Source organism: Benincasa hispida, chromosome 6 (assembly GCF_027475165.1).
Source record: "Benincasa hispida cultivar pf3 chromosome 6, pf3_genome.v1.1, whole genome shotgun sequence".
NCBI lineage: Eukaryota > Viridiplantae > Streptophyta > Magnoliopsida > Cucurbitales > Cucurbitaceae > Benincasa > Benincasa hispida.
Window position 1 is genome coordinate 964630 of NC_143483.1, and position 72089 is coordinate 1036718.

The 72089-nt window shown below is 33.5% G+C and overlaps 3 protein-coding genes and 2 long non-coding RNA genes across 5 annotated transcripts; 2 read left to right on the forward strand and 3 right to left on the reverse strand.

Moving 5' to 3' along the window:
- Positions 1-10280: 10280 nt before the first annotated feature.
- LOC120080073 (uncharacterized) lies at positions 10281-12483 on the reverse strand. The gene is made up of 4 exons (XR_005482415.2): positions 11970-12483; positions 11807-11880; positions 11611-11678; positions 10281-10986 (listed from the first exon to the last, which is right to left on the reverse strand). It is a non-coding gene; the product is annotated as an uncharacterized LOC120080073 (long non-coding RNA).
- A 3026-nt stretch (positions 12484-15509) lies between these two features.
- Positions 15510-21262, forward strand: LOC120080072 (uncharacterized). The gene is made up of 9 exons (XM_090314522.1): positions 15510-15944; positions 16825-16871; positions 16946-17048; positions 17421-17507; positions 18689-18772; positions 20450-20503; positions 20670-20750; positions 20984-21029; positions 21137-21262. Exons 1-9 carry the CDS (start codon positions 15630-15632, stop codon positions 21202-21204), a joined length of 885 nt encoding a protein of 294 aa, XP_090170648.1. The 5' UTR covers positions 15510-15629; the 3' UTR covers positions 21205-21262.
- A 1712-nt stretch (positions 21263-22974) lies between these two features.
- LOC150035326 (uncharacterized) lies at positions 22975-25509 on the forward strand. The gene is made up of 2 exons (XR_016530027.1): positions 22975-23457; positions 24058-25509. It is a non-coding gene; the product is annotated as an uncharacterized LOC150035326 (long non-coding RNA).
- On the reverse strand, positions 24004-26992 carry LOC120079450 (mental retardation GTPase activating protein). The gene is made up of 5 exons (XM_039033636.2): positions 26776-26992; positions 26641-26685; positions 26235-26522; positions 25960-26145; positions 24004-24504 (listed from the first exon to the last, which is right to left on the reverse strand). Exons 1-4 carry the CDS (start codon positions 26990-26992, stop codon positions 25979-25981), a joined length of 717 nt encoding a protein of 238 aa, XP_038889564.2. The 3' UTR covers positions 24004-24504; positions 25960-25978.
- Positions 26993-51466: 24474 nt separating this feature from the next.
- LOC120080421 (allene oxide cyclase, chloroplastic-like) lies at positions 51467-54403 on the reverse strand. The gene is made up of 3 exons (XM_039035080.2): positions 53773-54403; positions 53566-53687; positions 51467-52223 (listed from the first exon to the last, which is right to left on the reverse strand). Exons 1-3 carry the CDS (start codon positions 54176-54178, stop codon positions 51822-51824), a joined length of 930 nt encoding a protein of 309 aa, XP_038891008.2. The 5' UTR covers positions 54179-54403; the 3' UTR covers positions 51467-51821.
- Between the last annotated feature and the right edge of the window lie 17686 nt (positions 54404-72089).

Below are 72089 nucleotides of genomic sequence, written 5' to 3' on the forward strand. Positions count from 1 at the left end.
CAATTCTCGCATTGATTTCGTGATCTCATGTGCAATGACCATGTTCTCAAATCTTTTGGCCAACTCATCAGGTATGCTTGCCAAAATGTGAACTCGGGGTTCGAATTAGCCTTTGTTCACACCTCATATGCATTACGAACATTTCGTAGAGCATCAAGGGTTAGGACTTGAGGACAATCCTCATTCATGATAATTTCGAGGTCGTTTACCACGAAAAGTGTTTAAATGGATTCTTTCCACGTCGTGTAATTGAAATTGGTCAAACTAGAAAAGGCAATTAACGGAAAAACACTATTTGACATATTTGCTGAAAAATAAACATATTGATCTACATTAGATTTTAGCATAACTCTTTAAAAAATCCAATCAGTTTTAGCAAAATCTAAATGAACCCCATTTAACATCTAATTTTGCAATGACGCTTCAGTGATTTAGGACAAAAGCCACCGAAGAGTAGTCAGTTGTCCCTTCACTGAATTGAGACACTCTCAACCAATTATTACACCAGAATAACTCTTATTCCTATAACGATCAATCATCATTTATTCGGTCAAGAAATCATTAACTTGCTTAATAATTTCCTATAAGTGTGACCCTTCATTTTAGATCCTAGAGTTCCATCACTAATGAGCTAACCGAAAGGATTGGGGCAAAAACTAAAGCGATCCTATCCATATCTAGAGTTCACCTTGATATTGATCAATTGCACAAATCATCTGAAGGGGGACGCTCCCAGAGCACCTCGAGGTCGTGCAAGTAGGTCCCACGGTGCAAACCAATGAAAGAGACCGTAGGACATGTTGACACACATTCCTCTCCCACTTACTATAAATACTCTCTCATTCACCTTGATATTGACCCATGCAAACACCATCCGAAGGGGGACACTCCCAGGGCACCTCAAGGCCAAGCATGAGTCTCACAATGTAAATATTAAGGGAGAAACCTAGGGTTTAATTTACTTAGGAAAAATACGGCTAATTATTTTTACTAAGTGATTGTTTAAGTTTGCCCAAAAGTAACATTTACTTCGGAAAGTTAAATAATTTTGATTAATATTCGTTAAACACTTTAACAAATTTTAATCAACAATTGCATGCTTGTAGCAAATCTATCTAATTCACCTTTTCAGGTAGGTTCCCAGGTAGGAGTGTTCCATTTCCATCATCTTAAGTACCCCAGTCAAGCCAGAACCCCCTTTAGACAAAAGGTCCTTATAGATATATTTGATACAAATTTTTATTGAAATCAATTTAATCCTATTAAACCGATTAAATTAGATTAATCTAATTTCTAATCTCATTAGAAATTTGTGAACTTAAGTCTATGTGAATCATATTTTAAAACTATTTTAAAAAATGATTTTACTAAAATTGCATACAATTATTAGTTATTGATTTTAATTTCTAATTTCATTTACTTATAACTCTTATAAAGTAAACAAAACAAATTAAAACCTATATTGCATTGATTGACATACTTTATAAAATTATAATGTTTATAAGATTACCTAAAGTAATGTCATGCATCATGCAATGTTCATTCCATTACTACATATACATAACAATTATATATCAAAGTAATGAAATTAAATAACATACATTACATGCATACATTCAAACTATATGTTATAACGATTTTAATATGAATGATGCATGGCTATGTTATTTATGCATGCAAGCATATAGTATAACACTTATATTATATGATGCATGATCATGCTATAAAATTAAATCATGCATGATCATGCATGAAATTAAATGCATAACCTATGGTGGGTTTTGATTCTATATGACATACAATATGACATATAAGAAAAAGAACATACATCATATGTATATTTAAAATAAACAGTTAATGGACCGGGATATGACACCTAAAAGGAAAGTTAAAAGGCTAACTATTACAACATAAGAATCATCTGGTTCGAAACAAGTGAAGCATGCCTTGAATCGCTCGAACCGAACCGCCACCTTTGGAAGTCTCTACAGTGATCGTGTAGCATAACTAGTTGTAAGTGTTGCAGAAATTTGTTGCACGATCTTGTAGTAAAAGTTTCACGATCTTGTAGTAAAAGTTGCACGATCTTGTAGTAAAAGCTACACGATCTTGTATTAAATGCTATACGATCTTGTAGTAAAAGCTAACCTGCACGATCTTGTAGTAAAAGCTACATTCCTCATCGAAGCAGTGCTCTGAATTTCATCTTTGAAACTCCCCGGGAACAGCACGAGCGACTCAAACTTATGATTTACAAACTCTATAGCAATAATTACGCCCAAAAACATAGGGGCCTTTACAAACCAAATTTGTAAACAAAATAAGCCTTAAAACTAAGTATCCTATCCCAAAACATCCATTAACAAAAGCACATTCATAACCATTCATTGCATTAACTTTAAGAGAATGGAATTTGGGATCAGAAAACCAACAACCTGGATCTGATACCAATTGAAGGCACTCTAACTGAGGAGGGAACCATGAGCGGAAGCAAGAACAACCCAATTTCCAATTTTCATTGAATTTAAGTTTTATAGTAAAACAAGAACAAGATATGCATTTACATAAATTATAGCATGCAATAAATAAAGAAAAATTTAGGGTTTCAGAAACCCTTACCTTTGAAGAACACTTTCTTCAAGAATCCCTCAAACAAGTCACGAACTGATCTCCTTCTCCAAAAGGGACACCGCCACTTGAGAACCCTTTGTATTCTCTCGGAACAAAGGATTCAAGCAAGAGTTGTGGGCTTTGCTTGAATCCTTGGAAGAGGGAAGGAGATGGAGACAATGAGAGGAAGGAGAAGAACTTTTCTTCTCTATAAATTTTTTCCAAAGAGAACTCTTCTCTCAAATGTCTCCAGGAAGAAGATGAAAATCTCATGGACTTTTTCTTTCACACAACCAACGTATATGGCTAAGAGAAATTAGAGGGAGAGAATTGTAACTTCCTCCCTTTAATTAATTAATATTAATTTAACAAAATTAAATTAATAATAATTATACATATAATAACAACTTTATTATATGTATATAAACTATATGTTATATCCAATATAACACATAATCTATAGTCACATATTGTATCAAATACAATATAGCCTATAGATATATTTTCTCTCAAGAATACATGACATTTAATATAAATCACATTTATATTAAATTCACTTTTATGAATCTCATTCATATAATTGATATTTGGATCATATCCAAATATATAATTTCTCTCAATATAAATCATATTTATATTAAATTTAATTACATGAATCTCATTCATATAATTAGTATTTGAATCATATTCAAATTCCTCTCTTATTACCTTATATTATAATGTATCAAATACATTATATTAATTATATCTCATATATAATTAATTTAATTAATTATATCATATATAATTAATTCCCTCAATTAATTTGAACACTTCAAACTAATCCAATAATTCCCAATTAAATCTCTAGTGAGCTACAGAGGGAACCTTATGGACCTGTAGATTGAAGCTCCAATGGTACTCGGATAATTAATTGACTTTAATTAAATTACCCGACATCCGTTAACTGTCGGTCATTCCACTAAAGACCGACAGCTGCACTCCTCGCACTATAGATAAATTCTTGTATCCATTGGATATAACTAATCAACAGTGTGATGACCCTTCACAAATTGCTCATAAGTACAGTTAGGCCAAAATACCATTTTGCCCCTATAGTTACATCTAACTCCTTAAGTACCACTGATTCCTCTCGTAAACAATAGGTCATAGTCCAAATATGCCAAGTCCCTCTCGGGCCAGGAAAGAGTGTAGGCACTATGTTCAAGACTCGAAATCAACCCTTAAAGGAGCAATTTATCTACTTGCCCTTGCATCGAGGAAGGAGTGAATTCTGTCTCGTGTAACTGTGTTCCCAGCTTTCCAGTCAAACGAATCCCCAAAATGGTAGGCTTGTTGAGTTGGTAATCTGGCCATTCTTACCCATACAAATCAAAGGACCACCTTCATAAGTAGGAGTTCACAACTCATTCAAGATTCAGGTCATGTCACCTATGGTCATCCTAGTGAAATGTAAGTCTCTATTATTAATGGCGTTATATAAAAAGACTAATCATTTCATGGTTCGATCTTATACAAACTCATTTTGTGGTTCGGTCTTATACAAACTCTTTGTATAGGATACCCACTCACATGTCTCCACATGAATGATTAGGATCAGATCACTTATAGCACTTTACAACACTTGTAATACCTACAAAGCGGGTTGTATCCGTAGTGTCACCTAGATAAGGTACCCAACCTTATCCATCTACTACAGACCATTTAGGTTATTATTTAAACAAGATTCACTTATATGTCTCTACATACTTGTTTAAATTACATGAAATAACCTCATATCTTAGTTTATTGGATTGAGTATATGCATATAAAATAACACTTATTTTTTTAACAACAATATGTTTATACAAAGTTTACAAACTGCAAGATTACAAGAGATTTAGGACACCAACCCCAACACTTTCTTCCTCATCAAAGTAGTGTTTTGTATTTCCTCTTTGAAGCTCACCAGAAATAGCACGAGCGACTCAAAACATTAAATACAGAATCTATCGCATAAATCTGCCCAAAACAGAGGCCTTTACAAACCAAATTTGTAAAAGAATAAAGTAATAAAACTAAGTATCCTATCCCGAGACATCCATCAACAAAATCACATTCATCACTAAACCATTCATTGCATGAATCTTAAACAGAATGCAGAATATTAAAACCCATCATTATAGTAAAATTTGATTCAATAAGAAACGGAATTTGGGATCAATAAACCAACAAAACCTAGCTCTAATACCATTTGAAGGATCTCATTAAAAAGTACCTTGAGCGGAAGCGGGATCGTCCCAATTTCCATTTCTCACATAATGTATTTTTTACAGAAAAGTAAGAACAAATTATGCATTTACATAAATTATAGCATGCTTAATTAAAAATAAACTTAAAATTTTAGAAATCCTTACCATTGAAGACCTTCTTCAAGAATCCCTCAATCAAGAAACAAACACTATCACGATGGTGACCTTGATATTCTCAGGTAGAAAACCCATGAGTGATGGGCTCTGGCTATTTTGGAATGAGGGAATGATTGAAAGTTGAGAGCAGGATGAGGATTTTTTTTATTAATCTCTAACAACAACAACTCTCATAGAACGGTTTTGTCTTCCTACTTTGTCACAATGATCAAGGAGACTTTCTGATAGCTTGTAGAAATACAAACTATTGTAGCCTTTTACTCAGAATTATGAAGGCTAACAAGCAGAATATGCGTTGATAATACTAAGAATTCATGTGAAAAATGAGCTTGAATCAGCATAAAAATCCTCACTAACCCTATACCATGTGTTATTCCGTGTCAAAGTGTCCATTTTTGTAGATATTACAGGAATTGATCGCATGCGTCGGTCCTAGACTGCCGCAAGGTTGACCGCATGAGTTGATTGTCATAAAGATTAGTTCGCAACATGGAATGTTGCGCCCACAGAGTGATAAACGTGATAGAAGTTTGCTCGCAACGTAGATGGAATGCGTTGACACCTCAGGAGAAATAAGCTCGAACGCATACCTTGGGAGTATTAGCAAGATAAGGTGAAGTTGACATTGCCCATACCGCGACAAAGGTAGCAGTGAGTCAGAACGCAATCATCAATGTTGTTGCCGTTTGAGCTCTATAAATAGCGCCTCAGAGCTTCACTTCAAAACATCCAAGTTTTTGCCTTGAGGCGGATCCTTATGATCACAAATGAGAGCATGAGCATATACTCTTTAAGGATTCTCCACCTCCACAGACCCTTCTGAGTGACAACCGGAGTTACGTCGGAGATAAAGTTTGAGAGAGACTTCTCCACCATCCATCCATGGCGCCACCAGCAGCCTTGACGCATTTTCAATGAAAAGCAAGAGATTGCTTACATCTAGCCTTCCACCTCTCCTCTTATCTCTATATTGTATTACATTTTGGCTTAAGACATTAATATATTTTGTAATCAATGCATCTATTAGTTCCTTTAGCTTCATCTTCTTCATCTTCTTCTTCTTTATCATTGTTTACATTCATCGTTTAGTTATCAAAGGTAGTCGAATACTCAATCGTGCAGCCTAGAGGTAAGACGCATGTAGCAACCCATCGAGAGGTGTGCGTTGCGGGAGTATAGTGAGTTAATCTTCTTCGCTTGGTGTGAGGCAGTAGCAATGCTTGTCTATGAGTTGATTAGTCACAACTAACTGCCTGAGAGGGTGAGTAGTGGAACACACTAAAGCAAAGTATGCATTGTTCCTAGAGATTGGCACGATCTTATGCTCGACGCAACCATGCATTATAGAGATATAGGCATGCAGCTGGCCACCGAGAGGTGTGCAATGCGTTAGTGTGGTGAGTTGGGATTACTCGGGCGACCTAACATAATGAATATTATTATGCGTTAACAACTGCTACATGTCTACCAATTCTCATAGTTAAATTTCCATTGCTCAATCTGTTTAGTTATAAGTAAAAGTAGCGCATAATCCTTTAACTTTTGTCTTTTTACTTTTATTCATCGCCTCAAACGCATTACTTCACAAACATTATTGAGTTACAAGTCTTTTTGTTTGACCTCGGATCACCCCGGGAAACTTGCGTTTCCGTTATACTTGGCGGGAAAGCGAGAAAGCTTGTGACAAGAACGCATGGTTATCGCATACATGCTAAAATGCATATTGTATATTTTCTAGTCCAACGCATGACCATCGATGCATGGAGATCAACGCATAACATAAGATGCATATTTATTTTCCTCTCCTTTTCCGACCAACACTCTCTCCTATCCAAAAATAAATAACATCATCCATCTACTTACATGAGTGGAAAGAAAAGAGGGGGAGGGAGTTCTCCCTTATTTAAATTAAAATAACAATTAATATATATATATATATATATATATATTATATGTTATATCAAATATAACGTATAAATTATATTTTTAATATTGTATCATATACAATATAACCTATAGTTTCTTTTCTCTCTCATATGGCATTTAATATAAATCCTATTTATATCAAATTTAATAATTATGAATCTAATTCATATAATTAATATTTGAATCTTATTCAAATATTTATTTCCTCTCATATTGTATAAATACATTATATCAATTATATCATATATAACTAAAATAACTTAATTATATCATATATAATTAAATCTCTCTATTAATTTGAACCATTCAAATTAATCCAAAAACTTATTCTCATTTAATCCTATTGAGCTACCAAGGGGACCTCATGAACCTGTAGCTTAAAGCTCCAACGGTATTTGAATAATTAATCAAACTCTTTAATTAAATTATTCACCATCCGTTAACTATCGAGCACTCAACTAAAGACCGACAATTGCACTCTTCGCACCACAAATATATTTCCATGTCCATAGGATATAACCAATCAACAGTATAATGACCCTTCATAAATTGCTTGTAAGTACAACTAGACCAAAATTACCGTTTTACCCCTGTAGTTACATCTAACTCCTTAAGTATCACCGATACCTCTAATGAACAAAAGATTATAGTCCAACTATGACTAAACCCCTCTCGAGCCAGGAGAGGGTGTGGCGCCATATTGTTCAAGCCACAGAATCAGCCCTTAAGGGAGCAATTTATCTACTTACCCCGACCTCAGGGAATGAGTGAATTCCTTCTTATGTAGCTATGTTCCCAACTCCCCAATCAGACGAATCCCCAAAATGGTAGGCTTATTGAGTCGGTGATATTGTCACTCTCGCCCATACAAATGAAAGGACCGCCCTCATAGGTAGTTCATAACTCACTCAAGATTCAGGTCATATTACCTATGGTCGTCCCTGGTGAAATGTAAGTCTCTAATATGAACGGTGTTATATAATGAGACTAAATATTTCGTGGTCCGGTCTTATACAGTCTGGCGGGCTTTCTCTTGTAAAGCCAAAGATGCCTCAAGACAAGGTACAATTGTTGGGAAGTGGACATGAGAAATAAAACCTGGCTGGATTCGGGCTGGTCTCGTGGTGCCTATCCTAACCAGTTCCAAAAAGGTTCGCTCATGCTGGAGGGAGCATCCCCACTGAGTGATCGGTCTGCTAGTTCACGCAAATCTGAAGAAGTTATCACGGACGAGCCACATGCAGGGAAACTTGCACGTGTGGTTCTGGATGGCCTTTCCTAAGGTATCTAATAACCTTGCTTCTGCTCGCCGCTGGCGCACCTCTCCTAACTATTGCCTATTTATTCTGAAATAATCTTTTTAGGAGGGACAATTTTACATATTTCTGTCAAATCCTTCTATTATTAAGTACGGCTGGTACCATTTCGATGTGTCCTTTGTATAGAATATCTCCGCTCACATGTCTATACATGAATGATCAGGATCAAATCATTCTTAGCACTTTACAACAATTGTAACACCTACAAAGCAGGTCATACTCGTAGTGTCACTAGGATAAAGTTGTAACGACCCGACTCCCTAGGACTCAAGCTAGGCCGTTACTAAATGCATGTATGTATGAAAGTTAAAACGACATTCCTTTTATAGTGAAATAAATTCTAAATAAATAAGGTAACTAAAAAGATTTGCATTAAATTCAAATATTTAAAATCAAAGGATAGAGTACCCATAAATCGTAAACGAAAATAAATAACTGAAAACAAAACTTAAACAGTTTTCTCAAATCTCAAAACTAAAAATTTAAAACATAAAAGAAATATTGAAATATGAGCGAAAGCATTTAAACTGGTCTCAGTGGCTCAATCATGAATTTCATTTGTCAATCGTCGGTGCATCTCTATCCTTTCCTGAAACAACAACATGAGAAAGGATGAGTATAAATTACTCAGTAGGTAACCCCACTACTGGGGTCAGACTAGGTATCTATGGTGATTTCCAAAGGAATCACAACCTCTAGTGGGTAACTAACTAATAGTAAGGACGCTACTGCTATTGCAACACTAACCTTTCATCCTACTGGTGAATCCTGAAGAATAACACCACCTCTGGTGAATCCCGAAGGATAACACCACCTATGGTGATTCCCGAAGGAATCACAACCTCTAATGGGTAACTAACTAATAGTAAGGACGCTACTACTAATGCAACTGATGCGTTGTGAATATGATGAAATAATGATGTATATTGCGATGGTGGTGTATGCGTTGCACATGCAAGTTTTCCTAGTAAAATCCAAGTATAAATCCTAGTAGGTTGCCCGGTAAGCCCAGGGTCGAACACAGGGACTATGGAGACAGTATACAAGGGTAAATTTTGATTCCTTTGCGATGACAAACAAAACAATAAGTTGGTCGGTATGTTTGTTTAAAGTATAAATTCTATGCGGTGAAATTGAGAAAAGAGTCAATAACAGCGAAAGTTACAATGAGTATGCGGGGAACGGGTTGAGAAAGGATTTAGCTAACACTTCCTAAGATTGCGTTCAAGTTATGCAATCATGCTGCACACATACAATAGCAGGTCATCTCTCAATGCAAATGTTATAGCTCCTGATTTTAAGATGCATGCGATGTATATGATGATGTCTATAGGACTTATGTCTAAGCCTCTATTATTGTCTGTGCGATGATGAATGACATACACATACACAAGGCGACCGCATACTATTATATCCTATTTCTAGGGTGCATGTTGTTGAAATGCCTTGAATCTGTTTGTTGGCGCTTCAAACAACCAAGTACGGGGGTCTCGCTGTTTATTTATTTAGAATTCATATTCAGCATATTTATTTATTTGCAGTTATTTACGATTATGACCTTAGGGTTTAGAATAGTGCACTATATAAACTCTCTAACCCTAGAGACGCCATTTTGATGTAATTTCTGAAAACATTATCAATATTGTTCTCCCTCTACCTGTGGACGTAGCTAACACACTGTTAGTGAACCACGTATATTTGTGTATCGATCTTCTCTATCTTTACGTTCCTTTTTGTGTTCTTTAATTGTCGATTTCATAACACATGTGATGCATGTTAGCAAACAGAACTTATCTCTAAGTTTCTATCTCTTGCTTATGCAGTTCTAATCTAATTTTCTCAAGCCTAGATTCTAACCTAGCTCTCTCAAGGCTAGGTTCTTTCTTTAAACTCTCTCTCAAGTATCTCTAAAAGATGATCACATAAAATGAAGATCTTAGGTCATGCTAGCTAAGTGTTTCTCAACCCATTTGGAAGTTTAGTTACTCATGTGTAATGTAAAGAGAGTGAATAGATGTAGAGATGCAAATTCCATTTTATAAATAAAATCAGAATACATAATGACAATGAAAAGTAGGGATAGTGAGCCTAGTAGCAATGTCTTGCTTCCCAAGGCTTTTACACTGTATTTTTCTCTACTCTACCCAAAAGAATGTTCTTGCTTTTGCAAGAGTCGACCCTCTCTCCGTTCTCAACGCTTCCCAACACTCTCTCAAGCTAACCAGGAACGATCTTCCGACGTCGTCTCTATTCGCTCGCCTCTGCCTTCTAAGTATAAAAAATTACAGACTACGACTATCTATTATCTCTATGTATATGGCGAAAGAGAACTCCAAAATTCTGAACTGCTGAACTCCTTTAACGAAGATGACCTTCGGTATTTATAGAGCTTCAAGGTGAAGAGTTTTTTTCTCAAATGATTGCACTGATGGGATGTCATTAAATCTTTGTCTGATGCGCCAATTAACTGTCATCGAAAAGTTGTGTACTTGCTACAGTGCGTCGTTAACTTGTCAACTAAATTCGGATTCGACCATCATCAACTTTCTGTCCCATCATGATTTATTAAGCTTTCAACTTGATGCACCGTCCTTATGTGGCCACCTTCTTGAGCAAATCTTCGCGAACGCATACGATCGCATAGCTTTGCAGTCGCAATCTTTTAATGCGCTCGGACACTGAATTCCTTGTATCGCAATTCTGCCTTGCGCCAACACATTTTCCTGCACAAAATACGTAAATTAGCTGCTTTAATGCAATGGCCGCATGCGATCGCAATATTCTCAACTTAATGCTTTTGGACACGATTTTTCATATTTTTACCGTCGCAATCCTACATTGTTTTATATCTTTGCATTGTAATAACGTGCATTTCTGCCCGTTATCAGCATCATAACATGGCTCTATAACATACATGTACATACAACTCAAATTCTCAGATCAAACATAATCTTATAGGATAACCTATACACGTCTTATGCTAGCATTCAAACATAATCTCATAGAATACACATACTCATCTCATGCTAGCGTTCAAACATAATCTCATAGGATAACACGTACTCATCTCATGCTAGAAATCAAATATCTATATGCACATTTAATCCCTCCGGTCCTCATATCGAAGAAGACATACATCAATCATACCATCAACCAATCATGCTATTAATCAGTCATACTATCAACTTATCTTACTAGCCAAACTTTATTTTAACTTGAATAAAATCCTTTAATAAATCCCTAAATGTTAACAAATTTTAATTTCCAACATTAGAAGCTAATTTCAAACCAAGTTACCTAAATCCAAGTGGGTGTTCAAGAATAACCATAGGAATCACAAATCTTACCAAAACACTTGTTGAAAACGATCTTGAACTCGCTGAACAGTCGCTTCAATAGTTTTCCAGACTCAAATCTAAGGCCAAAAATATGATTCATATAAATTAAATTTCATTCCAAACATAATGGGTATCTCATCTTTACCCAAAACTTCACAAAATAGATCTTACCAGAACGAACCACTAATACCAGAATTCAACTAACCTCACCAATTGCTCACAATCCTTTCTTGACTGCAACTTAGAATGAGATAGTCTTCAATCCGGACTTCAATCACACTGAACGTCAACCAAACAAGTTTCAAAACTTAATGGGCAACCAAGATATCTGGAAAAAAAAAATACATCAAAATCAACAAAGAACTCACCCCTAGATAGCACACTTGCGACTAACGGCGACCAAAGGCGGTGATAGCTATCAACCTGAACACTGCAGGGGCTGGACGGAGGTGCTCGACGGACGGTAGGCCGTCAGTAGATGGATCTGATGGCTCGGCTTCAATCCGCGTGAAGGAACGACGACGGCTTCGGCAGCTACGATCGTGGTGCGAAAGGAGGGGACAATGAGGGAGCGACGCGGCGCGGCTGGTCTGACAGTGAGCAACTGGTTCGCGGTGACAGAGACCGACGGCTGGAGGCACCCACACCGACGCGAAGAGCTGGCAGCTGGCGTTCAGCTTCAGATCCGGCGGGTCCATACAGTGGCGGACAGCGGCGCTTCAAGGTCGACGAACGGTGGCAGGACAGACGCTGGCGCTAGGGTTCACGCGAAGAGGAAGAAAGAATCGAAGGGGGGAGGGCTGGCGCGAAGAGAAGAAGGGAAGGGGAAAGAAAAAGAGGAAAAGGAAAAATGAAAAATAAAAGAAAAGGGAATAAAATAAATATATTTATTTTATTTTATTTCCTTCCTATCCTTTTTTTTTCATTCTCTTCTTTTCACTTTTAAAACAAAAATTCTTGTCCTTGATTTCCAACACTAAACTTTGGAATTAATTTTCAATATTAATTTCACTTAAATGATTTAAATTCTAGCAATTACACTTAAATATCCAAAATTCCAAAAACGCCATCAATTAAAAGATATTACTAAAATTACATCACTAACAAAATTTGGGGTGTTGCAAAGGTATCTAGCTATATGTCTCTATATACATGTTTAAACTAAAAGATAACGTTGGATGTTATTTTATTGGTTTGTGGTTAATGAACTAAAATATGAAATAAAATATCATATATTTTATTAAATAAACAATGAGTTTGTTCAATAACATTTACAAACTATAGGACCCTAAGATTTAGAGCATTAACCCCAACAAAAACACTATCACGGTCTATCTTTAAAGTGATACACAATGAAAATGTTCTCATTTAAGAAATTACTTATATCTTCGATTTCGAAAATGTTCTCATTTAAAGTCCTCCACTCATCTGACTCTAAACACTCCCATGTGATGATTCTTGGACCTTTGATTCCAAGTTTCCTTCCAAATCCAACATCTAAATCGAAAAATTTTGGGATTGTCTCAAAAGCCCAATTAACTAATGCTAATGGGAATCTTTTAAGGTAGACAACATCCTTCTCAGTATATGATGCTCTCTCAAAAAATTAATAGGTTAGGTTGTAAGAAAATCTTCTCCAAGGATAGTCTTTGAAGACTTGTTCATCATCCAAAATATCTAGATATTTGAAATTGACATGGTATATTGTTGCTTGGCGATTAAATGAGCTTCTAGGATGTAGAGATTGACTAATTTAACTTTCAATGACTCTTCCTCCTCATTGATGCTTTGAAAGTTCTCTCTATATCTCTCATAGTTATATGATCATCACGAACAAAATAAGTATTCCTAAGTTCAGACACTTTTCTTTGTCCTACATCTAATTGAGGGAATTTATGGCCTTTCAATCCAGTTACTAAACAAAATTCCTTCAACCCAAATTCGGCTATATGGCCATTAAAATTAAATGCAAGGACATTTAGCGTTTTTGTATAGCATTGTCTTCTTACTAAGTAGTTGAGGAATTGGTTAGATATTTTGGTCATTTTAATATTAAGAAAGTGTCAAAGTGGGCCATTTAAAACTTTTGGAAAAATTGTTTCATCTAACTTTATTCTTATCAAATTTAAGACCTTTACACTAAAGTAAGCTGTAACTCTTAAGTGTTTGTTCTCATTTTTCATGATCAATTCATGCTCCACCTGTTGAAAAGATATATTTAACAATATGTTAGAAAGTAAAATTTGAATAACACTAACAACTATTAAGATAACTATCAATGATATTTAACAATATCTATGAGATAGTATTCTATCACTGTCTATCACAATTTAAAGTTATCAATAATAACACTCAACTAAACAAATATAAAGCAGAACCATATAGAAACTATAGAAACAGAAATTAGTGTTTACCATTGAAATCTATCACTATCTATCTCACTGTTTATCTGAGACAGACAGAGATAGTGCTCTATCATTATCTATCTCAGATAGACGGAGATAGTGCTCTATCTCAATTTAAAGTTATTTATAATGGATCCACTCAATTAAAAAAAAAAACATAGAGTGCAAACGATATAGAAACTATAGAAACAGATATTAGTGTTTACAATTGAAATCTATTATTGTCTATCTGAGATTTCTATCTCTATCTATCTCAGATAGATAATGATCGAACTCTATCATTATCTATATGAGATATACAGAGATAGAGGCTTATCTTTTTCTATCTGAGATAGACAATGATAGAAATACAGAGACAGTGCTCTGTCTTTGTTTATCTCAATTCAAAATGATCAATAATAGATCCACCAAACTAAACAAATATAGAGTGCAGACGATATAGACACTATAGAAATATATATTAGTGTTTACCATTGAAGTCTGTCACTGTCTATCTGAGATAGATAGAGATAGTACTCTATCTATGTCTATCTCAATTCAAAGTTATCAATAATAAATCCACTCAACTAAACAAATACAGAGTGCAAATCATAAAGAAACTATAGAAACAGATATTAGTGTTTACCATTGAAGTCTATCACTGTCTATCTAAGATAGACAGAGATAGTATTCTATCTCTGTCTCTTTTAATTCAAATTTATCAATAATAGATGGATTGATGTTAAAGTTTTTGCTACAGTTCCTAAGATAGATAGTTGACATAATACACAACAAATATGTATTGATGTTAAAGTTCTATTGATACATGGAGAATTTGAAATAATCAACTATTTTAGTTTTACCTTCTTTTTCTCTTCAGAATTTTTTGCTTTTGCTCTGGTTATTGATGATTCAACTTTCATTATTTTCTTTCATTTTCTTTTGTTTCCATCAACTTTGTCTATTTTTTTGCTTACCATATAGTTAAACAAAATTAGGTTCAATAATGTCTAATAAGTATGATTAAATAGAAGAATCAATGAAATGAAAAGAAAAAAGAATGATTATAACCTTGAAGGATTTGATGATAGATTGTAACCTTCAAAAGTCAAAAACAGCAACGAAAGAAAAAGATGAAGTAGTAGGACAGAGGAAAAGGAAGAAGGAGAGACAAAAAATAAAGCAGCAGCGGGAGAAGAAAATGAAGGAACGAAAGAGGAAGAAGTCAGCAAGATAGAGGGTGATAGATGGTTATAAGTTGCCGTTGAAAGAAGAGGATGTGGAAGACGCAGGTATCAGGCGGGTTTTGGATAATCCGATTAATCGTTGGGCGAGACGCGTTTTTTTGTGTGGGCTGGAATATTTTTGGTATTTCACATGTTAGGCTGAGCTTTCTTCCATCCATTTTGGGTTCTTTTTTAATTTTGCTATTGATTGTAAATAATTTACGTCTTTTTTATTAAATTTGAAAAGACCCCTAAAAAAGAAAATATAAATAAATAATTGGGGGATAATATGAGGACACGTAGTGTAAATTGGCGGGTTAGAGAAACGGATCCCATTCTCGTTTCTTTCTAACCAACCGAGCCTCGCTTTCCACTGCGTCCTTCAGAGCTTCAGAGCTTCAGAGAGAATAGAGAGTCAATGTCAATCAGTGGAATATCTCCAACTCCTGGTCTCTGTTCTTGCTCCCATGATCAATTCACTCTCGGCAATCGCCTCTCCGTTCTTTCTCTGCGTTTCTCTCGTCCCTACCGCACAATTTCCCCTCCCGGCGGTGGCAATTTCATCGGCAGACCCAACTTTTTGGTCCATTTTGAACCTAGAACGCTTCTGCAGAAGCCTCAGCGGTTAGCTTTCACATTCTCGGCTAGAGCTGCTGATTCTACTCAGCCGTCTTCCGTTTCTGCCTCGCCGGACAAAGCAGTAGTTTCCGACGACGAATTCTCGCTTGCCAAAGTACGTTTCTGATTCTCTATGCTTATGAATTCTTGAGAGTATTGGCAAAGGACACTCCTAGGTAGCAACTAGATTGGAATTTCTCGATTATGTTTTATGTGCTCATAGTGGTTGTAAAGAAACGAGAGGAGATGTTTGAGATAAAAGTAGTGTTTAAATTGTGCGGTGGTAAAATTATGTTGTCGCGAAAATTAAAGAGACTTCTCTCCAATTTTAGTCGAAGAATATTTATATATAAATATAATATATATATATGTATATGTTGCAGAGATTTGGATTTAAGATATCATGCTTCGATACTATACTAAAATCTTTGTTAGAATGCATTGAGTCCGTTGTCTAGCTCTCCAAATCTAAGTGCAGGGTCTTGCTGAGAATAAAACTATTCTCTCCTTCTACCTATAGGCCGTAGGTGTAGCTAACATCCTATTAGTGAATCACGTAAATCTCTGTGTCAATCTTTACTATTTACGCCTTCAAATTTTCTTTACTCGTCAATTTCATTTCTGTCATAACAATATTGTTATAATTAAAAGTCTTGGCTGTTAAACTAGGACATATTAATCTTTTACTGTTTGAAAAATAAAATATGCCCCAAATATATGGAATAAAGAAACTACGTAGGTACCAGATACTTTGATATATAATGCAATAAAATACTTATGGGAGCTGGCAGGATGGTACTCCTGATTGCAAAGGTGAAGTAGTATATAAGAGAGTCATGACAGTATACTGATTTTGATTATTGCCTTTGAATGCAATGTACAATTTCTTTTCTCACTATTGATGTACACACCTTTTTTCTTTATGAATTGTGATGTAATTTCTTTTAGTCATTTCTTCTGTTGTTGTGAGGTTTTACCGTTCTGATTTTTTACAGGTTTCATTTGGTGTAATTGGCTTAGGTGTTGGGATTTCTTTGTTGTCGTAAGTTGTTTCCTCCTCAGGTTCAAAGTTCCTTAATTTATAATTTGTACATTTGATCTGTTTTTGTTCTATAGGTATGGATTCGGTGCATACTTTAATATCCTTCCGGGATCTGAATGGTCTGCCATTATGCTAACATATGGTTTCCCTCTTGCAATTATTGGCATGGCTCTAAAGGTATAACTTTCTATTTATTCACCTTTTTCAGAGTAAAAAAGGATTAACATGATACATATATGCCTTGCTTCAGTAGCCACATCCGTCTTATGGTCATTTCAGCTTTTCTATACCCTATATATTAAAAGTTATAACTTAGTAGCTTATCCAAATACAAAAATACCGAAAAGTTTCTATCTGGTATTTTAAAGATAGGTAGTGTCATTTTAGTGTTCAACGACATTATATGTTTCATTGGTTATTTCCTTTCTGAAATGGCCTTGTAGTGTTGCTTCTTTTTGCCTTATTCCTTAACTTCATGAACTTGAGCTGAAAAGGAAAAGAATTGATAAAGAAAATTGGGTAACTCTCTAGCCTTTGAGTGTTTTGCAGTATGCTGAACTCAAACCAGTGCCATGCTTGACATACTCAGATGCTCAAAAACTGAGGGAAACATGCGCCACCCCAATTCTCAAACAGGTTTTTTTTATGGAACTTGATTCCTTCTAATGGCCGTGCTTGTAAAATATGTCGTAAACATACTCTCTTGTGATTGCTTGTGTTGATAGACCGGCCATTCTTGTACATTTATTATTTTCTTCTTTTTTTGAGAAGAATCTTGTACATTTATCTTATAGAGGGAGTGGAAGGACATATTTGTAACTAGAATGTTTAGGAGAAAAAAATTTGGGCCCAGAAGTGCGGGAAGCAATTATACTTGGGTAGGAGGGGTGGAAGAGAGAAATGAAGAGGAGTTAAAGGTATGGAAAGAATGGGAAAGAGCAGTCTGATTTTTAGCTGCTTCTGGAGACTTTGAGGCCTATCAAAATTCTTCTTTTTTCTATTTATTTTTGCCTGTCATTTACAATTTCCAGTTGAGACTCGTTTTTCTATTTACTGTTCTACGATATTTTGTTTATTTAGGTTTCTTCAACTAGCCAATTCAGTTTTTAAACATGAACTTTCATGTTGGTGATACCGTATTACAGCTTGGGAAAGCATGAATCTGTTGTTTTGTGTGAATATTATCTTTTTCAAATTATAAATGAAAAGTGTTGGAACCGAATGTCGATTGTTGTGCTGTGGTCTGTGGATAAACCCACTGCCTTGAAAGCAAGATCGTGCGACCTCGGTGCTAAGTCGTCAAAGCCTGTTGCTCTCCAAGGTTAACACAACTTTTGATCTTTTGACGTACACTCGTCGAAGACCGAGTTAGAATTGATGAAAAATTGTTCAAAAAATAGTAGATCTAGAGAGGAAAACATGAGGAAGAAGAAAAGATGAAATCATCTCCGTCTCTTTTTTCATAAACTAAGAACCCTTTTTAAAGGAAAAATAATTGAAGAATAAAAACCATTTTACAATTAATTGAAGAATTAAGTGAAATTAATTTAAATAAACGGTTACAAAACTGTTAAAAACTTTTTTTTTTTCTTTTGTTATGGGCCAAAAGCCCAAAGTTATTCCCAACAAAAAGTTATCAATTAATTCAAAAAGAACAAAAAGCTTGCCTTTTATTTCACTTCGACTTTGCTTCAAATAATATGCCACTTGCGAGTTTAACTTAAATTGTTTCAAATACATTCTCATTTTGTACATACACAAGTTTCATTGTATAAATTGTTTCATATTTCTAATCACTTCATAACGTTTTTCACTAGGTAAGAGACGATGTTATTAGGTTCCGTTATGGGGATGAACAACACTTGGATGAGGCATTGAAACGGATTTTCCAGTATGGTATGGTAAGTAATTGGGTTTACTTGAATCATCTTTCTTTGTGATCTTTGTTTGCAGTTTTACTTTCCAGTAACTTCATACTCTGTTTTTTTTTCTTTTCTTTTGTTTTTTTTCCTTTTGTTTTTTGTTTTCTTGTAGATTCTTATTACCTTATTAGCATTATATCAATTCGACTTCTGCTTTATCAGTGTAGAAACTGAAAGTTGGCTTCACTTTTACTTAGCAGTTGCATTGTTCTGAAACTAGAATTTCAATACATCACTGGATGTGGACTAGTATTTGGATCCAAGCTGTTCGAACTCCAGTTCGCGCGTGTCTCATCATAATTTTCAATTTTGGATCCGGCAAATATTCCAATACATAGGTCTAGGAGTGCACATTTTGATGTAATTTTGAAACTGATATTAGATAAATGTTGAGATAGCCTCATATCATCTATTTGCCCTCTTCTTGAAGGATGAAGTGTGGCATCCAACGTTCAAAAGAATTCTTACAATCTTTACTGAATATGAAAGAAATGGTATTTAAGGAGGTTTCGAAGTTGTCACCATTATATAGGCTCTGCTATTTGACTCAATTGATAACGCCATAATATTGTAGTAGTAATGAACTAATTGAACAAAATAGTAAGTTAACTAGTCAGCAAATTGATCAACTAAGAAGACTGACCAATTGGTAAATGTGACGAACAGAAAAAGATAAAGTACTATTTGAAGCTAACTTCCAGCCTTGCATTATGTATTGCCTGTATTCTAGTTTTAGATGTCTGTCATATAGCAGACACGCAGGACTCCTAACATTTGTGGGACGGTTAAATAGACTGTTAGAGGGCTAATAGTTATTCTTTTGACCCTTGACACAAATGAAAATATTAAATAAAACTTATGATGTTGAACAAAATATTATATTTCTTGTTTTGAAAATATAACTTCTGGGATATATTTGCTCATGGGTGTTCTGTACTTACAAGACATTGAGCCATTTAGAACTGTGTCACTGATTTTAAATTTTCTTAATGAGCCTTAGCATAAGATGTTCCATTATTATTATGCATTTGATTTCTTAAACTTCTCTTGGTACTCTTGTGCTTCATATTGTATTTCAAATGTTAACATCTAATTCAAATATAAACTTATGTAAGCTGTTCATCATCGGAATTATTGAACTTCATCAAAGTATACAAATAGATTTTGGTCTAACTCCCAACTTTTTGAAGATTACGTGTTGTCATGTCCATCTCCTCTGCTTGTACCCTACTTTCTAGCCAATTAGCAGTTCGATGTATAATAAATTTATATATCATAATACTGTAAGATATGAACATTTAATGAAATTGTTCTTTTGGTACTTTGGATGGATCAATTTCTGCAACGCTTATTCACAAGTTAATATTGTTTTTAGGTTGTATTTTAGATTTTTCAATGTACATTGCACTGCAATGTCTTGTATGGCTAAGGCTTCTCTGCTTATATATTATCTTCTTTCCATCATTTATTCCCCTCATTTCTCTCTGCCTCGTTCTTAACTTGGTCATCCTGCATTAGATAACTTGAAGAAGGTCAGACGGATACATAAATACAGATAGAAGTTTCTTATAAATTGTGTATTTGAATCCTCATTTTCATGCATGACATCAATTTTTGTAAATTGATAAATACTGCATTCTACTTTTGTATGCGCAGGCTGGGGGAATTCCTCGAAGGAGTGCACCGATTTTGCAAAGTATACGTGAAGAAGTATGTTTACATGACTTTGTTTCTGTTTCAGATATCATCGGTTAAAATATTGGTCACTGCAGTACTTTTGACGCTTCTGATTATACCAACTGGAAGTACTACTAAATACAATAGCATGATAACAACACTTATGATTCTAATATTATGCCATGGGGTATGATTCTAGGTCATAGAAGATGGAAAGTATTGTCTGGTCTTGGTGTTCGAAGCCAAAGCCTTGACATTGTCAGATTTTGAGCAAAGACAGGTAATTGCCATATGCTTCTTTTTAATATGGTCGAAGAAGGAGTGCTGTCAGATTTTTTTACCTTCTTAATTCTCCAGAAGATCAATTTAATTGCTCAAAACCCAAATTTTGCTAGTGCTGGTGTAGTCGTGATGATAAATGTTTTCGTCATTCTAAAGGAATAATAGTTTTCAGAAGACTTGAAAGTGTGTGAAGATATTATATTAAAAGATGAACCTATGATGAATTTGCAGGCAAAATTTGCTTCTTTTTTTGGACCAGGGATCACTGCAGAAGTTGGTGAGCTTCATGCGTTGCACAATTTATCCTTTTTTTTTTTTTTTTTTTTTTTTTTTTTTTTTTTTAATTATACCATTGTTACTGAAAATTTCTGGAAACTATTGCAGGGAAGGGAGAGACTGATCTGTATGAAGTCCGGCTTATTTCTAACACTATTCCCGGTGCTTCACCGTGATAAAGTATATGGTGTAATCAAATTCTGCTACATATAATGGTTTCATTTAGTATACAAACTGCTGTCCACTTGTGAAGGTCTGGTAAGTATATATTTCTTTGAAAATCCCTGCAATCGAAATATTAAATTGGGTCTCTAATGTTTAAAACAAGTGAAAAAAAATATAGAGTAAAGATTTAGAAAAAGAGGGAAAAAAATGACATCCAAACCGTTTCCTTCCTGAATTTGAGAATTGCAGAATCACTTTATTCTTAAAATAAAAACAGGACATTCTACCTTACTTGTACCTAGAGATGCACAATTTCCCCACGGGGCCTCTCCGTGGGGCCCCGCCCTGAATGGAGCAGAGATTCCCCGATTAGGGAGGAAGTGGGGGGAAAAAATTCCCCGTGAGCTAAACGGGGACGGGGATGGGGAATGCATTCCCCCTCCCCGGCCTCACCCCGCTCCGATTAGCTTTTATATTTATTTAGTATAGTTATCTAATGTTATGTTATTATTATTATTATATAAATATAACATTTAAATTTTAAGTTTGATTATTTTTTGGGAAAGATAATAAATATGTTTAAATTTAGTATATATATGTGAATAATTTTATTTATATTTATTTCTTTCTACTAAAAAAATTAATTAGATTTTTTAGGCCAAAATTTGAGTAATTTATCTTTAAATTCAAATTGTCATATAAAACTAACCATAATAAACAATTTAATGATAAAGTTAATTATTTAATTAAAATTTGCTCACATTAGTGATTTAAATTAATTGGCTTTTAAGTAGGGAAAAATTCCCCACGAGTTTTTGGAATCTCCACCCCGATCCCCGTGGGGAATTTTACGGGGACGGAGATGGGGAATGGCATCCCCGACCCCGTCCCATTCCGTGGACATCTGTATCTGTACCTATTCTGGAACTTCTTCATATGACGCATACATGGTTATTTGATTAGCGAACTTTCCCTCAAGAATAGTCAATAGTCACAGAACTATGAAATGTACCTTTGCGAACTGGAAACTATAGCCTAAAAAGAACCCAATGCGGAACAGTCCCATAAACATGGTGCATTTTTAGCTTGTAAATGCCAATGTTGATTATAGCTTTTGTCACAATTTACTAGAAGCAGTAGAGCCTTATACTTGTACATTGATACATAACTTTCTTGTTTTGGAACAATAGCATTTATTGCCACTAAACGGTTGCCGTTGCCGCATAGGGTACTTTGAGGTCTCATTCATAACATCTCAGTGAAGATTTTTGCCAATCAGTTATTCATAAGTAATTAGTCTCAAATAAAGTCTTACAAGTGTTTCTTACAGCTTCTCACGTGGGCTTAGTATTAAATGTTATGTCTATTTTTGAAGTTGGATAAAGTGACTCACTGACGTTTGATAACTTTTTTTTTATTTTTACTTTTAAGTATTACTCTTGTTTTTTTATAATTTTTTTAATCATAATTTCCATTTTTTTAAATTAGGCGTTTTAACTTTTAGTCAAATTTCTAGAAGAACAATTATTTTTTTTAAAAAAATGGGCTTGATTTTTTAAAACACCTCAATGAAGTAGATAGTAAAACAAAGAGCGTTTATAAGATCTAACGTACTGAATTTCAGTTGAATACTTAGGTTTTTGAGATATAAAGCTGGTGACTCCTCTCCTCACTTCTCCGAAAGTTCTCTTCAAGTTGTTTTCTGGAATTATTATTTCCTTTCAGCAGCCATTAAAATTTACCTGGCACCAAAAGGGGGGGAAAATGAGAAACGTGTTTTTATGCTATTTTGCCGTCTGTATAATTCTCTCAAGGGTCAAGTCCACGTGAAACTTCCATTACAGAGATATCCTATTGTCTCTTCTCTTCTACCTCCCCGCTTTCCGATTTTCATCGCTGTGAAAATGGGATTTTGACTATCTCATCGAGGAGAATCACCTAGAGGGGATGGCCAAATTTTCCTAATCGAAGAGTTGGCTTCTTTTTCAAATCACCTCTATGGGTGAGAATCGAGTCGATTAAAGTCTATGGTGCAGTTAAATTTGATGGGCCAGAAAAATACATGTATAGGAAAGTTCTTTCAAATTGTTGCTTTAGAAGGGGGCCATTTCTGAATGTTAACCAGGGCGAGGAATTGGAGATCGGGTAAACTAAAGTGTGAAAACATACAAATTCGAAGATGGGGTGGTTCCTTCTTCCTTGAACTAAGATATCTGCCATTGAGGCATTGAGAAGATTCTTTTGATCCTGCCTTACATAAAAAGGTTTTGCATATATTTTTTTAATTTCAAATATATATATATATATATATGCATAGTTGAAAATGTTGTTTCACATGCGATTAGTTTGTTGTTCTAGTATATTTTGGTCCTTTGATTTTCTCTTATTTTCTATTTTGTCCATATTTTTTACACCTGGTAAAATTGTTTAGTCTTTTTTTATTAAAAAGAAAAATATTTGTTTTTGGTGTTTGAACTTTTAAAAACTCAAAATTTACTTTTATTTTGAAAATCTCGACATAGAAACTATTTAAGGTTCTTAATTAAAAATACCATATTTTAGCCATCATATTGTTAATGTTTGAACATTCTAAGTTTCTAACTAATATTATAAGTACGTTTTGAATTTCTTTCTGCTGTGATCTTAGTGGGTCCTCGATTGGGCTGTTTTATTGGCTCACGAAGCACTTGTGTCGTGCAACTTGATCGATCTTCTTTATTCCCTTGCACTTCTTAGAGATCCACTTTATGATTTATATAGTATTAGAGTTGGATTTTGAATTGACAGAAGCTTCATTTCTTAGTAACTAGTGAAAGATAATGAAATAAATAATCCTACTTATTAAAAGCTTTGTTTGTTTAAAGGTAAAGACAAAGGCAGGCACGTGAAGTGAGAAGGTAAAGCTGCTCCCAACTTTCACCCCATCCCAATAAACGAAAAATAATATCACTCAGCACCAACACTAAAGCAGAGAACCACAAAACTAAAAGCCGTAACCTTTTCTCAGCAGGCCTGAGGTCCCTCTTCATGATTGCTCTTAATTTCTTAACGCAAACACAAACCCCACTAACACCTGCAAAAATATGCCTGAAATACAAAGCGAATCTCCTTTTGCCATTTTTCTCAGTAACTTTTCAGCACCCTTTCAAATGAGGTAAAAAGTTCTTCTTTCTTGTTTTGTGTTTATCTCTCTGTCTTGTTCTCATCCATGACAGGCACCCACTTTGCCTCCACGTTTGCTCGTTTGTACTGTTTCTATCTCCCTTTTCTCGTTTTGTCATCTCCTTTTCTTTTCTTGCTTTAATTGTCACCTGCACTCAAATTAGACTCATCACTGTTGTGTATGGGTCTGAGGAGAATGGGATATCTCTTATATTTGCTAGTTTAGGCATTGTCATCTGTGAACATGACCCTCGTGAAAATTTGTAGAAAATGCTCAAACTTTACTAAACACCCGGGGTTTAAGAAAGAGAGAAATGACAATATCTCTGTGTTGGAATCAAATTTTATGCCCAAAATGAGAAGATTAGCCACGTGAAGGACTGTACAACTAAAATGATCTTTTGAGCCTCATACATTTCATTCTGAAAGTGAAGTTTTGATTAATTTAGAGCTCTTACCTTTTCCTCCTCAACTGAAAGGTTTACTCTGTTGTTATTGGGGAGGAAAAGAAAAAAAAGACAAACAAAGTTACAAATTATGACCCCATATTGATTCTTACCAAACAATGTTTAAAGCCACCGGTGAAAAGATGTATCACAGTTCAATCATACCAGTAACACAAAATCCACTAAGAGTCACTTCTTCTGCTCTACAATAACCTTTGAGAACTGTTTTTTCGTTTTACTTTTTTGTTTCTTTTTTCCCTTGAATCCCGGCCTTTTCACCTGTGGACTGATTTTGAAATTATGCTTACTGATATTGAGGTACAAGCATGTGGATGTCTAATGAATGACAGATGCAATGATTCAAACTCTTTTTTTCTTTTTTACATTATTTTAGCCATTTGACCATATCCCTCAAATGCATAACCATTTTTTCCAGAAAGAGAGAAATAAAGTAGAAATTTCAGTATAAAAGCAGGAGAAACTGTGAGAACCCATTTTGTATTTTGCAGGAAAGAATCTCTATGGGCTCCACAATAAAGCAAGGAGGTGGGGATGGTTGGGGAAGTGGTATTGTTAAATGTTTGGTAGTACAGAGTTTATGGTAGTTGAGAATTTGGAAATATGTTTTGTGAAACTGCCCTTGCTCCTGATACTGATATATTCTTGGTTAGAGTCCTCCAAGTTATTTATTTTCCTCCTCTTTTTTCATTTTCCCTTCTGATTGATTCTTTTTTTCTGTCCGGAAAATGCTTCCCACAAACAGAGACAACCACAACTGTATGAGTTGTTGGGAAGCAGACGACCATGGGAAGAAAAATCATAGGTCTGTAAGCTAGAGCCTATAGGAATATGTGAAGAGTGTGGTCCTATTTTTACTCTTACACTTCTCCATTTTATTAGATCACTGATCTGAATCAGTCAAGCCTAATCTTGACGGCCCCATATGTAGAAATGCACAATCAACGAGGAAGAGACTGAAACATCCAAATTATTACAGTTTGCAGTCTTATGTTTTGGGGAATGGGTTAATCAGCCTAACATTTCTTCCTAGGTTTCTTAATTAGTTAGGTTTGTATTAAGCTTGCCATTTCAAACCCCTTTGAATCATGCTTCTACTAAATCATTACTATCATTTGAAAGATTATAGAATGTACTTACCGCTTTCTCTGGTTTCTTTTTAGGAATGGAATAAGAATTTGTTGAACCAGTTTGTTCTTTCCCACATTCCTTTAACGATCTCGTTAATGGGAGACGTCGAAGCAGGGCTAGGACTTGTTGAACTTCTATCAGGTGGTGTGCTTTGAGTTCCCACATCCTTGGTAGTCATCCCTTCCACTTTCTTTTCTATAATTCAAATAATGAACTTGTTTGATATTGGATCCAACCTCAAACAAACCTTTATAAGAAAAAGGGAACAAAAATGAAGTGAATACCTGGAATTGGATACTGATGAACTGCTTCCTCTGGTGGAAAATTAATTGGTCTTTCTTGGATTTGTCTGGAATTTGTGGAATAAACTAAAGGAGCAGACATAGTAATTCTGGTTCTGAAATTTCTGAATGATCTTGCACTTAGTGTTTTAGCAGATAAACACTCCATTGGAACCTCCCCTGAAAGAGGATTGCAAATATATTTCTCTGCTTCATACCACTTTGAGTTCAAAGCAAATCCCTCTGGTGACAAGCTTTCCCAGCTATTATAACTTGTCCTAGCTTGCAATGCTGCACAAAAACCCACCACCCACTTTACTATTGAAAGCCAACTCCATTTCTTTTTACCTGATTTTCTCAGGTGAAACCAAGGTTAAAAAATGAGTGGTTTTGCAAAATAAAATCTTACCTTTGAGAGCAGTAGTGAAAGAATAAGTTGATGGGTCAATTTCATCTACAAAAGAAATTAAGAAATAAAAGATTAGATGAGAGAAAATCCATCCATGGAGTTGAAGCAGGAAATAAAGAGAATTTTTTTAAGTACCTCTCATGGAGTAGCAGCCTGGGGAAGAAGCAGTGCTTGAGATGGTTATGTTTGATCTAAAGGATCTTCCATCTTCTCTAAAGCTTCTTATATAAGACCCTGAAAACCTTCTAGAACTTGTGTTTTCACACTTGATCCTTGCCCTAACTGGCCATTCTCTCAAATTGAACTCATCTGGTTCTTCTCTTCTTTGAGAACCATAATGAAATTGCTCCATTCTGAGGCTTTGGAAAAAAAAATGAGCCACTAGTTGAATTCAAGCCTTTTAAACTCCTTTCTTCAAGCTTTTACTAACATATCACACTCTTCTCTGTAGTTTATAAGGATAAATATTTTAAGATTTTATACTGTGAACAATTGTCTTTTTATATATTGCATATTTGTTTTATCTAATTTGGTCTATCAACATTCTAATTGTTATTCCATATCTAAAAAAAAAGGCTGAATTCCTTTTTCCCAAATAAAACAATCATCTCTGTCATAGCTGAAATTGTTAAGTTCTCTTTTCAAGACAAAACAAGTCCATTTCAACAATTTTTCAGTCTCAATTATTGGCCTATATTGTTAGGATTCTGTTTCAAACAATGGGTCTCACATTAAGTTGTTGTATAGCTCAAAATGTTTCCCCATGCAATGTCACTTTGTTTATGGTGCATTCCTCCTTTGCAATTTCAACTTCCTTAGTTTAAAAACTTTGGATGTTGATGTCATGTCATGATCAAAGCTTGTCCCAATTTTATTGTTCATATGATTACGGTTGTTGATTTTTTTAAATGTTCCATTTCCTAGTTTAGTGTATAAATGTCGACAAGGCGAGGTGGTGTGAGAGAATGTCTTAGAAAAAATTATTTATCTGACTTTAATTGCATGCTTTTGATAATTTCATTAAGATATTGTGTTATTCAATTTACACCATTACATTCTTTATCCCTATTTTAAAAGTTATTACATTCATTTTCCATTAATTATGTATGTATTTGAGGGGATTGCATTAATTCTTATCATGATTGTCAACTTTTTTTTCCCATCATTTTTTCCCTCAAAAGGTTACATTATATAATATATTGCAAAAATGGACCTTTTAGCTTCAATTAAAAAAAAAAAAAAAAAAAAGTGAAGGATGATTGAATTGATGATAAAATAGAATCTTAGGACTCGAAACTTTTCTAAATCGATGATAAAATATTTGGAACGGTACACAGTGTGATTGGATTGATGATAAAATGTTAATTGGCCACTCTCAAAATTGAAGTCATCGGCTCATTCTCTCCTTTCATTTTTCTTAAGTAAACCGTTTGCCATGTTAGACTTAAAATTTTTGAAAAAGAAAATTAATTTAAACTTTGTTGATGAAGATAAGTTTAGAAAGAAAAATATTTATCCAAGATATATAAAACAAACACAGCCACGTGTTCTTAGTTATTTATCAATATGTTTAATCGTGAGGTTGAATCGGCTTTGGAGGTCCATAATTTTCTTGACGGTATATGGAATTGGAGGATGTGCTCGTCTTTTGATGTTATGTTCGTCGCAATTGGAATTGTACTGTCCATGTGCTTACTCATAGGGGTGGGTTGGGTATTTCCTTTTTGTGGCCTTCATAATTTTTTTTGATTGATTGTTACAAAGAGATTTTCTAGTTGTAAAAGAGATGTCCGTTATCTCTTGGTCCTGTCGCCTTTAGTTTTTAATATAACATCTTCCATCTCAGAAAAAAAAAAAAAAGTTATATATATATATATATATACTAGTAGTATTTTTTTTTTTTTAAAAAAAAAACAAAGGTTGATTTTAATACCATACCATCACATCAAGCCATCTTTACAATTTAGGTTTCTAACTCTAAGGCACAGGGGTTTGACACGTGGTAACACTCCAATTGTAACAATAGAAAAAAATTGCAAATTTTATCATAGGAGAAAATTCATTTAAAAAAAAAAAAAGTGCTAGGCTGCTAGCATATGCTTCCAATGCATTATAAAACATGTGCATGTTACAAAATTGATAAAATTTTAAAGAAGATTGGCATTAAAACTAAGCTTTTGTAAAGTTTATTCATTTTGGGAAAATCATATAACGGTTAATTTTTGCATTATCGTAAGTGGTCTTCAAATTTATATAATTATTAACTTAAAATTTCGGTTGATATATTTAACCTAGAGTAACTAGTTTAAATGGTAAAATTATTAAAAATATATTTAAATATAGTAAAATGTCACTATTTATCATATTATTATTGTTTATTAGTATTTATTTTGTTATATTTTTTAATAAAATAGTTTTTTATATATATATAAAATGATCCTAGAATTTATTTAATAACGATCCTAGAATTTATTTAATAAAAATGAAGAAAGGGTTAGTGTTGACACGTGGGAATTTAGAGCAGATGGAGTAGTAGTGATAGGTAGGGGTAGAGAGGTCCCCATCTGATGTTTATCTCATTATTAACTTCCTCCATTTTTGTTTCTTATGCATGTAACGTTGGATTCATGAAAAACAAAATGTGAGTTTCGTTTTCTCTCTCCTTTTAAAAATTAATTTTGAAATTTTTCATATGCTCTCATTAAAGTTCAAAATATCGATATCTCATTTGAACAAAAATGTTGATATTATTATACCAGTTGATGTAGTTTTGAGTAGCATCCCTATCAAACTGTTCAATAGAAACTTCATTGCAAGAAACCTTGCACAATAATGCCATCGCATTATCAAATGTGCAACTTTTTCGGACTAAGCTCCAGTTCTTAAGTCAATATCATGTTGTAGGGGTTCAGTATTATAAAGCGATAGGACATCCTGTTGAAAAACCGAATTGTCTCATCAACCTGTTAGGAAGATGCCACTCACTAATGTAAAATCATATGAGAGGATTTATCGTCCCCATATGTTTTGACCGTTTGTATAGAAATTGGGCAAATGTGCATAACAAGTTTGTAAGGCTCTCAAATAATCTGAAACACAAAATATTATATTGAAAAACATTAAAGACAAATACAATAAAAATTTGTATAAAATAATCAATTTGGTTCAGTATTAATGTACTTGATTAGGTTGAAGCAGTTCAAACACGTATCTATACTGGTTGACTACATGTGTAGCTGTCCTAGTCACACAAAATTTGTCTCTCCACCTAAATTTTTAAATTGATAATTTAGATTCTGAATTAACTAGATCAGTCATATAAATATTAAATTGAATTAAATAACATACCGACAACCGTAGGCTCGTCTAGCTAACTGGCATCATTTACATATTGTAGCTATGGAGCCATTGTTGGAAATCGCTCCCAAGTCCATAGTTGCAAAAGTATCAAAGGGCCAGCTATCTCGCGAACTTTAGATTTTGTTGCTTGCACAATTGTCTAGACAACCATGCTGAACATGCTCCACCCTAAGAATACTGTCTCGTATCATAGAGGTTAGCTAACAGTGGTAGGAACATCAAGTGAACAAAATGACTTGATTTGTCGGAAAACAAACTTCCACCCATCATTTGCAGTATATATGCTTGCACATATCTCATGACGGTTTCCTCACCTGCATCATCGACGAGTTCATGGAATTGTGTCCCTAACCCTATCCAACTTAACCTTGATCCTTTAATTTTATTGGCAGGTGGGGTCGCACCGAGGTACAGTTGACAGATTTGTAGCCAGTCATCATACATCACTCTGGAGACTGGCTCACCGTCAACAGGTAACTCGAACAACACTTCTATGTCTTGTAGAGTGATAGAGTGAACTCTCCAATGGACATATGAAATGTATGCATCTCAGGCCTCCATCTCTCGACCAATGTTGTGATGAGATGCCAATCTAACTGAATGAATCCCAATCTGACAACTCCGTAAAATCCAAATGTACGAAGTAGCGGTAGTATTTGAGGGTAGAGTGGGATAGTGCGCTGAACAACTGCCTCTCGACGTCTGCAAGATATTTCGCCAGTGTTACGATCTTGCCATACAATGGGTGATGGCTGAATGGATTGGTTGTACAAAACATTGGGATCAATAGGTCTTGGATTTAAAACGCTGATCTAAAAGAAAAAGAAATTATTTATTTCTCAATTAAATAATGTAAAACTTAATTAAAAGAATAATGTACAACTTTATAAATTATAATAAAAACATTAAATATACAATAAAAGTATCATATACACAATTGAAATAATTTTACAAGATAAAAGTATTAATAATAAAAATCAACTCTCTGAAGTCTGTTTTAGTAACGAAGGACACTTCCTTCGATTATGACCTAACTGATTACAAAACCCAAATCGTTGTCGAGTGATTGGTTATGTCCAATCCATCTCGTTATGGTAATGTGAACTCTTTGGTCTACTAGGTTTTCTCAACAACGATGGGTCAACATGTAAGATGGGCATATTAGGGTGCATGATCTAGTAATCTTCGTGCGGTACATGTTGAAATTGAGGAGAGTAACATTCAGCATACATTGACAATTTATAGTAGTCCTCAATAAAATCTTCGTAGTATGTTAAAATGTGAGCAAACTGAAGGATCTCATACCGAGAGTTCCATGAGCGTGTTCAGATCGCTTCGATTTCATAGTGATCAAAATACAAATGATATACACTCAACATAAATAGTTATGCACATAAATCTAATTATTGGCATGCTCAAAAGATGATAAATAACAGGGAAAGGGTTCCATACCAGTTGAAGACTCTTTTCGAACTTCTAAACCCCAACGCGCGGACCTTCCAACAAATCTACCAACACCCTGTGGGAACATTGACTGCAACAACACGATCAATATGAACACGAACACTGCATCGAGGACGACACCACTATTAAAAAACCCCGGGTATTCTCGGAGTGAAAACCCAAAGGGTGGGCTTTGGTGAGTTTGGTAGAGGACGGACGACAACGAGTCGTGTAGATGATAAGCAAGTGGGAGATAATACAATGCTGTCGTATAGCAGAAATGCTTATAGCATAGAGGAGTTACACGATCGTGTATGAAAAGTTGAATGATCGTTTAGTAAAAATGTATACGATCGTTTAGATAAATCGTGAGGTAGACGATCGTTTAGACGGAGAAACTACTATCGTATAGGCTCTTAGGCGATCGTTTCACAGATTCTTTTGGGTGGTTGAAGAAATATTGAATGCACTCTCCAAAATGAAAAACTTTTTTCATTTTTAACCCGTCGGTTACCATAACCAACGCTGCCCACTACCCACGTCCGAACGTGAAAAAATGGATTAATTATCATATAATTAATCAATCAATTAATTAATTAATATAATAATATTATATTTATATCCTATAGTTTGATATCATATATCTACTATAGTATTGTTTTCTCTACTTGATGTAAATCATATTTATATCTAATTTCCTCCAAAATAATGTATCTCATACATTTAGCCAATTATATCATATATAATTAACCAGTCTAATTATATCATATATAATTGAACTTTCTCTTGTCAATTTAAACATTTCAAATTAACCCAAACACTGGTTCTCGACTTTATCCAAGCTACCTAGGGGATCTAATGGACCTGTGGCTCGAAGCTCCAACGATACGTGAATAGTTGAGTAAACTCTTTAGCCACGAGATCCACCATCCGTTAACTGTCAGTGATTCCACTAAAGACCAACAGCTGAACTCTTTTTACCACATATATATTTCTATGTCTATCGGATATAACCAATCATGAGTACGATGACTCTTCTTACACTACTTTCTCGGGGACGGAGTGAATTCCATCTTGTGTAGCTGAGTTCCCAGCTCCCAAATCAGAAGAATCCCCAAAATGGTAGGTTTGAATCGGCGACCTGGTCACTCGCACCCATACAAATCAAAGGACCGCCCTCTATGACAGGAATTCCCAACTCACTCAGGATTGAGGTCATGTTACCTATGGTCATCCTAGTGAAGTGAAGTCTCTGTCATGAACGGTGTTATATAACGAGACGTTAACACTTCGTGGTCAGGTCTTATACAAACTCTTTGTATAGGACGCCACCGCTCGCATGTCCCCAACGCGAATGATAAAGATCAGACCATCTGTAACAAGTCACAACACTAATGACCGTTCCATAAAGCGGATCGTGTCCGTAGCGTTACAGGGATAAGGTTTCCCTTCTTTATCCATATACTACAGACCATTTTGGTTATCACAAAAGACATGATCCACTTGTATGTCACCACATACATGCTTGAGTCACATACAGATAACTAGGGATTTTATGTTTATTGGTTTGTTGTAAAGCAAATAAAACAATTAACCGAGCAAAATGCAAGATGTGAAGTAAATATCATATATTAACAACACAAGTTTCGTACATACTATTTACAAACTACAGGACACGAGACTTTAAGGCATCAACCCTAATACAAAGTGCTATAAAATGCGAGCATGGAATGCCAAACGCTTGTCACTTGTTACATGAACAATACCGCTCAGACTCGTTTAGTCTCAATATTTGAACATTTCCTCCTTAAGCATTGAGACTGTGACGTCCGGTCTTCACATGAAACACACTTTCATATTGATCGTATGACTATACTTCATGTTTACTAGATCTTGTAGCCCATTTATTAATTTTTTCGTGTGTGTACCTGAATTTTTACTCAACTTAGTATTATAAATATGCTTGAAACAAATTGTTAATAACATATATATATAAAAAATAATATTACCGAGTGTATTTATCTTGATGCTCCAAAGCAACTCTTATTTTTTCTCTTCTTTTTTGGAAATAATTTACGCACCTGAAGTATGTTATTTGAGCAAGAGCATTTATCGACAACATTCGAGCTCCTTTGATGATATCATCTATGCACTCTGATAGATTTGTCATCATCCACCCGTATCTGTACCCTCATCATGTACTTGAGTCCATTGCTCTATACCAATGTTGTCAAAAAAACTCAGACATCTCCGATTTATTCCTTTGATGTCCTCAATGGCTTTGTTAAACTTTCGAATTTGAAATTGACACCTGGCACAATAAACATAATTTTTTTAATGTGTTAATTTTGTATTTTTTTTTTATTGAAGTTGCTAACGATATGTCGTAAGTAGAAACGATAGTGACATTTTGGTCTGGTCCAACTATTTCAGGGACTGTTCATTGTTGCGATGATGCCAACATGTCAATCTGAAATTAAACACACATCTTCATGTGTTACAATTTCTCCCAGGTGTTTCAGGAACCATCCCCATGAGTCTGCAGACTTCTTCAGTAAATTTTCTCGATATTTGCCATACAAGTGAGTACCATCTATCTGAATTATCGGCTGACATTTATTAAGCTTCTATACAAGGACCAAATACCCAAAATACAGAAGTTAGGATAACATGGCCTTCAGTAAGCGTTTCTTTCACTCTCTACTCTACACGTGTTCTGGAATTGGTCTATTTAACCATATACAGCCACCTGGGTAACAATTTGTATAACTCATCCTAGTCACCGAACACTTTAGTCAATGTTTGTTTTTTGCCCTCCCACACCCTATGATAAGGAACATGATATCCAAATTTTGATTTTATGTCGGATTGTAGTTGTACCATGCTGATAGATGATTTTTCTTTTACGACATCACAAAACTCTAGTGCAATCATTGATGAATCCAACTGCATGTGACTTTGACTCAGTTCTAAATAAAAACATGTATGTTGCTCAACATACTTAGTGATCTCGAACAAGCCATGCGATTTTTTCTTTATTGCACGAAGTCTCCATTTGCAACCTTCTTCCCACTTCTCATCGAATTGCCCAAATCGTCGGTGTCGATTCCAACACCTCATATGGTGTGTGACATAGGGTTGGAAACAGGGCCGGGCTGGGGCGGGGGAGAGTCCCTCGTCTCTAACCCCGTGGAAGAAATTCACCCCTACCCCCACCCCCGTCCTCATCTTCAAAAGGCAGGGACGGGGACGGGGACGGGGATTCCCCGTCAGGAAAACGGGGTCCCCGCGGGGATTCTCCTGTTAATTTTTTTAATCAAATCACTTTACTTAAAAGTACACTAATTTAATAAACTAATTCATGAAATAAACACAATTTAGAAGTTTACAACTTATATTAAATAAAGTTCGAGTGCTGGAAGTCAATTAAAATCATGTCTTATACAATTACAAATACAACAACCATGATCATAAATTTCTCTTGATCCATGTCTTCTCTTCAAATTTTCCCCCTTTCTTGACATCGTGATCATCCCATCCTTAGTTGTGAACTTGTGAGCATTATTTCTATATTTGAAATATAATTAACAAACAATGTTACAAAAAAAATAACTAGACAACAATTTTTAAAAGTTGTCATAAAAAAATGATGTTAATAATTGAACATACCTTAGTCATCACTTCATCTTCATTAGAGTCATCTGCATCTTCCAAAACAGTTGTTAAACATTTAACAATTTCTTTTTCCCCTTATTGTTGGGTTTTATGTCATAAAACTCGCAGTTTGTAAAAGATGTTATTCAACATTTCTTCAATAAAAGTATTGAATCTATTAATTGCATTCATAGAGTCTAAATCCAATAAACTAAGATCCATGGCTATTATATGAATACTTGAACTTTATGTAGAGATATAAAGATGGATCAAGTTCGAGTAAATTGCTAAAACAGTCTATAGTACATGCTTAAGGTTGGGTACCTTATTCTGGTAACACTATTGGATGCGGCCTACTCTGTAACTGTTATAAGTTGTTATAAAGATACTACAAACGAAGTGATCCAGATTTGTTCGTGTATTGACATGAAGAGTGGGGGTGTCCTATATAATAAGCTTGCATAAGATCGGACCAAGAAATAAGTCACTCTTACTTTATAACGTTGTTTATTGTTTAAGACTGACTATTTCACTTAGATGACCTAGGTAACTTGATCTTAATTCTGAGCTAACTATGAACTCCTGTTTATCAGGGATTATCCTTAGATTTGCATAGGTGAGGGTTGGCTCAACAGCGTCGGCTCAATAAGCTTCTCATTTCAGGGGTAAGACTAGGTAGATATCTGAGGACATAGGGTGCAAAAGGAAATTCACATCTACCCGATTTAGGGATAGGAGAAAGGTTGTTCTCTTAAGTACTGAATCCAGGTCTTGAACAAGGCGTCCCACCTCTCACTGGCCCGAGAGGGATCCAGTTTAGTGATCAGATCATAAACCAATTGTTTATTAGAGGATCAGTTAGAACTTAAGGAACTAGACATAATATCGAGGGTAAAACAACACATTGATCCAGTTGATATTACGAACAACCTGTGAAGGGTCGACTTACTGGTTATGGTTAAATCATGTGGACACAAATATATCTACAGTGAGGAGAGTGCAACTATCGAGCTATAGTGGTGTGACTCGATAGTTAAAAAATATTGATTAATTTGATCTAAAGAGTTTAGGCAATTAATCTTAATCATTGGAGCTTATGATCGGTAGGTCCATAAGGTCCCTCTACAAGCTCATAAAACATGAACACCTTGAATTATTAAATTGAGTGAAGTTGGAATGATATCAATTTGAATTGTGCAAATTGAATTCAATTTGAAAATGGTCAAATTAAAATTAGGGTTTTGAGCTTGAATTAGTTCAAAATCAAATTAGGGTTTACTTAATTATATTTGATATAATTAACGTTTAATTTGTTAAAATTAGACGAAATTAGAGAGTTTATAATATTTAGATATTGATTAAAATATAAATTACATGAATAGGATTCATGTTTAAACTTAGATGTGTGATCAATTTTAATATTTGATATTAAATTAATATTAATTAATTAAAAATAAATTTCCAATTTTAAATTCAATTTAGGAAATTGAATGATTTATATTTAATTAATTATGAATTAATTAAATTAAAATATTAATTGATTATGAATTAATTAATTTGAATTTAAAAAGAAAAAAAATTGGAAATTGGAACCCAAAAGTGGGTTTTTCCTACTTTTGAAGCAAGGAGAAGGTGTTCCTCCTCCATGCACGCACAATTCCCACTTCATATGTGAAGCTGCTGTTGGCCATTAATGAGATTAGAAGTGCTTGCATGATAGAGTTGTTTATAACTCTCCATATTTTGTTGAGAAAAGAGGAGGATGAGCTGCTGAAAATAAGTTTCTGCAACTTTATCTTCTTCCTCACATAAACCTACATTTTTACCTCACAAATTCACTCAAATCTGAGTTTCACCACTAAAATTCAAGGCTGAGAATAGTAGAGAAGATCTCTTGGTGGTTCACGGTTGATTTGGAGTTGAATTGGAGTGAAGAACAACTTGGAATTTGAAGAATTCCAAGAGGTATGTAACATGAAACCCACTTGTGGTTTTCTGAAAATGCATGCTTTAAAACTCAAATTAAATGTAATTAGAGTACTTATTCTTTCTCTCTGCTTCCATTGCATGCTTAATATCCTTTCACTTATGTTGTCACATCACATATTTATAATATAAAAAAAATATTAATATATTAAATGTTAAAGATAGGTAAAACAACATAAACCAACTAATATACCTATCAAAAATTTCAGTTGCAATCCAATTTTGAGCGCACATCAAAGTCTCTATTGTCTTCAGATGAAGCTTGTTACGATGTGGGCTTACAATCCGATCATATGTACTAAAAGTAGACTCTGATGCAACACTAGATAAGGGAATGACTAATATGTCTCTACCAATCTCTTGTAAAATGAGATACTTAACCCCATTCAATTTCCACCAGCTAAAAATGTCAAAATCAAATGATCGTGGTAAGACAGGTTCATCCAAATATGCATCAAACTGTTGCTTCTTATTCATCTTATTGGAATTTGATACAAATAAGTCATAATCATTAAAATCATCAAATTCTGCAATCTTTGATGTTCCATCCAAATTTTTAGAGTGAGAACCACCACTTAACTTTCATGCTTCAACTGATATTCTTTTTCCAAATTTGAACAAATTTTTTTAATCCTTTCCACCTCAAGGAAAAAGGTATCTCCATAAATTCTAGGGATGTGAAACTCAATCAACTTCAATTGGTAACAAGGATCTAAAACTGCAACTAGGGCCATTACCCCAATTTTCTTCCAATACTTATCAAACTTTGAAATCATATTTGCAGTCATGTCTTTTATCTCTTGAAAACTAGAATTCGTCCACTCAGAAATAGCCAATTTCAGTTTACAAATCTTTGAAAAAAAATATTAGCAGTAGGATATTTGGATCGAGAAAATATTTCAGTCACGTGATGAAATATTTTTAGTTTCTCACATATCTCTTTAGCTAAAACCCAATCTTGATCTAAAGGCAAACCCTTGTACTTTGGTTCACGTTGTTTTAATCGATAAAAAACAACGTTGTACTTCAATGCAGTGGCTAACATTTTATGTAGAATTCCACCTACTACAACAATCAAGACTCAACATCCTACCATCATAAACATTCAACTGATGGGCAGTTTCCTCAAATTTCTCCTTTTTTTTTTTTTTTTTTTGTGTACGCACCCAAAACCCTACACTACTATGAACTCTTTCAATCTCATCTCCTGTCACTACCAACCCATCCTTCACAATTAAATTCAGAATATGAGCACAACACTACATATGGAAGAAACTCCCATCCAAGATTAAGTTACCAGATAGACAGACTATTTATAAGCATATTAACCATGGAGTCATTTGTACTACAATTATCTACAGTTATAGATGACCATTTTCGATAAATATTTCGATCTAACATACATTCCATTATTTCTTCATGAAGCATCTCAGAAGTGTGTGGAGAAGGGACATATATAAACTTGATATTTTGTTCCGCAAAACCCAATTGTCATCAACAAAATGTGTAATGACAGCCATATAACCTTTTGTTTAGTGGTTGGAAGTCCACATATCCATTGTAAGGGCATTTTTCCACTGATCTCATTCAACAATGTCATAGTTTTCAACTTCTCAATCTCATAATTTTTCAAGATCTTCTTTATTGTATTTCTTGATCCCATCTTAAATAATGGTTGGATAACATTACAGAATTCCCTAAAACCGTCATGCTCAACTATCAAGAGAGGATATTCATGTTTGATTATCATCCTAGCTAATACTTTTTTGCAGCTTCTTGATCAAAGTTATATAACCTCCATGTATTGTTCTTTTCTCTGTTAGGATTCAATAGGGATTGACGTATGTTTTTTTTTTTTGTCCTTTATAGGAGCATATCTTAATATGGTCATGCAAATGTTTGGTTCTATTTTTACTATCACCCTATAATTTGTGTGCAATAATTACAAACAGCCTTGTCTATTCCATTTACTTTTGCTTCTTAAAATGGTTCCAAACAACGGATGCCAATCTCCTTTTTAAAGACCCTTTTCAATGTCCTCCTCACAAAGACTAACACAATCATGAGCATTCAAATTATCGTCATTTGAGGAGCATGGAGTTAAATTTGGGCTTGGATCTGGGCTTGGACTTGAAATAAGACTTTGAGAATCTTTTTTTTGTAGAAGACATTGTTTTTTGGAACCTACCAAGTTATACAAAAGAAAGTAAAAATAAATTATAAAATCTATCTATATTTGAAGACATAATTCTAGCTTATTAAATTATGAAATTTATCTAATTTTATCATTTAAACAATGTAACAAACAATAACCAATTAAATACATTTTACACAACCAACTAAGCTACATTTTACACAACTAATAAAATTGAAAATTTATAAAATTAGGCTAAACTCAACATCTTCAAAGTTTTCCACAAGAATCCATTGGATGATTTGGCCTTCGAGTATTCTAATTTCAAACTTATTGATATAGTGAGCCAAACCCTCAAACGATACAAAAAAAAGTCAAGCTTAACAAAAAAAAATAATTATTTTGGACGATTTGAACATTGAACACTCAAATTTCAAGCTTATTAATATCATGTACCAATCACTAAAACAACTAAAAAGAAATCCAAGCTCCTTAATATTATTATGTGACAGCCAAACACTCAAACCAAAAAACGGCAAGCTTAACAAGAATTCATTATTCGATTAACATGGTGAGCTAAATACTCAAACATGTGAGATAGTGGCTGTGAGCTTATTAACATGGTGAGCTAAATACTAAAAAACGCCAAGCTTATTAAGTTAGTAAAGTAACTTACACTGAATGGCAAATTCGGCTTCAACGTGTACACGGTGACTGTGAGGCAGTCAACAACAGTGAGGGTGACTCTGAGCATGAGATAGTGATTGTGAGCGTGTAACGAACGGCGTGACTGGTTGAGTGAGGCACGACAGTGAGGATGCTGGGTGAGTGAGGCACGCACGACAGTGAGTGGTCGCATGACTGGGTGAGTGAGGCACGGCAGTGAGGGCCTGAGGGGACTGCCGGACTGGGTGAGTGTTGTGAGGCTGAAACATGCACGTCGCATGACAGTGAGGGGATTGTCACTGGGTGAAGCTTATTTGTCGCACGACACGCACGACAGTGAGGGATAGTGGACAGGGTGACTAGGTGAAACGGTGAGTGAGGGTGAGGCACGCACGGCAGTGCCCAGTAAGGGTGAGAGAGGAAGGAAGATTCGAAGAAGAAGATTGAAATCGGCAGTTGTTCGTTGCTATCGTGATTTCTGCTAGGAGTGTATTGTATAAAATAAATTGGAAGAATAAGTTCGAAGTACGTATGATGCATTGATGCTTTGATGCGTTTATGTATTTGTAACGTGTTGGTGCGTTAAAGATGTGCAACAAAACGCTCAACACTCCTTCTATTGACGTTCAAGTTTTCCTAAATCAGACCCAAGTATAAATCCAATTTAGGTTCCTGGTAAGTCTAGGGTCGAACTCAGGGATTCAGTTAAGCTAATGCAGACCTTGCATTGTAGCTATTGTAGGCGTTTCCTAAATGTATGAGAGAAATGTGTTATTTACACTAAAATTCTGTGCTTGTGCAAGAAGATACAAAAGAGTTGAGTAGTGAGTGATGGATCATGCGAAAATGGATTTTAATGTAAGTGGTATGCGTCGATCTAAGATGAATGTATACAAACCAGAGTGTGAGGCGGATGAGATGGGATGAATTACTTATCTTTGTTTATGCGTTAGACTTTATTCAACATTTCTCAATGCGAATAACATACAAACCTATCTCTAGGATGCATGCGTCAAACACAGAATGCAATAAACACCAGTAAGTCTATCTCTAGATGTACTAGGCGTTCTACTTGATGCTGGCTTATTTACTCTTTCGAATAATCTAAGTTAAGGATGCTTTTACCAATTAATCATGTCGGTTTAAGCGTTTGAAATGAAGTTTTGCATAAATTATAAATGCATTCAACATAAACAAGAAACAAACAATGGCAAAGTGTGATGGATCAAATATATGAATTTTTATAAAGAAACAGATTGTCTTTACAAAAGCAATATTTAATCAGATGAAATGAAAGCGATAAATGAGATGAAAGGAACTGAGTCAAGCCGCAGAGTACAATCTCTTGTATCTCTTTGGCTAAATTTTAGTTGTGTACAATCACTTTTCTCAAGCTTGGCTTCCTCTGCTCCCTGACCGATGGTGATGGTGGTTCTCAACCCTTCTGCTCTTCTGGCACCACAGCACAGCTTCTAAAGAACTAAAACTATGACTACGTTAATACAGAGAGTGAGAATCTTGAATTTTTCTGTACTTCGAACTATGGAGGGACTTCATTTATTTATAGGCGTTGGTCATCTTCAGCTTGGTGATGGGCAGCATTAAAGTCCATGCCCTGGTCAGCCACCTGACACTCAGAAGCTTTTCAGACGTCGCCTACTACAGGTGCCCAAACTTGTAAGTGGTGATGTGAAAAAATCAGTCCGGATCAATGAATCTTCTCTGTGTTGAATTCCCTTCGACGCATGGCTCATGCGTTAGAACTTTGCCTGCGACACTTCTGAATTATGCGTTAGCTTCTTGTTGAAATCCTACAATACAATGCGTTAGTGCCGCAGTATTTAGTAATAAAACTTCTTTTGCATGAGTTTGCTAATGTTTGAGTAATTCCATGCGTTTCTTCTAAAAAATGAGGAGAATTTATCATTAAAAACCTTAGTTATTCCAACTTAAGAGCAAAAATAACTTGTATTTCTACAAGTTATCAGCAGTGATGGGGTGGCCAGTGGGCAGCCGGTAGTAGGGTGAGAGAGGAAGGAAGAAGAAGATTGAAATTTTAATTTAGGAATTTTCTTTTTAGGTTTAAAAATTAAAGATTGGGATTGGGCTTGGGCTTAGAGTTTAAATTATGGGCTTTTAGGAAGAATTATTAATTGGAAGTTTTATTTTTAGCTTTCGGGTTTGGGTAGAAATGAAATTGTATAAAATATATACATAATACATATATAAATAAATATAAAAAATAAATAAATTGGGGTCGGGGTTTAATCGGAGCCAGGGTCGAGGTGGGGATACCGTCCTCGTCCTCCGGATGGGGACCAAATCTTCGATTTGACCCCATCCCCAATCAAACCGGGAATTCTCTGACCCGATCGAGTTGGGGCCCCGCGGGTTTTTTTGCCAACCGTAGCGTTGCATTTAATAGCAAAACATTTGACCGCATGTTATAGTATTTCTTTGTCTTGACAAATCATCCTCTTATGCACTTGGGTATTGTCAACATCCACAGGAGTTATAATTGGGTCGTGTTCGCGAATGCTATCCAATACATTCATTTCCAAACCATTGAATGTATCTAAAGGTAACTCATGTTCATGACCATCAAAATCTAACTCTTCAAATTCATCGTCTGTTTCATTCTCAAATCTCTGTACTGATTCCACCATATCTTCATCATCACATGGCGATGCAACTGATTCCGGATCAGAATCAATACATTGAGTTGGATCTTCAAACTGATTAAAGGGTGCATTCAAGTTATATCCAATCCTATCCTACTCATATTTACATACAAATGCACTAAATTCGAGAGTGGCATCGCGATTGAGAATATCAAGTTCATAGCTTATTCATTCGGAATAGGGAATGACATATACCTTAATGGTTTTAGATTAGGATGTCTATATATTATTTCTAATTGATTTATTCTCATATCTACACTAATTGACATCTCAACCGTTTCAATGGATTGTTCCATTGTTCACATTTATGCTAAAACCACCACATGGTGGTTGGTCATATTGACCTCCATCAAAACCATCAATCATATTACCATTTGTAAACAACATAAATGTCAAACATTTGTCCATCATTTTCTAAAAAAAAAAAAAAGGACAAACAATACATTATTAATTGTTCTACTAATTAATTATCAAACTTAAATAAAACAAAAAGCGATAAAAAATTAAATATCATAAGAAATATATTAAAAAAAATAACAATTAAAATCACAATAGGGTAAACATAACAATAAGGTAAACTTTTTAAACTATTTTTTAAACATAACAATAAGGTAAACTTTTTAAAACTATTTTTTCAAAGTTAATACTAAACAAATCAAATATCATAAGAAAAATATTTTAAAAATTCACAATAATTTTGTATTAAACTAAAAATACTAAAATTTTTAAACTATAAACATCAACTTTTTAAACATAACAATAAGGTAAACTTTTTAAAACTAATTTTTCAAAGTTAATACTAAAAAAATCAAATATCATAAGAAAATATTTAAAAAAATCACAATAATTTTGTATTAAACTAAAAAAACTAAAGTTTTAAACTATAAACATCAACTTTTTAAACATAACAATAAACTAAACTTTTAAAAACTATTTTTTCAAATTTAATACTAAAAAAATCAAATATCATAAGAAATATATTTAAAAAAAATTACAATAATTTTGTATTAAACTAATAATACTAAAGTTTTTAAACTATAAACATCAACTTTTAAACATAACAATAAACTTTTGAAACTATAAACATCAAAACTAAATAAAAACAAAGAATTAACTTGTTTTATTAAAAACAAACAAAATACTAAACTTGTTAACTAAAAAACAATACTAAAATATAGAATATCATATAATAAACGACAAATAAACAAAATTAATCTTCAATTAAAAAACAATATTAAAAAGATTCATTAACATGGTAGACTAACATAAACATGATATATCTAAAATATTATTAAATTCAACGTATTTAGCATAAATAAATATTAAAAACAAAAAACTACTAATAAATAAAAATTAAAGTTCAATTCACAAATTCGACCGTAATTCTTTTTTTTTTTCCTTCAAAGTGACAACATTCACCCTTTTTTTTTGTTATTTGTTATCCGGTAACAACTACTACAAAAAATAAAATAATATTAGAATTTATAACTTATAAAAAAAAATAGTAATTTAGTTGATCAAACATATACCTCTTTTTGAATCTTTGTTTCCCGAACAACAATAAAAACTATAAATAATATATATATATATATATATATATATATATATATATATATATATATATATAAGAACAAAAACAAAATTTATAATTATTCTTAAAAAAATAGAAATCTAGTAGAGTAATTAACAAACAAATATAATTTGTGATCAAGGGAGAAGTGTGGGGATAATTTATATCAAAGGAAATAGAAGGATGTGAAATGGAAATGGAAAGTAAAAAATGGGAGGAAAGGGGTTTCTAATGAAACAAAGAAGGGGGAGCAGTGAGGTAAAATGGGAGGAGAAGATTTCTAATCGACGAAGAAGTGAGGTAAAATGTGATCTGGGAGGGGTTTAAAAAGTCATAGGTCGAGTGTTGAACACTCACCCATGAGAAAGCTGGCCATAGCAAAGTCATGGCCAACATGCTGTGCAAAAGCTGGTCAGCATGCAGAAACCAACGAAGGATTCTCAGTAGAGGCAGGCAGAGGCATGGGGAAGGGAATCTCGGCCGACATGGGGAAGACCTTTGTCAAGTGTTGAACTTTCGACGTAAAGAGGTCGAATGTTGAACACTCGAAAAGCATATGAATAGTTGCAAGTATATGTCGAGTGTTATAACTAATCAACATGCCGATGACCTTTCACAAATTGCTCGTAAGTACAACTGGGTCAAATTACCGTTTTACCCCTATAGTTACATCTATCTCCTTAAGTACCACTAATCCCTCTAATGAATAATAGATCATAGTCCAACTATGGCTAAACCCTCTCGGGCCAGGAGAGAGTATGGCGCCACTTTGTTCAAGTCCCGGAATCAGCCCTTAAAGGAGCAATTTATCCACTTACCCCGACCTCTAGGAAGGAGTGAATTCCTTCTTGTGTAGCTGTGCTCCCAACTCCTCAATCAGACGAACCCTCAAAATGGTAAGCTTATTGAATCGGCGATCTGGCCACTCTCACCCATACAAATCAAAGGATCGCCCTCACAAGCAGGAGTTCACAACTCACTTAGGATTCAGGTCATGTTACCTATAGTCATCTTGATGAAATGCAAGTCTTTATTATGAACGGTGTTATATAATGAGACTAAACATTTCGTGGTCCAGTCTTTTACAAACTCCTTTGTATAGAATATCCCAGCTCACATGTCTACACATGAATGATCAGGATCAGATCATTTGTCGCACTTTACAACAATTGTAACGCCTACAAAGTAGGTCATACCCGTAGTGTCACCAGGATAAGGTATTCAACCTTATCCACCTACAACAGACCATTAAGGTTATCACTTAAACATGATCCATCCGTATGTCTCTAAATACATGTTTAAGCTACAAGATAACCCTGAATGTTAATTTATTAGTTTGTGATTAATGCAACAAATATGAAAAAAAAAATATCATATATTTTATTAAATAAATAATGAGTTTGTGCAAAACATTTACAAACTATAGGATTCTACGAGGTTTAGGGCATCAACCCCAACAAGGAAGTCACTAATAGTCCACAATAAGGTGGCAAATAGTTGAAAAAACTCACCAGTAATAGAATTATAAGTTCACACACTAATAGTCCATAAGTCTTTCAACTCTTTAATCAATGGTTATAAGTAAACATCAATTTCCTTTTCAAGAGATTTTGGACCAGGTATAACTCAAGATATGAAGAAATTTGTTTCCTTCATGCATTTTTAAGGGGGAAAATTATAAGGGATTATCACCATAGGCCACATAATATAAGAAGTACTCATATTTCCAAACGGATTGAACCCATCTGAAGCTAATCCCAAATGAACATATCGAGGATCTAAAGCGAAGTGACGAAATTCACAATCAAAATGTTTCTACCCCTCTGCATCAGCTGGATGTCGTAACACATCCTCCATTTCAACTCGCTTATCTTTATGTCATCTCATGTCAGAAGCACCTTCTTTTGATGCGAACAATTGTTTTAATCTCGGCATCAATGGGAAATGAGACAATACCTTATGTGGTATTTTTTTACCCTTGCCATCATTAACTTTGTACCAAGACTCACCACAAATGGGCCATTGTTGCAAATCTGTAAATTCTTTCTGATACAATACACTGCACGCATGAATAGACTCATAACCTAGGCCTAAATCACGCAATTTTCGCTTAGCTTTATAAAAGGAAGTAGGCATAGTGGTGCCAGCTAGAACCGTTGCTTTTAACAATTCCAGTAACATGTCAAACGATTTGTTATTTCAACCGTTGAGAACTTTGATATGCATCAACTTCACTAAAAAGTTCAAGGACGAAAATTGCAAACAACCAGGGTGTAGTTCATTACGTGCTTCGGTCATTAAATCCTCAAATAAGTTCATTGTATCTCTTTCTTGACCATTAGAGGACATTTCATTCCCAATCCCTTCTTCATTTGTATCTTCGTTTTCAATTGAAACTTGTAGATCGTTTATAAGATTCAGCATCTCATTTTCTTTAACAACATTACCCTTTATACTATCTACTTCAACATTATGTATTGAATGAGTTGTATGACTTTCAAAACCTCTAGATAAGTTAACTGGCTCTCCATGATATACTGATTCACAGTATGAGGGAGATATTCCATATGTTAATAGATATCACTCCACAATATCTATTTTTTCTCAAATTGAATTCATATAATTCTTCCATGGACATCTTATTCGTCCGGAATCATTAACATGAAACTTTTCCACATCTAAAAACTAGGATACTCATTCTCTATACTCCATTGATAACTTATTCCTTAGTTTGATCCATTTTTACTCATCCTTAAAAATAAACCTTTTCTGACCAGTTTGTAATCCAAAACAATAACCTGTATTAACTAAAATGTCAAAAGTCCAAATTGTTTACCAAACATATATTCCATGAAATGTAAGAAGAAACAAGAAGTTGATCAACTTAATCTCTAAGAAAAAGAATATGATCATATATAAGCATAATAGGAAAACCTAACCAAACTAAATGTGTAGATATCCAAATATTTCAGTTCAGTGATTAAGCTTATTTGTTATTAAACTCCACAGTTGGTTAACTAAAAAAGCTATGTGCTAGTACTGGATTATAAAGTTATCAAATTTATTTAAAAGGGGAAAAATATCAAGAAGAAGAAGTTATAGTGGGTTATTGCACCACCTCAAACTTCTATCTTGAACACATAAAATTTCAAATCCTTCACAAAATTTTGGTCTAATAGCTATATGACAGAGAAAATATTGACACTAATTTGGTTATTAATATATATTACCATCTGGGATTTTAGGGTGATATAATGATATCATCTATCTATAGCAATCTATGAAGCACAGATACTTCATATGAGGCAAAGAATCAGTATCAAACACGTATCAGATATCGATACTTCCAGATACTTCACAGATACGTATCTGACATGCTATTTGACGTATCTATACTTTCAGATACTTTTCAGATACGTATCTGACACACGATTTGACGTATCTATTTCTATGGCAACCTATTTAAAAAGCTCACTACTCGGTTCCAAAACTAAAAGAAAAATAAATAAATAACAGACCGAACCATAGACTAGAATCATCTAATCTCCATCTTCACATTTGAGTCCCCACAAAGTCCACCAAAATATAAACCATTTGGATGTCTTCAATAATAAGTTCTTTGTTTATCTTCATTCTCTATCTAATCTTCTTCTTCTTATTCTTTGTAATATGAGTCACTTTTCTTTTTATTAACTATTGTACTTCAATATCTTAGATGTTGTTTTTTTTATATTATATTTCAGTGTTTGTATTCTATTTTGTGTTATTGTTATTAACTTGTATGCTAAATTTATCTATATCATAGATTTTTTTAAAGAAAAAAATATATCTTCAACATATCAATATCTTCATTTTTAGAAATATATATATTAAAAATATATATAAAAAAGTGACGTATCCTTAGACGTATCCGTATCTTAGTTTTTTAGAAATTGACGAATCGTCGTATCCGATCGTATCCGTATCATGTAGCCGTATCTGTATTTGTGCTCTATAGATAGCAATCTTCACCTCATTATATATTCTTTCCTTTCTCAATGGTCAAAAACTTACATCTTAAAAAACAAGATGACAAAAAGCATAATTAACAAACAAGACAATTTATTAGAGGAAAAAGGACAAAGACTACTAAAAAATCTTAGAGGGCCCTCAAATTAATTAACAACAAAATAATGAAATGTCTTCTCAACTCTCTCTCTCTGTCATCCACAACATTCCATTGTGTCTTCAATTCCCTCCTACTACTAATCAGCAGAAATGCATCATAAAATAGCCAAAAAAAAACTATTGACATTTATGTTCCATAAATGACTTATAAACTCTCATTTCATAAAGATGTTTAAGAAAAAAGAATTAGCTTTCATAAATGTAAAAGCTATCCCAAACGGAGAAACTAAATCAACAATGAAACTAAATGAAAAAGGGAAAAAGGGCGAAAGAAGACATTACCAGCAATGGCGAAGCTAGTCGATAACCTCTCTCTCTCAACAACGACGGTGAACAAGTGGAGTTGGTTGTGGCCGAACGGACGATCAATGGGCGATGAACGAATGACCACTCTATTTCAATTTGGCCTAGGGTTTGGGATTTAGGAAGAAGAATGCAGATCTGATCTGCCTTCTTCACGATTTAGGAATTTATACTGGATCTTTCGACAACTCTCGATAGCCATCAGGAGATCCCTCGAGAGTCCAGGAACTCTCGTCAGGAGTTTTGATAACTCCCGACGGGTAATGTCCTACTGTCGAGAGATAGTTCCAATCTCCTGACGACTAGTATACGACATTGGGAGTTATTTCTAACTCCCAATGCTTCTCTTATGTTGTCAGGAGAGACCCTATCTTCCGACATCAAACCTCCCAATGACGATTTTAGGTGTCAAAAGAGCCTATTTTTCTTGCAATGAGTTATGAATAAATAAGTAACCTTTCATATTCAAGTTTATTTAATATTAAGACTTTATTTGGTTAGTTAAGAGAAAATGAAAAGTTAATATGTGAGATGAAGAATACATGGATGGGTGAAAGAGTGGGAGAGAAAAATGTGGTGAGAAAGGGTTCAATTGTAGAGATAGGTTGAGAAAGAGAAAATTATGGAATTACGTAGAATTGGTGGAGGAGAAGAAATCTCTTATTAATATATATATATAAATAATTAAATGAAAAAAAATCCTTTAAAAAATGGAGTGTGTATTAAACATCATAGTTGTTCATATATTAAAAGTTTATTAAAATTATATTCAATTTCTTAATCCAACATTATATATATTCATATTCTTTAGTTATAACACATATTCTTCCCCTATATTAACGTAAGATATGTGGAGGACATTGAATGAAATGTTTCAATTTGAAAAGTTATAACTTCTTCATAATATTTCTTATTCCAATGCCACCGTACTCCTTTTAATATTGTTTTATTATGGCAGTTATATTACATTTTTGCAATTATTAGTTTTTTAAACAACAAATATAAGGATACATATCATACAAATAAAAAAAAATATAAGGATTCAAAGTATATTTTAATTAAAATTATAAAATAAATTATATGAAAAAATATAAGCCAATTATAATTTAAAAAAATATACAATGAATTCCTTGAACATTTGTTATTGTTGTGGTTGAAGAAGTATTAAGCGCATTATTGGTGGCTCCAATCTTCGTTTCCCTATTAAAAATGAAATAAGAGAAAACACACGAACACATCTATAAGAAAAATATATATAGATAAAACAACCAAGAGAGAGAAAAATAACGAGAGAGAGATTTCTTTTAATTCTTTTCTCTCTCCTAAACTTCCATCTTCATAATTAATTCTTTCAATAATTAAAAGAAATCTCTCAAATGGAGAGAGAAATGTGAGTAAATGGGTGAGAGAGTGAAAAGTAATTGAAAGAATTAATTATGAAGATGAAAGTTTAGGAGAAAAAAGTAACATGGGATTAATTAGAGAGTTAGATTTAGGAGGGAAGATATTGAAAACCGAGAGTAATTAGTGTATGTGTGTTTTCCTCTTTAAGGCCAATTTAGACATTATAAAAATATAGAAAGATAAAATGGTCTAAAAAAGTTTCTTCTCATATTCACACGTTTATATATATTATAGATGATAGACATGATTATCTATAAAATATTTAAACCGTAAAATAAAATTCAGTTAAAATAAACATCAACCTACGTGCCCTTATCCAATAGAAAATAAAAAGAACTCGAGATCTTAAGAAAGAAAATATTAAAAAAATTAACACAATTGAAACTACTACTTTTATCAAGGGGAAAAAAGAAAGTAGTTTGTCGATAAATAATCCTAAAAGGTTTCCATACCTCACAACTAGCATATTTTTAAAAAATTTATTGAAATAGTCTATTAAGTGTTTTTAGGCTGAAATCGACCAATGAGATTTGAATAAAAAAACTAACTTTTTCATCTTATATCAAAATTAATTCTTTTCAAAATTTATCTAATATTCCCAAATTTATATCAAATGTTACCTAATCTTTCAAAACTTAGGCCTAATTTGTGTATGTAGAATTATTTGAGTTTCTAAATGGATCTTGGGTGATTACAATGTGATTTTTAAAATTTAGGAAGAATTAGAAAAAAATTATGTTGAATCTTGGAGTTCATCTTGATTGAAATTCCATCATAAAAAGGTCAAAAGAAATAGTTTGGATATAGGATGAAAAATGTTAATTTTTTATCCAAATCTCAAGACTTAATTTCAGCCAAGAAGCACCAAACTATTTGAACAATTTTTTCAAAAAGCGTGCTAGTTGTAAAAGAAGAAAATCTCTTCTCATAATTTCTAAAAAAAAAAATAAACTACCACTTTCAACGACTTATTAAAATGTAACTTCACATGCTTGAAAAATTATAAGCTAAAATAAAGTAATAAATTTTAAACTAATTTAAAATTTTGTTCCTAACATCTCGTAAATTAAAATTGGATAAAATTTATAGTTTTAAAAGTGATAATTATTTTATGGCATTGTTAATCTAAACCAAACTAACCAAACAACAGTTTTATTATGTAATAAAATATCGATTACAAATTACAACCTCTATATCACAAAATTACAAATCATGCCCCTCAATAGAGAACAAATGTCATGGCAAACAAGTTGAAATCATAATTAAAACACACTAAGTATACTTACAAATCAAATTTGCTCAACTGATCAAAAGATTAAAAGTCTTAATCTATTGAACTAAAAAAAACGAGTTAGTGAATAACATCATTAGAATATAACGAGATTAACAAATCAAAAAACCACAAATTGACCAATTCTCTGAATGTGGCACATAATATTTATGCACAAGATACACAGATTAAGGATCAATAATGACCAAACGATTCTATTATACACTTAAATAAAGGGGCAATTACAAAATACAACCTCTATATCAAACACACTTGATAGTCTACAAAATTACAAATCATAACCCTCAATAGAGAATACGTTTCCTGCCCAACAAATTCTGTAGACCATTGAAAGTATGATTATTACACACAAGTACAGTTCCGAATAGATTGACTCAACTGGTTAAGAGATTAGAAGTTCGAACCCTCACTCTATATATCATCATTGAACTAAAAAGAAAAGAACATTAGATATGGTCTATAGAATAGACAAAGGAAACCACTCTATAGGAGGCAACGAGATTACGATCAAGTAACTTAATACTAGTCAGTGAAACCAGAGATGGTGGCATGTGGGTGGCAAGCCTTGGCATTTGCGGTGGGCTCAGCAGCTGGGCTGGGCTGAGTGGGCTTAACAACAAGTTCGGGAGGCAAGTCCCCAATGTCCTTCAAGTAAAAGGTATAGAAGAGCTTGAAAGGGAATATGATCTGTTGGAGTTTAACCTGACCCTTCACACCTTCAAAGATCCCTGACCCACCAGTCACAGCCAGATACGTGTCCTCGTAGGTGATGTAAGGCCCTTGCACCGCTATGTGACCGTAATCACCAAAGTAAAAGCTGTATATTGCCTCGTAACGGTCACCTTTCATCTCCGGTTTGTTTTGCACCAATATGCATAGCCCTGCCGTTATTCCTACCCGTTTCTCCAGGTCTCCGGTATATAGCTGTCATTTTTTAAAATATATATATATATATATAAATATATTAGAAAAAAAAATTGAAAAAGAAACATTTTTTATTTTATGGTCAAAAGTTGATATAAACTACTCAAGCCTTTTATTGAGTAACTTCAACTTCATCTTTTCATCTATCTTTATCTTTTAGATTTATCGAATTTTTTTTCCTATTTTTCACATATATTGATCAACTTCATTCTGCAGCTTTACATCCCAAACATAAACTTACTAACTCCAATATGACTCCTTAGTCCTTTCATTTTTAGTTTGGTTCCAAATTAGCCCCCATTATCAAAATGTTATAATTTACTTTTAGGATTCAAGTTTTGTTTCAATTTGGTATAGTTCATAAGTCTCAATATTACATTTTTACCCTTAAAATTTAAGTTTTGTTTCAATTTCATCCATAGATTTTAGAATGTTACATATATAGTTCTTGACTTTTGAATTTGATTCCAATTTAACCCTCAAGTCTCCAAGGTTATATTTGAGATTTGAATTTTACATCAATTTAATCTCTCACTATCCAAATTTACACTTCTTTAATCTTGATTTTTCTTTAAATACTCATTTTGTATCTTCAGTATTAATATCTATTAATTAATTTAAAAAAAATAAAATAATTATAAATAATTAAGTTTAACTATTTTTCATCACTATTAAAATTAAATTTAAAACTTTCTTTCACGATTCAAAGGTGAGTATTTAATAAAAATAGAAACCACAACGCTAAAGGTTGAAAGAAACGAAATTTAAAATTTGAATCATTATAGACTAAATATCAGAGTCAAAACCGAGACAAAAAAGATATTTTTCCAAAAAAAATTAATAAACTATCATGGACGTGCTTCTTTCTACTTTTTCTTGCTTGATCTATCTGGAATCTTCCAAATTCAGAGAGACTAAAGGACAAGAGAAATCCTTGCTTTTCAATGGCGTTAACTAAGATTGGTATTTACTAAGAAGAATCCTCCATTTTCCCTACAAAGATTAAACAATAGTAACTCTGCTACGAATCTAACCATACTCTTCAGTTTTTCTACACACAACATACAGAAATTTCTCCAGAAAAACCACGAATAATCGAACATTGATGAACAGAATTCAAATCAAATCACAGAAAACTAGACATAAACAGATCAGAAAGCTCCATCTTTCCTACAAAGATTAAACAATAGTAACTCTGCTACGAATCTAACCATACTCTTCAGTTTTTCTACACAGAATATACAGAAATTTCTCCAGAAAAACCACGAATAATCGAACATTGATGAACAGAATTCAAAATCAAATCACAGAAAACTAGATATAAACAGATCAGAAAGCTTACTTTGTTAGTGAATGGAACCAGATCGCCAAGCGCATTCGTATTCTTCTGGCTTAACTTAAGATACGCAGGACTTTGACGATCTCTTTCGTTGATTTCATAAACATATAATTCCTGAACTCTACCTATGGAAATCAAAAGAACGATCAAAATCCATACAAATCCTCAAAAAAAAAATCTCGATTCATTGAAAAAAACCTAGAAACTCACTCGGACTAGAAGAATCAGAGGAACTGGCGCTAGTTCGGGAAGAGAACGGTCTTTTAGTGGCGGAGAAACTCAGATTCTTCGAAGCGGAGAAGAGGTTGGAGCTCTGAGTGACCAATGGACAGGAAAGCTTGACGGAAACAGGCCGATTAAGAGAGGAATTAGTCGGATTCGAGTAGGCTAATCGCAGAGAGTTGGAAATAGATCGTAGAGCTGCCATGGGAGATGATTTCGAGCTCTGATTTTGGTGTTTGGATGAAGAGAAAGTGGAAGAGGAAGTGGAAGAGAGGCAAAGGGGAAAATGAAGGGATTGGAATTTAAATAAAGAGAATACTTTGGTGATTTTAATTAATAAATAATTAATAATTTTTGGTGAAGGTGCGCCGCCGGGGACGTGGACGGTGCGCATGTGGGAACGGTGGAGACGGCGAGGAACAAGAGTCAAACCGACGACATTAACACGTGGCAGTTTAAGAGTGGGAGTTGTGGTGAATAGTCTTTCACTTTTACGGAAGATTTGGTGTGAGCGTATGGAGAGGATTAAAACAACGGCCTCGTGGGCAGTGGCGACAGTAGAGAATATAAAGAGCTGAGTATTTTAGTGGAGCGTTTTCCTTTTCCATATGTTCTTTTCTGAAAAAATGGTCGGCACATAATATAATATTGACGGATTATTGAACTAAAAAAAAAAAGAGAAAAAAAAAGTTAAAAATCTGGAAATAATGATTTAATTTCTAAACTTTATTTGTGAGCCTAGATCAATTGATATAAAGATACAACTACTAAAAGACTTATGGTACCAATCTTTCAATATTCATTATATTAAAAAAAAAGTCTAAATTTTAGTTTAGATATTTACGTATTTATTACAATTTATGTCCCATTTAATAATTATTTCATTTTTTTAAAATTAAGTTTATTGACATTATTTCTACCTCTAAATTTTTTTTCTATTGTTATCTACTTTTTATCAATAGTTTAAAAAACTGAGCCAACTTTTGAAAACTAAAAGAAAAAAAAATAGCTTGTTGAAAAAAAGTAGCTTTGATACTACTCTAGGAAAAATGAAATTGATGGAAGAATGAATGTTGCGGAAGCTAATCAATATCTCAATGTTTATTAAACAAAGAGAATAAAATTGAAAATGAGAGTGAAATTCAAACTTATTATTGAAGTAGGAAAAAATTGGTGATACACAAAATGTAGTATAAGAAATGTGATACACAAAATTATGATACTCTCAATACATGGTAGCTCACCCCTATATAGGACAAGGATGAATGAGAAGCCTGAAACTTACGTCGTTAATAAGCTAGAAACTTGATCAAAAGAAAATTTGTATATACCGAACTACTCCTATTACTATTGAAACGTAACAACAATGGTAAGTCCAAGTCAATCCGTAGGGAAGCGCTATTTGTTTCGGTAAGTTAATTGTCTAACTAGAGCGGTAAATTAGAGGTTTTGTGTAGAAAAGATATATGCATGAAATTAAAAATAAAAAGGTAAATGTAATCTAGAATAGAAGTCTATCTAACTTCTAGAGCAAGAGAAAGTTTCCTATGCAATTTCTTTCATTAGGTATCAATTAATACACTTAATCTGTCAACCCCTCAACCTATTAGAAAGTCTAATAGTCCACTTAGCCAAATTCGATATTAAACCAAATTAGCCCTAATTCAATTTATAGTTCGTCCTTCTTAACGACATGCAAGTTAAAATTGAATTGTATTACGAAAGGGTTCAATTATTGAGACATACTACAAGTAGGAAAAGCCATATTTTATAGATGGTTTATGAAAAGATTATATTAGGGCATACATGTATTTGGTCGAAAAAGTCTACATTTTACACATATGATCCTAATATGCGCAACTAAATCAATCAATATATACGATTTTGCAAACAAGAATTTCAATAAACTAATTTGTCAGATCAATTTATAAAAGTTCCATTAAAATTCAATCAAATTATCCCAAAAGAGTTCACAACAATTTTATTAAATTAATTAGAAAACCTTCAAGAAATTAAACATAGGGCTCTTGCTCAAAAGAAATTCGATAGGAGTTACCTCTTGATTCATAGATAACACGAGATACACATCCAATCTGTTGATTACAAACCAAAATAAAAAGAAAAACTAACCTAAAGATATTAAAATCTGAAGGGAAAGGAAGAAGATTGAAGTTTAACTTCAACCTCCATCAGTTCATCCTCCAAAAGTTAGCATATTTTGACCTAAAACCGAAGAGGAATATTAATAGAAAATCAGGACATCGTCGCAACGCTAGAAATAGCACTGCAACGCTGAAGCGACTGAAGGGGAGCGTCAAGGTAGAAGTCCAACGCTAAAGGTAGCGCTATCTCACGCGTGCGCTTCGTACTCCGTCCGTCAAAGTCATAGCGTGGGTTGGGAGAGCGTTGCAATGCTGAGCATTCTGTCGCACAGCGTTGGGTTGGAGCGTTACGTGGTGTTGCAATGGTGGCGATGTTCTAACTCCGGAACGTTGCGACGCTCGGGGCAGCATTGTAACACTCCCTGCATCACGATCTACTACCTCCAAGCGTTGCACGAGTGTCAGATCTAGGCAAATTACGAGCGTTGTGATGCTTCGATAGAGGCATTTTGGTCTTTTCAACTCCTTTGAAACTCGGATGCTTAAATCAACTCCAAATTACTTCAAATTAACCTCGTTCTTCACCAAATGATTAATCCTACCTCTTGATTGCTCGGTACCTACAAGATAGAAAAATAAACACGTAGAATCCGATAATGAGCCCAATTAAGCTAGGAATAATAGCTCTTTTTTAGAGCTATCAAACACCCCTAACTCAATTTTTTCTCATCCCGAGCAAAATAGAAGCACACAGACAAAAAGAATATAAAATAATTAAAGACATGCTAGCTTAATTTGTAATGTTATTACTCCGGTCTCAACAGTTAATTTGAATGAAATTTGCAATCAAGAACAAAATTCAATTATGATCAATCAATGAAGCACAAGTTTAAGAATGGTTCTTAATCTATTCATGCATGAGTGAGCCTAGAGTCTTACTAGTTAAGCTTGTACGACTCGAAAATGTTTTATAAGGTCCTCATCCCATTTTTTCCTACACTAGTTCGATTATCAACCTCGAAAATATCACACTTGCAAAAAAAAAAGGCAACAATAAGACAAGGGTGCCTAAACACGCACACAAAGCATAAAGGACATTTATTTTACCTAGAGGGCTAGCTTTCATACCCCACCACCGGGAACCTATCCACTCTTTTCTCGCGGGCCCTAACTAGACACAACGAATGTAGCTCTTTTCACCTCTATCCATGCACATGCATACTTTTCTTTTCTTTTTTTTTTTTTTTGTAGGCACATAGGCTTATGTCTCATTTTTTTTATTTTTTATTTTTTCAACTGACTTTCTTTTTCTTTTTCTTTATTCACAGTAGGCCCTATTTTATCCACTTTGTCTAGTTTTACTCTATAACAAGTATGTTTATTCCTAAGTTAAAGGTGGACCTTTCGGGCTGACAACAAAAGTACAAACCAGATAACCCAATTCTAAGCACGCAAGACTTTAATTTCGAAAAAAAATGGCTTAAAGATGCATGAGAGATAAGAAATTTTTTTAAAATTGGGTTAAAATCATGATCATGCTTTCCTAACGTTATTTCATGCAAATTTCATTACAGGGAAAGTACGTCATAAACTATCCTGATAACAATAGAGCAAATAACAAGCATGACAATCAAAGCACACAAGCATTGTCCAAGTACAGCACTCAAGGACCCCAAGCTAGTAAAAATTATCCGACAAGTAACCCACCCCCAACTTAAAATGATACATTGTCCCCAATGTATCTCAAATATAGTTCAATAAAAATAAAGACAAAGGAATAGAAAACCTCCCTTGAAAACATAGTTGCGCACGGGATGGTGGTGGTAGTAGGCTCGTTTCTCAAAAAGATGCTCATCTCCTCTAGGTCGTCCCTACAAAACAAAAATAAAAAGAAAACTAATCTAGAAAATTAATAAAAAAAAAAGTAGTAAATTTTTATCACCTGGCTCCCTCCAAGAAGGACAAATTTTTAATGTCGATTGCTCGACGTGCCTGTCAAGGCACAAAGAAATTCTTGTATTTCTCTGGTCCTTCTTGGATGAGTCGGGCTATAAGGCTCTTCATCTTTTGAAGAGAACCAGACAGGTCGAATTTGATATTTTTCATATTTATAAAAGGAAATAAAATAAAAGACTCGATGACTGACTTAATTGAAAATAAAGACTACGACTCAACTGACTCTTGAGAACAAGAAGAACAAAACTAGAAATATACAATATACCAGACGTCAGAACAGGGCAAGGTTTTTCAACGTCTAACTCTATCACCTGGGAATCACGAGTTTAGGCTTCGATTATCCATAGTCCTCACAAACTAGTTCTAAACATGGCATGCTTTCCTCCAACTCATCCTCAATGTCGACATAGATTACCTCATCGCTGCACGCCTCAGTGATGTCATAAGATGTGTGTAACAGGGGCTCCCATCTTCTCTCAAGTGAATCAAAAGATTGAGTGACTAAGTCTCTGAAGATCAGTTCCAACCTCAGTTTGAAAACTAAAGCTCTCCTGGAGGTCATGAATCTCTTGCTAAAAAATAATATTGTTAATAGAAAGTTGTCTAATCACATCTTCTAATGACATACCTAAATCGACGGGTTGAGCATGCATCGTCATGTTGGATGTGGCAGGGTATGAATCATAGTGGAACTGGTCCCATCCTAGGTTTCTATATGCATAAGACTCCTCCCATCTAGCGATGAAAATCGTTATCCATACTAGGATACCCTCCCATGAAGTAGTCTCGTGGCATAGGGCTCCACTACAGACTTGTGCATGCTTGCTCAGGATGATCAGTCCTACATGCTTGCACCTGCTGCGGGCTACTTGCAACCAACTGACTAACCAAAGAAGTTAACTCAGGAAGTTGACCTCGAAAGTTACGAACCTCATCACTGAGCCAAGATGCTCCACTCGATTGTCCCCATCCTTGTTGATGATATTTGTCTATGCTAAAAATACTCACACAAAAAGGAAAACAAATCAAATGCAAAAGAATACTCTAATAAGAAATTTAACTAACGAAACACCAATGGCCTCCCCGGCAACGGCGCCATTTTTGACAGGCCAGAAACTTACGTCATTAATAAGCTTCAAACTTGATCAAAAGAAAATTTGTATATACCGAATTACTCCTATTATTACTGAAACGTAACAATAGTGGTAAGTTCGAGTCGATCTGTAGGGAAGCGTGATTGTGATTGTTTCGCTAAGTTAATTTTCTAACTAGAGCAGTAAATGGGGGGGTTTGTATGGAAGAGATATATGCATGAAATTAAAAATATAAAGGTAAATGTAATCTAGAATAGGAGTTTATCTAATTTCTAGAGCAAGAGAGAGTTTCCTATATAATTTCTTTCATTAGGTATCAATTAATTACACTGAATCTGTCAACCCCTCAACCTATTAGAAAGTCTAATAGCCCAATTAACCAAATTAACCATAATTCAATTTGCAACTCTTTCTTCTTAGCAACGTACAAGCTAAAACGGAATTGCATTACGAAATGGTTCAATTGTTGAGACATACTACAAGCCGGAAAAGTCATATCTTATAGCATGATTTATTTGAAAAAGATTATATTAGGGCATACATGCATTTGGTCAGAAAAGTCTAAACTTTACACATGCGATTCTAATATGTGGAACTAAATCAATCAATGTATGCATAGGCTATGACAATTTTGCAAACAAGAATTTCAATAAACTAATTTGTTAGATAAATTTATAAAAAATCCATTAAGATTCAATCAAATCATCCCAACGAGTTCACAACAATTCAAATAAATTAATTAGAAAATCTTCAAGAAATTAAATATAGAGCTCTTGCTCAAAAAAAAATTAGATAGAAGTTACCTCTTAATTCATAAACAAATCCGAGATACACATCCAATCCGTCGATTACAATCCAAAATAAAAAGAAAAACTAACCTAAAGATACTAAAATCTGAAGGAAAAGGAAGAAGATTGAAGTTTAACTTCGGCCTCCATCAATTCAGCCTCCAAAAGTTAGCATATTTTGACCTAAAACCGAAGAGGAATATTTATAGAAAATCAAGACAGTGTCGCAATGCTCAAAATAGCGTTGCAATGCTGAAGCAGCTGAATGTGAGCGCCAAGACAAAAGTCCAACGCTAGGGCTAACACTATCTTGCGCGCGTGCGCTTCGCACTCCGTCCATCAAAGTTCGTAGCGTTGCACCACTCTGGGAAAGTGTTGCAACATTGAGCATTCTGTCGCTCAACGTTGGGTTGGAGAATTACGTGGCATTGCAACGATGGAGAGGTTCTAACTCCGGAGCGTTGCGACGCACGGGGCAGCATTGCAACGCTCCCCTGCATCACAATCTACTGCCTCTTAGTGTTGCATAAGTGTCAGACCTAGGCAAGTTACGAGCGCTGTGACACTCTGGTAGGGGCATTTTGGTCTTTTCAACTCCTTAAAGCCCGGATGCTCAAATAAACTCCAAATTGCTTCAAATTAACCCCGTCTTTCACCAGAAGATTAATTATACCTCTTGATTGCTCGATACCTACAAAATAAGGAAATAAACACGTAAAATTCGATAAGAAACCCAAATTAAGCTAGGAATAATAGCTCTGTTTTAGTGCTATCAATGGACCTAAGTAATAATTCTAACCCTCAAATTAAAAGCAATATTAAAAGCACAAACTTACATAAATTAAAAACTTAAAAAACAAAAAAAGAAAACTAAAAATAAATCAAACATTAAAGTAAATAACTTCAAGCATTAGATTTTGAAATTAAATGTGAAAAAGAAAAAACTCATAACTCAACACTTTCCTTGAGGTTTTTCTTTGTAAAACCCAATTTTTTGTGTGGAAACATAAACTATCTATGTGGCAAAACTTTTGTGAAAATGCCGATGAGTTGTTTAAATGATTTTGCCTTCTTTCCCTTTCTTTCTTTTCTTTCTTCAATAAATGAAATCTTGACTTTGATGTGTCTTGTTCTGCCATCTTGTACCAAATTGAAGACACTAACAACCAAACCAAGTTTTTCTTTTAGATAAGATAAACTATGCATTTTTCTCTCTTGAAAACTGTTGTAAATCTAATAAATAGAGATAAATTTAAAAATTTTATCAATCATATGTTAGAAAAATGCAAAATTTTCAAAACTTTCTAGCTCTTGTCTAAGGTATTGATGTTACTTTTTGATTTCATCTATTTTAGCATTAAAAGCATGATGACACGGTGAGTCACCACTTAAAACAAATGCATTTTCAACCATTTTGACTCTTGTAATCTCTGCTCCTTGAGGGATATAAATGACACAAACTTAATCTTTTAGAATCACAAAAAAATATTATGCAACAATTGAGCAATACTAAGCAAGTTTTAATATAACTTTGGAACATATAAAATATTGGATATTTTATGTTCACCTTGCTTAGTATGCATGACAATAGTATCTTTACCTTTAGCTAGTACTGTCTCGCCATGTCCACCTTAGATTGTATAGATTTGTCAATCTAGCTAAAAATAAATCTTTAGTCATATGCAAAGTCAATCTATTGTCAATAAGTTGCGAGGTTGACATTCTGTCATCATAAATGAGATACCATAAACAAAAAAATTGTTTTTCATTGTAATCTACTTAATTTGCTTGTTGTTGGAAATTTTGGATTTGGTTTCATTTACTATAAAAAAACTTCTCCATATGATTGTCCTTGTTGCAATAATCACAATAGTAAACTTGCTTGTTTTTTAACCAACAATTATTTTCAGCATGGTTAGTCTTTTTACAAAAACAATAAGGAGGAAATTTATCTTTTATTGATGCTCCTCCTTTTTCCATACTCACCTGATTTTTAGTTGCATATCTATCATCTTCTTCAACAAGTTTCTTGACTTTAAAATTTGCATGGAATGCACTTTCAACTTGCTCCTCATTACGCGTTGTACCCCTGTGTTCATGGGTTTGTAATTTGCTAATTAATTCAACTATAGAGAGAGTTGTTAGATCAGAGGATTCCTTTATGGCTGAGATCTTTGGCTCTAATTTATCAAGAACACTGATCATAATTTTTTCATGGCCCAGCTAGTCTTATCTAATTTACAATGGTCGTCATTTTTGTTTTATAGTCCATTATGGAATATAAACCCTTCATTTTTAGCATCTCAAACTCTTTCTTGAGAGTCAAAAAGTTGAGAGCTTTTACCCTTGTATTTCCTTTAAATTCCTCGTGCAATTTATCCCAGCTTCTTTTGCCACAATCAATAACCCTAGAAAATATAAGATCTGATAAAGCGGCATGAATCACAGATAAAGCTTTGGACTTCTTTAATTTCTCCTCTTCATGTAGCCTAATCTGATTCAACATTGGATTTTCTTCTAATGGTTAAGAATCAGCATCAGTTGAAACGGATTCTCAAAGGTCAAGTGCTTTGAGATAGAATTACATTTTAACAACCCAAAATGGGTAGTTTTCACCACTAAAATGTGGAGGAGAGAAACATCAAAATTTGAGGACATGTCTCAAATACAAAAAAAAAATTTTAAAAAATCACTATCAAATGAAATCAAACGCCTTTAAATCTAAGGCTTTAATACCATTGTTGGAAAAAGAAAAAAAAAGTTGTGATACCACTATTGAAAAATCAAAGTAGCTTTGATATCACTGCTGAAAAAAAATAGCTATGATACTACAATTGAGAAAATGAAATCGATGGAAAAAATAAATGTTGTGGAAGCAAATCAGTTGGGATTTGTGTCTTAATTCTCCCAGAGTCTCGTAGTTTGGAAACTTTGTACACATTTCTATGAATAAAATAAGAGTTATTTTATTTTGCATTACTCATATCCAATAAACAAAACTCCATGGTTATTATATGAAAACTTAAGCATATATATAAGGTATACAAGTGGATCATACCTTAAGTGATAACCTAAAAAGGTCTGTAATATAAGGATTAAGGAGGGATACCTAATCCTGGTGACACTACGGATACAACCCGCTTTGTAGAGGTTTACAAGTATTGTGAACTACTACAAATGGTAGATCCTGACCATTCATGTGGAGACATACGAGTGGGGGTGTCCTATACAAAGAGTTTGTATAAGACCGGACCACAAGATGACTAGTCTCTTTATATAACGCCATTGATACTTGAGACTTACATCTCACCTAAACGACCATAGGTGACATGTAAGCCCCAAATTCTAAGTTTCTTAAACAAATATGTTTAGCCAAAGATACGATATATTAAATATCTAATAAGTGGAAATCTATGTTATTTATAGGATTTGTGGGAAAAGAAAAAGAAAAACATATTAAACAGGGAAGCTCACTTATTGGTTTGGGTTGGAGGCAATAACTATGGGGTGACGTGGTAGTTAATCCTTAAACTCGGGAAGAGGCAGTAAGATTAAAAGGAAAGAGGAAATTCGAAAGTTTGGTTTCGGCAATCTACATGAGTAAATTTAGTGAAATCAGTGCCATTTGAAAGCTGGGAGAATCTAGTTTTCGAGGTTATCTTGCTAGAGAAAGATTGCAGAAGAAGAAGAACAAAAAAATGAGGAATTTTCAGAAGAGGCAGAATCACGGATTAATCAAGGCTCGAGATGAAGATTGGAAGCTCTAAGCCAAACTTTAAGTAATTTTTAGCTGAAATTTTAAGGTAAGAAAGTTAACGCAATTCTAAACATATTTGTAGAAGGAAGTTTCTTCAAAAGAGGGCTGGATTTTGAGTTATGAATTTTTGAAGTTGTAACAGAGAATCTGTGCATAAGCAGACAGCTACTTGGGAAGAACAAGAAAACTGCTCATATGGAGAATGAGGATCTCGCTTATGAAGAAAATCTCGCTAATTTTGTACTGAGGATCTCACTCTAGAAGGAAATCTCGCTAGAAATTGGGCTGAATATCGTTGGTATGGTGAGTATCGCTAGGATGGAAGTTTGTTAAAGAAAAACATGAGGATCTCGCTCATAGTGAGGATCTCGCTCATGATGAGTATCTCACTAGTAAAGCTGTCTTTGATGATGAAAATTCCATTATTAAATGAATTATTTGAGATATTTTGCTAAGAATTCTAAGTAGTTTAACTAGGAATTATGTTCTTTCAGGCCAAGAAGAATTAAGAGAGGCTTATAACCCGTTAAGAGGCCAACGAGCTGTGAGTGACTATGTGATGACTTACTGTTTTAATGATTTAGAAATTATGATTTCTTAGAAGTTATCTCTCATGCTAAATGTTTAAATGAAGTGTCAAGCAACATATGCCTGAAGCTATTTCTCATGCTAAGTAAAGCATGTTTTCCATGAAAATTGACATGGTTTAAATATGTTATCTTGTCCATATACTTTCAGCATGTTTAAGTAACTCCATTTTTATGATGAACTAGTATGATGGATGAACTAGTATGATGATTTGAGCACTAAGCCTTAGTGTTCAACTAAATGTTTATGATTAGTTATATGACGGATACTGAAGGACAATGAGAAGGTATCCTTTCAACTAAATGTTTATGATTAGTAATATGACGGATACTGAAGGACAATGAGAAGATCCTTTCAACTAAATGTTTATGAATAGTTATATGACGGACACTGAAGGACAATGAGAATGTATCCTAAGGATACTGAAGGACAATGAGAAGGTGTCCTAAGAATACTGAAGAACAATGAAAAGGTATTCTAGTCAAGTACCTAAGGTATGACGGTACTCAGTTATAACCACGTGCACGTAGTTAATACGACGTCGAGGAATTAAGCAAAGGGTTCTCCCCGACTAAGGTTGACATTGAGGGTTAAATCTAGTAGTTCTCTCTCAACTAAAGATAAAAAGAGTCATATCTTCTCCTAGGCTAGAAGGATAGTTTGGAATTGCTAATGCTTATGAATGTTTATCAACGCATGATGTTACTAATGTATGAGATTTCCAAGTATGTTTTCCATATCTAACGCATGCTAATAGTTTTACAAGCTAGTTCAACATGATTTAAGCCAACTTATTTTGTAAAGTATGAAGCATGCATTAGGGTTAAAGCTAAGGTCGCATGAAGCTTGATGTACTATGCTTTAAATATCTAAGATTGTCAAAATACATGCGTAAGTATTCCTAAATATACTGAAAGGGATACTGAAGGTAGGGAAAGTATCCTAAAGAGTTTTCTATGCTATATTTGAGAACTATTCTTTAAATGCTTTTCGAGAACTTGATAGCTTGAGTGAGCCGGATACCAAAGGTAAGGAAGGTATATGAATAAATGTACCTAAGATGTTGACGGTACATAGAAAACTCCGTGAGCATGTAGGCAGGTCTGAATGAGAGGCCGAAGTATGGGTCTCTTAGCCGATAACAGACGTTGAGAGCTGAAGCGATGTATGCTCATTCTCAACTAAGGAATAATGATGTTTAATGGTGGTTTTAAAGATGTTATGTACACGCTTGCTTGGTATATATTAGTTTCAGTATTATGTTTTCAAACTTTTAGTTTAAGCATGAGATTTACGTTTTTATCAAGTCACTCACTGGGCTTCTAGCTCACGTTTTTTTCAAATGTTTTCCTTTTTAGGTAGCGGTCAGTTCCCAAAAGATTTCTGCTGCTGCTCTGCCACTCAAAGAAACAGGTTGAAGGAAGTGTAATTGAAGATCTGTATTAGTTAGTACACATGTGTCTGTCTAGTAACTAGTATTCTTGATGGGGTTGACTAGGTTGTATTATCTATGTATAAAAAATGTTGCGAAACCCTGTAATGTAAATGTGTTAAGTTCTGAGTTAATATGTATGTATTCAGGGTTTGAGCAATATTTAACAGGTAAGATAGGTAGTGAGTGCCAGCAAAAGGGTTGGTAACTGCTGCAGTCACCATTCTGTTTAGGTTAGGAGGGTAATCTGGTGCGGGATATGACATGACATGGCCTTAATCCTAAGTGTTTTGGGAACTCCTGCCTTTGAGGGTGGTCTTTGTATTAGTATGAGTGAGAGTGGTCAGATTGTCAACTCATCAAGCCTACCTTTTTGGGGATTTATCTGATTGGGAGCTCGAAACTCAGCTACACAAGATAGAATTCACTTCTTCCCTGAAGCAGGGGTAAGTAGATAGATTGCTCCCTTAAGGGCTGATTCCAGGTCTTGAACATAGTGGCCACAGCTTCTTTTTGGAAGAGAGGACTCAGTTATAGTAGGACTATGACTTATGTTCATTAGAGGGATCAGTGGTGCTTAAGAAGTTAGATGTAACTATAGGGGCAAAACAGTAAATTGGTCCAGTTGTACTTACGAGCGATCTGTGAACGGTCTTTTGTGGAGTACCTGATAGTTAACAAATGATGGATCTTGTGACTAAAGAGTTTATTCAGTTATTCACGTACCGTTGGAGCTTCAAGCTACATGTCCATAAGCCCCTTGGTAGCTCAATGGATTCAAGTTGAGAACAGTTCTTGGGGTTGATTTGAAAATTTCAAATTGACAAGAGAAAATTCGATTATATATGATATAATCGGTGTGATGTATGAGACATAGCAAGTGGAGGATTAATGTAAATATGATTTACATTAAGTACCATAAAATAGAAAAAGAACTATGGTTTATATTTTTCATGAGATGAAATATTAAAACTATATGTTATAAATATAATATGGTAAGTTGGTTATCATATTTATTTATAATAATATAAATTATTTGATAATTATCTCTTTTTCTCTAATAACCAATTAAATGGGAGGTTATTGGTGGTTTTATGGTAACCGTGAGATAAAAGGAAAAATATTTTCCTAAATTTAGAGAGTTGCTACTTTCGGAAAGAAACTCGCGGAATGCTATCAAGTGAAAGTGTTTCACTAAGCGATAGCTAGTAGAGAGACTAAACGATCATGGAGTGTTAGTATACGATAGTTCACTCAGCTGGTCATAGCTAAATGATTGCAGGGCATTGTCTATACAATAGGTTTCCATCTTCTACACGATTGAGCACATCATCTATACAATAGATTGTGTCATCTCCCACTTGCTCAATCATCTACACGATTGTTGTTCCTCCAGTCTCTTCCTTTAACCAAGTTCATATAGAGCCCACAACTTCTGGATTCTCACACCAAGAATACCAAGGTAACCATTGTGGTGGTGTTCTCACTCAACTCAATTGATATCGAGGTTCTAGAGGCTGTTCGTTGGGTTCGTGTTTGTTGTGTTTGTGTTGTACCGGTCGTTGAGTTCAAACGTTCGTGCATTGCTGTCTTGGAGACTGATCAAGTGTTCGTGATCGAAGGAGTTTGAAGAATGAGCCTTCCAAGATATGATATTCTATCCCTTGATCATCTTAGTAAGCATGCTGTAATTTCTTGTTGTTGCATGACCTGTTAGTTTTTGTTTCTTGTACTGTAATTGTATATGGTCAATATCAAACGGAATTTGGAACGATCATTCCGCTGCTCAAGAAAATCCTCATGTCTTATTTCTTTCAAAATCAATATCTCAATGTTTGTTAAACAAAGAGAATAAAAATTAAAATGAGAGCGAAATTCAAACTTCTTACTGAAGTAGGAAAAAAATTGGTGGTATACAAAATGTTGTATAAGAAACGCAATACTAAAATTGTGATACACAAAATTATAATATTCAAAATGTAGCACACAAAATTGTGATACCCAAAATGTGGTACACAAAATTGTGATATTCTCAATACACAGTAGATCAATCCTATATAGGATAAGGATGAACCTAAGTAATAACTCAAATTAAAAGAAATATTAAAAGCACAAACTTAAATAAGTTAAAAACTAAAAAAAAAGAAAAAAAAAAAAAAAAAAAGAAAAAGATCTATCAAACATTGAAGTAAATAACTTTAAGCATTAAATTTTGAAATTAAATGTGAAAAAGAAAAAACTCATAAATCAACATAGTTTTAATTTTTTTTTTCTTTTTTTTTATATTTGGCTAAAAATTCAACCATCATATCTAATAAAGATGAAAATCATTGTAAGAATGTGAAAGAAATATGCTTATTTTTTAAAAATAAAAAACAAAGACATGAGCTGTTAATGAATCTCAAAATTAAAGCACTAGGTTAGTGCAAACTAAGGTTGAAAGAAAAATATTTTTTTAATCAGCAAAAACTATAGTTTTATGAGTGGAGATAGTTAAAAAACTCTTGAAATTTTAAATTTGTTAACCTTTCATAAATAAGTAAACTTTCATCTTCAAGCTTATTTAGTATTAAGACTTTATTTGGTTAAGTTAAGAAAAAATGAAAAGTTAATGTGTGAGATGAAGAATATAGGGATGAGTGGAAGAGTGGGAGAGAAAAATGTGATAAGAAAGGATACAATTTTAGAGATAGTTGAGAGAGAGAAAATTATGGAATTACGTAAAATGGGTGGAGAAGAAGAAATCTCCAATTAATAGAGATAAATAATTAAATAAAAAAAATCCTTTAAAAAAATTGTGTGTATTAAACATCATAGTTGTTCATATATTAAAAATTTATTAAAATTATATTCAATTTCTTAATCCAACATTATATATATCCATCTTCTTTAGTTATAACACATATTCTTTCTGTACATTGAGGTAAGATGTGTGGATGACCTTGAATAAAATATTTCAATTTGGAAAGTCATAACTTCTTCATAATATTTCTTATTCCAATGACACCCTATTTTTTTTAATATTATTTTATTATGGTAATTGTAATTATTAATTTTTTAAACAACAACTTTAAGGATACATATCATACAATATATATATATATAAGGATATAAAGTATATTTTAATTAATATTATAAAATAAATTATATGAAAAAAAATTTAAACCAATAATAATTTTAAAAAATATACAATGAATGCCTTGAACATTTGTTATTGTTGTGGTTGAAGAAGTACTAAGGCGCATTGTTTGTGGCTCAAATCTTTGTTTCCTTATTAAAAAATGAAATAAGAGAAAGCACACAAGTATATTTATAAGAAAAATATATATAGGTAGAACAACAAAGAGAAGGAAAAATAACGAAATTATCATAAATATTTGAGGGTTTGAATCTTGTATTTCTCTTTTCTATATAGAAAAATAACGAAATTACAAGGCTGAGAGAGATTATGAAGAGAAAATTTGAGAGAAAAAGGGAAAGATGAATAGATGGGAGATGGAGAGAGAAAAGTAATTGAAAGAATTAATTACAAAGATAATTAAGAGGAGATAAGGTATGGGAAACAAAGAGTGATTACATTAGTATATGTGTATTTTTTTTTCTTTTAAGGTCAATTTAAGCATTATAAAAATATACAAGGATAAGAGGGTCGAAAAAAATTTCTTCCCACATTCATACGTTTATATATATTATAGATTATAGATATGTTCATCTACAAAATATTTAAATACTAAATCAAATTCAATTAAAATAAACATCAACCTACGTGCCCTTATCAAATAGAAAATAAAAAGAACTCGAGATCTTAGGAAAGAAAATATTAAAAAAAATTAACTCAATTGAAAGTAAAGAAAATATTAAAAAAATTAACTCAACTGAGAGTATTAATTTTATCAAGAAAAAAAAAGGAAGGAAATTGTCGATGAATAATCCTAAAAGGTTTTCATACTTCACAAGTAGCATATCTTTTTAACAAAATTGGTTGAAATAATCTTTTCGGGATTTTTAGGCTGAAATCGGCCATCGAGATGTGAAAAAAAAAAAAAAAAAAAATTAATTTTTCATCTTATATCTAAATTATCAATTCTTTTGGGCTGTCTCATTGTCGTTGAAATCTCACCCATATTGAACACTGAGATTCTACATAATTTTTCAAATATTATATAATCTATACAAATTATCTTACATTTTTTCAATTTTATCTAATATTCCCAAATTTATATAAAATGTTACTTAATCTTTCAAAACTTAGGGATTTGTGTATCTACCATTATTTGAATTTTTAAATGGATCTTGGGTGATTACAGTATGGTTTTTAAAATTTGGGAAGATTAGAAAAAAATTATGTACAATCTCATAGTTCATCTAGTTTGGATATAGAATGAAAAATGTTAATTTTTTATTCAAATCTCGAGGCTTGATTTCGGTCCAGAAGCACCAAACTATTTGAACAATTTTTAAAAGCGTGCTAGTTGTAAAAGGAGAAAATCTTTTTGAGATTATGTCTCACAACTTCTCAAAAATAATAATAATAATAATAATAATAAATAAACTACCACTTTCAATGACTTATTAAAATAACTTCACAAGCTTGAAAAACTATAAGTTAAAATAAAGTAATAAATTTTAAACTAATTTAAAATTTTGTTCCAAACATCTCGCAAATTAAAATTAGATCGAATTTGTAGTTTTAAAAGTTTCAATTTAGTTCCAATAGTTTTTTTTTTCTTAAGACAATATATAGAGTAAGGAATCAAATATTTGATTTTTTGAAGTGATAGTACAAATTTTATGTCCGTTGAATTGTACTCATAATAGTATTGTGTTCTAATAGATTGAACTTAATTTTAACTTAATCGGTATGGTTTCAATTTAGTTCTATAATTTGGTCTAACTTCATAAATTATCATTGTCATTGTCATGCATCTCTTTACATAGCAGTGAGCATATTTTCAATTTGCTCAAGTGTATCCATTAATATTAGGATATAAGGTGAAGTAAATAAAAAATAGAAAGAAATATGAAGGTCTTGTTTCGAACCAAAAATATAATCCAAAGAATATTTGAGAGTTAACAAAATTGAAATCTTTTATAACCAGACATCAAAAAATTTACATAGACTATAAAATATCTTAAAAAGTAGGTGAAAATGATAGAGACTAATCTAAAAATTAGAATTGGCAAAAGATCCTGTGGGATCATATCTTCGCGGATACCCGTCCTGGAATCTCCGATTTTTATCACGAATGGGGTCAAACCGGAGATACAAAACAGGTCCCTGGTCGGAGACGGAAAGGATATTACCGTCTCAAATAATTTTTATTTATATATATATATATATATTAAGCGATTTCATAATTTAATTTTAATTTTTTATTAATTTTTTTAAAAAATCTTTAATGTTTTCTTAATTATTAATTTAAACAAACAAATAATAACTAAAAATATAAATATAAACAAAAAAAAAAATTCTACGGGGATCGTTTACGGAAATTCTCTGATCCCGACCCAACTCCTTAAAATGGGGAATTGGGTGAAGACGTGGAGTACAAATTCTCACAAAAATAGAGATGGAGAGTGCATCTCTGATTCTGCTCCGTTTTGTTACCAATCCTATTAAAAACTCTTTAAATAGTTTGACTAAATCAATATAGAATTAAATTTGTAATTTAACAAAAGAAAAATATTTATTTTTGAAAAGATGGAATTGATGAATGTAATGAAGTGAAGTCCAATTAGGCCCATAAATTTTGAATGCTGGAAGGTGTGAGGGCTTAGGCTGAGAGGAAAAACAGGCCTATCGCCTTTGCCTTGTCAGCTTGGCAGCCTTTTTCACTTCCATCAGTCTCCCTACCCTATGCCTTCACCTTCTCAAGGCCAACCCAACTTTATTTGGGCCTTTTCGACATTTCATTCAACATCGATTTTACTACATATTTTTGGACAAATATGTCTAAAATATTAGTAAATATAATATACTGCAAAAGAATCTACAATATAGCAAAATTTATATTCGATCCTTGAATTCTATCAGTAATAGATTATATCATTTATAAGGAGTATATCGTTGTAGCGATAGAATCTATAACCAATAGACTTTGCTATATTTGCAATTCCTTAAAAATGTTGCTATAAACTTAATTATCAATCTTAAGAGTGCTATCCATTGCATGTTTGTAATTATTGTGTCTAATATACCAATTTTAAACTATGTTTAATATGTTTCTAAAGTTTGACCATATGTTTTGGATCATGAATTTTATTAGAAAGTTAAATAATTTAATTTAATTATTAAAAATGGTTAAATAAGTATGTGAAATTAAAATATCATTATAAATTTATTTATTAAAATTTATTAAATCGTTGTTAATATATATATATTTTTTAAAATGTAATGATTATTAATCAATTGTATTTTATTTTTATTGTTCATCCCCCCATATATAAACATCTAATCTACATGGAGGTAAACAAACATATAATAAATGTTTGTTTGAAAATTCAGACATAACCTACATAACAAATAGACCCTAGTAAATGTTGTATTTAATAAACTATTCAACTTTAAAAAATGATTAGGTCTATGAA

What these genes read in the sequence shown, in the direction of transcription:
- LOC120080072 (XM_090314522.1), top strand. Translation starts at nt 15,630, where the DNA reads ATGTCAATCAGTGGAATATCTCCAACTCCTGGTCTCTGTTCTTGCTCC. An exon ending in TTATTGGCATGGCTCTAAAG is followed by an intron (nt 17,049 to 17,420) that starts GTATAACTTTCT and finishes AGTGTTTTGCAG; the next exon opens with TATGCTGAACTCAAACCAGT. An exon ending in TGCAAAGTATACGTGAAGAA is followed by an intron (nt 20,504 to 20,669) that starts GTATGTTTACAT and finishes GTATGATTCTAG; the next exon opens with GTCATAGAAGATGGAAAGTA.
- LOC120079450 (XM_039033636.2), bottom strand. Translation starts at nt 26,992, where the DNA reads ATGGAGCAATTTCATTATGGTTCTCAAAGAAGAGAAGAACCAGATGAG. An exon ending in AGGCTGCTACTCCATGAGAG is followed by an intron (nt 26,686 to 26,775) that starts GTACTTAAAAAA and finishes TTTCTTTTGTAG; the next exon opens with ATGAAATTGACCCATCAACT. An exon ending in TCATCAGTATCCAATTCCAG is followed by an intron (nt 26,146 to 26,234) that starts GTATTCACTTCA and finishes TTTGAATTATAG; the next exon opens with AAAAGAAAGTGGAAGGGATG.
- LOC120080421 (XM_039035080.2), bottom strand. Translation starts at nt 54,178, where the DNA reads ATGCGCACCGTCCACGTCCCCGGCGGCGCACCTTCACCAAAAATTATT. An exon ending in CTCTGATTCTTCTAGTCCGA is followed by an intron (nt 53,688 to 53,772) that starts GTGAGTTTCTAG and finishes TGATTTCCATAG; the next exon opens with GTAGAGTTCAGGAATTATAT. An exon ending in TGGTTCCATTCACTAACAAA is followed by an intron (nt 52,224 to 53,565) that starts GTAAGCTTTCTG and finishes AAAAAATGACAG; the next exon opens with CTATATACCGGAGACCTGGA.